Source organism: Callionymus lyra, chromosome 15, assembly GCF_982586985.1.
Source record: "Callionymus lyra chromosome 15, fCalLyr1.hap1.1, whole genome shotgun sequence".
Lineage (NCBI taxonomy): Eukaryota > Metazoa > Chordata > Actinopteri > Syngnathiformes > Callionymidae > Callionymus > Callionymus lyra.
This window is the reverse complement of record NC_141832.1, coordinates 552,805-624,893: the sequence shown is the minus strand read 5'-3', so window position 1 is coordinate 624,893 and position 72,089 is coordinate 552,805. Positions and strand designations below refer to the sequence as shown.

At 42.2% G+C, this 72,089-nt stretch overlaps 6 protein-coding genes and 2 non-coding genes across 10 annotated transcripts in view; 3 read left to right on the top strand and 5 right to left on the bottom strand.

Moving 5' to 3' along the window:
- Positions 1 to 16,326: 16,326 nt before the first annotated feature.
- hrob (homologous recombination factor with OB-fold) lies at positions 16,327 to 23,512 on the bottom strand. Its single transcript, XM_087809637.1, has 9 exons — positions 23,291 to 23,512; positions 23,121 to 23,171; positions 19,444 to 19,805; positions 18,627 to 18,849; positions 18,310 to 18,546; positions 17,555 to 17,663; positions 17,412 to 17,497; positions 16,512 to 16,758; positions 16,327 to 16,440 (listed from the first exon to the last, which is right to left on the bottom strand). Exons 1-9 carry the CDS (start codon positions 23,291 to 23,293, stop codon positions 16,385 to 16,387), a joined length of 1,374 nt encoding a protein of 457 aa, XP_087665763.1. The 5' UTR covers positions 23,294 to 23,512; the 3' UTR covers positions 16,327 to 16,384.
- Positions 23,513 to 23,833: 321 nt separating this feature from the next.
- c15h17orf75 (chromosome 15 C17orf75 homolog) lies at positions 23,834 to 33,544 on the top strand. 2 transcript variants are annotated; one of them, XM_087809638.1, is made up of 10 exons: positions 23,834 to 24,109; positions 24,283 to 24,357; positions 24,586 to 24,711; positions 25,243 to 25,371; positions 25,497 to 25,557; positions 26,328 to 26,441; positions 27,843 to 27,907; positions 27,966 to 28,096; positions 28,147 to 28,250; positions 33,091 to 33,544. In XM_087809638.1, the coding sequence occupies exons 1-10, from the start codon at positions 23,997 to 23,999 to the stop codon at positions 33,298 to 33,300; spliced, it is 1,128 nt and encodes a 375-aa protein (XP_087665764.1). In that variant the 5' UTR covers positions 23,834 to 23,996; the 3' UTR covers positions 33,301 to 33,544. The 2 variants fall into 2 exon arrangements, with proteins under 2 accessions (XP_087665764.1, XP_087665765.1); XM_087809639.1 differs by lacking the exon at positions 24,283 to 24,357.
- Positions 33,545 to 34,002: 458 nt separating this feature from the next.
- Positions 34,003 to 40,475, top strand: lin7b (lin-7 homolog B (C. elegans)). 2 transcript variants are annotated; one of them, XM_087809077.1, is made up of 7 exons: positions 34,003 to 34,091; positions 34,148 to 34,319; positions 38,494 to 38,612; positions 38,683 to 38,754; positions 38,906 to 39,115; positions 39,229 to 39,392; positions 40,300 to 40,475. In XM_087809077.1, exons 2-7 carry the CDS (start codon positions 34,247 to 34,249, stop codon positions 40,319 to 40,321), a joined length of 660 nt encoding a protein of 219 aa, XP_087665203.1. In that variant the 5' UTR covers positions 34,003 to 34,091; positions 34,148 to 34,246; the 3' UTR covers positions 40,322 to 40,475. The 2 variants fall into 2 exon arrangements, with proteins under 2 accessions (XP_087665203.1, XP_087665202.1); XM_087809076.1 differs by lacking the exon at positions 34,003 to 34,091 and having other exon boundaries at positions 34,108 to 34,319.
- Positions 40,476 to 40,588: 113 nt separating this feature from the next.
- On the bottom strand, positions 40,589 to 42,902 carry rpl27 (ribosomal protein L27). Its single transcript, XM_087808766.1, has 5 exons — positions 42,845 to 42,902; positions 42,395 to 42,477; positions 41,819 to 41,988; positions 40,717 to 40,827; positions 40,589 to 40,663 (listed from the first exon to the last, which is right to left on the bottom strand). Exons 2-5 carry the CDS (start codon positions 42,473 to 42,475, stop codon positions 40,615 to 40,617), a joined length of 411 nt encoding a protein of 136 aa, XP_087664892.1. The 5' UTR covers positions 42,476 to 42,477; positions 42,845 to 42,902; the 3' UTR covers positions 40,589 to 40,614.
- A 1,417-nt stretch (positions 42,903 to 44,319) lies between these two features.
- Positions 44,320 to 68,011, top strand: LOC148064316 (voltage-dependent calcium channel gamma-2 subunit-like). Its single transcript, XM_087809990.1, has 4 exons — positions 44,320 to 45,337; positions 59,629 to 59,712; positions 64,210 to 64,350; positions 67,482 to 68,011. Exons 1-4 carry the CDS (start codon positions 45,112 to 45,114, stop codon positions 67,994 to 67,996), a joined length of 966 nt encoding a protein of 321 aa, XP_087666116.1. The 5' UTR covers positions 44,320 to 45,111; the 3' UTR covers positions 67,997 to 68,011.
- Positions 68,012 to 70,305: 2,294 nt separating this feature from the next.
- rpl3 (ribosomal protein L3) overlaps positions 70,306 to 72,089 on the bottom strand; it is a 3,514-nt gene continuing 1,730 nt past the window's right edge. The window contains exons 3-9 of the mRNA XM_087809627.1: positions 72,047 to 72,089; positions 71,645 to 71,780; positions 71,247 to 71,433; positions 70,901 to 71,163; positions 70,752 to 70,847; positions 70,572 to 70,691; positions 70,306 to 70,378 (exon numbers count right to left, since the gene is read on the bottom strand). The exon at positions 72,047 to 72,089 is cut by the window's right edge and continues 126 nt beyond it. Coding sequence (XP_087665753.1) covers positions 70,334 to 70,378; positions 70,572 to 70,691; positions 70,752 to 70,847; positions 70,901 to 71,163; positions 71,247 to 71,433; positions 71,645 to 71,780; positions 72,047 to 72,089 — 890 coding nt within the window. The 3' untranslated portion in view covers positions 70,306 to 70,333. The remainder of the gene's footprint in view (positions 70,379 to 70,571; positions 70,692 to 70,751; positions 70,848 to 70,900; positions 71,164 to 71,246; positions 71,434 to 71,644; positions 71,781 to 72,046) is intronic.
- Positions 70,426 to 70,555, bottom strand: LOC148064315 (small nucleolar RNA SNORA54). The gene has a single exon (XR_015713486.1). It is a non-coding gene; the product is annotated as a small nucleolar RNA SNORA54 (small nucleolar RNA).
- LOC148064314 (small nucleolar RNA U83B) lies at positions 71,496 to 71,590 on the bottom strand. Its single transcript, XR_015713480.1, has one exon. It is a non-coding gene; the product is annotated as a small nucleolar RNA U83B (small nucleolar RNA).

The window sequence follows — 72,089 nt, the reverse complement described above, 5'->3', positions numbered from 1 at the left end:
TCTGGTGTCATTAAACATCAACCAGTATTAACTCTGGTGTCATTAAACATCAACTAGTATCAACTCTGGTGTCATTAAACATCAACTAGTATCAACTCTGGTGTCATTAAACATCAACCAGTATGAACTCTGGTGTCATTAAACATCAACCAGTATGAACTCTGGTGTCATTAAACATCAACCAGTATGAACTCTGGTGTCATTAAACATCAACCAGTATCAACTCTGGTGTCATTAAACATAGACTAGTATCAACTCTGGTGTCATTAAACATCAACCAGTATCAACTCTGGTGTCATTAAACATCAACCAGTATCAACTCTGGTGTCATTAAACATCAACCAGTATCAACTCTGGTGTCATTAAACATCAACTAGTATCAACTCTGGTGTCATTAAACATCAACTAGTATCAACTCTGGTGTCATTAAACATCAACTAGTATTAACTCTGGTGTCATTAAACATCAACTAGTATTAACTCTGGTGTCATTAAACATCAACTAGTATCAACTCTGGTGTCATTAAACATCAACTAGTATCAACTCTGGTGTCATTAAACATCAACTAGTATCAACTCTGGTGTCATTAAACATCAACTAGTATCAACTCTGGTGTCATCAAACATCAACCAGTATCAACTCTGGTGTCATTAAACATCAACTAGTATCGACTCTGGTGTCATTAAACATCAACTACTATCGACTCTGGTGTCATTAAACATCAACCAGTATCAACTCTGGTGTCATTTAACATCAACCAGTATCAACTCTGGTGTCATTAAACATCAACCAGTATTAACTCTGGTGTCATTAAACATCAACTAGTATCAACTCTGGTGTCATTAAACATCAACTAGTATCAACTCTGGTGTCATTAAACATCAACCAGTATTAACTCTGGTGTCATTAAACATCAACTAGTATCAACTCTGGTGTCATTAAACATCAACTAATATCAACTCTGGTGTCATTAAACATCAACCAGTATTAACTCTGGTGTCATTAAACATCAACTAGTATCAACTCTGGTGTCATTAAACATCAACTAGTATCAACTCTGGTGTCATTAAACATCAACCAGTATGAACTCTGGTGTCATTAAACATCAACCAGTATCAACTCTGGTGTCATTAAACATAGACTAGTATCAACTCTGGTGTCATTAAACATCAACTAGTATCAACTCTGGTGTCATTAAACATCAACCAGTATCAACTCTGGTGTCATTAAACATCAACCAGTATCAACTCTGGTGTCATTAAACATCAACCAGTATCAACTCTGGTGTCATTAAACATCAACCAGTATTAACTCTGGTGTCATTAAACATCGACTAGTATCAACTCTGGTGTCATTAAACATCGACTAGTATCAACTCTGGTGTCATTAAACATCAACTAGTATTAACTCTGGTGTCATTAAACATCAACTAGTATCAACTCTGGTGTCATTAAACATCAACTAGTATCAACTCTGGTGTCATTAAACATCAACTAGTATCAACCCTGTGTCATTAAACATCAACTAGTATCTACTCTGGTGTCATTAAACATCAACTAGTATCAACTCTGGTGTCATTAAACATCAACTAGTATCAACTCTGGTGTCATTAAACATCAACTAGTATAAACTCTGGTGTCATTAAACATCAACTAGTATTAACTCTGGTGTCATTAAACATCAACTAGTATCAACTCTGGTGTCATTAAACATCAACTAGTATCAACTCTGGTGTCATTAAACATCAACCAGTATCAACTCTGGTGTCATTAAACATCAACTAGTATCAACTCTGGTGTCATTAAACATCAACTAGTATCAACTCTGGTGTCATTAAACATCAACTAGTATTAACTCTGGTGTCATTAAACATCAACCAGTATTAACTCTGGTGTCATTAAACATCAACTAGTATCAACTCTGGTGTCATTAAACATCAACTAGTATCAACTCTGGTGTCATTAAACATCAACCATTATCAACTCTGGTGTCATTAAACATCAACCAGTATCAACTCTGGTGTCATTAAACATCAACCAGTATCAACTCTGGTGTCATTAAACATCAACTAGTATCAACTCTGGTGTCATTAAACATCAACCAGTATCAACTCTGGTGTCATTAAACATCAACCAGTATCAACTCTGGTGTCATTAAACATCAACTAGTATCAACTCTGGTGTCATTAAACAACAACCAGTATCAACTCTGGTGTCATTAAACATCAACCAGTATCAACTCTGGTGTCATTAAACATCAACTAGTATCAACTCTGGTGTCATTAAACATCAACTAGTATCAACTCTGGTGTCATTAAACATCAACTAGTATCAACTCTGGTGTCATTAAACATCAACTAGTATCAACTCTGGTGTCATTAAACATCAACTTGTATCGACTCTGGTGTCATCAAACATCAACTTGTATCGACTCTGGTGTCATCAAACATCAACTAGTATCAACTCTGGTGTCATTAAACATCAACTAGTATCAACTCTGGTGTCATTAAACATCAACTAGTATCAACTCTGGTGTCATTAAACATCAACTAGTATCAACTCTGGTGTCATTAAACATCAACTAGTATCAACTCTGGTGTCATTAAACATCAACTAGTATCAACTCTGGTGTCATTAAACATCAACTAGTATCAACTCTGGTGTCATTAAACATCAACTAGTATCTACTCTGGTGTCATTAAACATCAACTAGTATCAACTCTGGTGTCATTAAACATCAACTAGTATCGACTCTGGTGTCATTAAACATCAACTAGTATCGACTCTGGTGTCATTAAACATCAACTAGTATCAACTCTGGTGTCATTAAACATCAACTAGTATCAACTCTGGTGTCATTAAACATCAACTAGTATCAACTCTGGTGTCATTAAACATCAACTAGTATCAACTCTGGTGTCATTAAACATCAACTAGTATCTACTCTGGTGTCATTAAACATCAACTAGTATCAACTCTGGTGTCATTAAACATCAACTAGTATCAACTCTGGTTTCATTAAACATCAACTAGTATCTACTCTGGTGTCATTAAACATCAACTAGTATCTACTCTGGTGTCATTAAACATCAACTAGTATCAACTCTGGTGTCATTAAACATCAACTAGTATCAACTCTGGTGTCATTAAACATCAACTAGTATCAACTCTGGTGTCATTAAACATCAACTAGTATCAACTCTGGTGTCATTAAACATCAACTAGTATCAACTCTGGTGTCATTAAACATCAACTAGTATCAACTCTGGTGTCATTAAACATCAACCAGTATCAACTCTGGTGTCATTAAACATCAACTAGTATCAACTCTGGTGTCATTAAACATCAACTAGTATCGACTCTGGTGTCATTAAACATCAACTAGTATCAACTCTGGTGTCATTAAACATCAACTAGTATCAACTCTGGTGTCATTAAACATCAACTAGTATCAACTCTGGTGTCATTAAACATCAACTAGTATCAACTCTGGTGTCATTAAACATCAACTAGTATCAACTCTGGTGTCATTAAACATCAACTAGTATCTACTCTGGTGTCATTAAACATCAACTAGTATCAACTCTGGTGTCATTAAACATCAACTAGTATCAACTCTGGTTTCATTAAACATCAACTAGTATCTACTCTGGTGTCATTAAACATCAACTAGTATCTACTCTGGTGTCATTAAACATCAACTAGTATCAACTCTGGTGTCATTAAACATCAACTAGTATCAACTCTGGTGTCATTAAACATCAACTAGTATCAACTCTGGTGTCATTAAACATCAACTAGTATCAACTCTGGTGTCATTAAACATCAACTAGTATCTACTCTGGTGTCATTAAACATCAACTAGTATCAACTCTGGTGTCATTAAACATCAACTAGTATCTACTCTGGTGTCATTGAACATCAACTAGTATCTACTCTGGTGTCATTGAACATCAACTAGTATCTACTCTGGTGTCATTAAACATCAACTAGTATCTACTCTGGTGTCATTAAACATCAACTAGTATCTACTCTGGTGTCATTAAACATCAACTAGTATCAACTCTGGTGTCATTAAACATCAACTAGTATCAACTCTGGTGTCATTAAACATCAACTACTATTGACTCTGGTGTCATTAAACATCAACTAGTATCAACTCTGGTGTCATTAAACATCAACTAGTATCAACTCTGGTGTCATTAAACATCAACTAGTATCAACTCTGGTGTCATTAAACATCAACTAGTATCAACTCTGGTGTCATTAAACATCAACCAGTATCAACTCTGGTGTCATTAAACATCAACCAGTATCAACTCTGGTGTCATTAAACATCAACTAGTATCAACTCTGGTGTCATTAAACATCAACTAGTATCAACTCTGGTGTCATTAAACATCAACCAGTATCAACTCTGGTGTCATTAAACATCAACTAGTATCAACTCTGGTGTCATTAAACATCAACTACTATTGACTCTGGTGTCATTAAACATCAACTAGTATCAACTCTGGTGTCATTAAACATCAACTAGTATCAACTCTGGTGTCATTAAACATCAACTACTATTGACTCTGGTGTCATTAAACATCAACTAGTATCAACTCTGGTGTCATTAAACATCAACTAGTATCAACTCTGGTGTCATTAAACATCAACTACTATTGACTCTGGTGTCATTAAACATCAACTAGTATCAACTCTGGTGTCATTTAACATCAACCAGTATCAACTCTGGTGTCATTAAACATCAACTAGTATCAACTCTGGTGTCATTAAACATCAACCAGTATCAACTCTGGTGTCATTAAACATCAACTAGTATCAACTCTGGTGTCATTAAACATCAACTAGTATCAACTCTGGTGTCATTAAACATCAACTAGTATCAACTCTGGTGTCATTAAACATCAACTAGTATCAACTCTGGTGTCATTAAACATCAACTAGTATTAACTCTGGTGTCATTAAACATCAACTAGTATCAACTCTGGTGTCATTAAACATCAACTAGTATCAACTCTGGTGTCATTACACATCAACTAATATCAACTCTGGTGTCATTAAACATCAACTAGTATCAACTCTGGTGTCATTAAACATCAACTAGTATCAACTCTGGTGTCATTAAACATCAACTAGTATTAACTCTGGTGTCATTAAACATCAACTAGTATCAACTCTGGTGTCATTAAACATCAACTAGTATCAACTCTGGTGTCATTAAACATCAACTAGTATCAACTCTGGTGTCATTAAAAATCAACTAGTATCAACTCTGGTGTCATTAAACATCAACTAGTATTAACTCTGGTGTCATTAAACATCAACTAGTATCAACTCTGGTGTCATTAAACATCAACTAGTATCAACTCTGGTGTCATTAAACATCAACTAGTATTAACTCTGGTGTCATTAAACATCAACTAGTATTAACTCTGGTGTCATTAAACATCAACTAGTATCAACTCTGGTGTCATTAAACATCAACTAGTATCAACTCTGGTGTCAGTAAACATCAACTAGTATTAACTCTGGTGTCATTAAACATCAACTAGTATTAACTCTGGTGTCATTAAACATCAACTAGTATCAACTCTGGTGTCATTAAACATCAACTAGTATTAACTCTGGTGTCATTAAACATCAACTAGTATTAACTCTGGTGTCATTAAACATCAACTAGTATCAACTCTGGTGTCATTAAACATCAACTAGTATCAACTCTGGTGTCATTAAACATCAACCAATATCAACTCTGGTGTCATTAAACATCAACTAGTATCAACTCTGGTGTCATTAAACATCAACTAGTATCAACTCTGGTGTCATTAAACATCAACCAATATCAACTCTGGTGTCATTAAACATCAACTAGTATCAACTCTGGTGTCATTAAACATCAACTTGTATCAACTCTGGTGTCATTAAATATCAACTAGTATCAATGCTGGTGTCATTAAACATCAACCAGTATCAACTCTGGTGTCATTAAACATCAACTAGTATCGACTCTGGTGTCATTAAACATCAACTAGTATCGACCCTGGTGTCATTAAACATCAACTAGTATCGACTCTGGTGTCATTAAACATCAACTAGTATCGACTCTGGTGTCATTAAACATCAACTAGTATCGACTCTGGTGTCATTAAACATCAACTAGTATCGACTCTGGTGTCATTAAACATCAACTAGTATCGACTCTGGTGTCATTAAACATCAACCAGTATCAACTCTGGTGTCATTAAACATCAACTTGTATCAACTCTGGTGTCATTAAACATCAACCAGTATCAACTCTGGTGTCATTTAACATCAACCAGTATCAACTCTGGTGTCATTAAACATCAACCAGTATTAACTCTGGTGTCATTAAACATCAACCAGTATCAACTCTGGTGTCATTAAACATAGACTAGTATCAACTCTGGTGTCATTAAACATCAACTAGTATCAACTCTGGTGTCATTAAACATCAACCAGTATCAACTCTGGTGTCATTAAACATCAACCAGTATCAACTCTGGTGTCATTAAACATAGACTAGTATCAACTCTGGTGTCATTAAACATCAACTAGTATCAACTCTGGTGTCATTAAACATCAACTAGTATCAACTCTGGTGTCATTAAACATCAACCAGTATCAACTCTGGTGTCATTAAACATCAACCAGTATCAACTCTGGTGTCATTAAACATCAACCAGTATTAACTCTGGTGTCATTAAACATCAACTAGTATCAACTCTGGTGTCATTAAACATCAACTAGTATCAACTCTGGTGTCATTAAACATCAACTAGTATCAACTCTGGTGTCATTAAACATCAACTAGTATTAACTCTGGTGTCATTAAACATCAACTAGTATCAACTCTGGTGTCATTAAACATCAACTAGTATTAACTCTGGTGTCATTAAACATCAACTAGTATCAACTCTGGTGTCATTAAACATCAACTAGTATCAACTCTGGTGTCATTAAACATCAACTAGTATCAACTCTGGTGTCATTAAACATCAACTAGTATCAACTCTGGTGTCATTAAACATCAACTAGTATCAACTCTGGTGTCATTAAACATCAACTAGTATCAACTCTGGTGTCATTAAACATCAACTAGTATCAACTCTGGTGTCATTAAACATCAACTAGTATCAACTCTGGTGTCATTAAACATCAACTAGTATCAACTCTGGTGTCATCAAACATCAACTAGTATTAACTCTGGTGTCATTAAACATCAACTAGTATCAACTCTGGTGTCATTAAACATCAACTAGTATCAACTCTGGTGTCATTAAACATCAACTAGTATCAACTCTGGTGTCATTAAACATCAACTAGTATCAACTCTGGTGTCATTAAACATCAACTAGTATCAACTCTGGTGTCATTAAACATCAACCAGTATCAACTCTGGTGTCATTAAACATCAACTAGTATCAACTCTGGTGTCATTAAACATCAACTAGTATCAACTCTGGTGTCATTAAACATCAACTACTATTGACTCTGGTGTCATTAAACATCAACTAGTATCAACTCTGGTGTCATTAAACATCAACTAGTATCAACTCTGGTGTCATTAAACATCAACTACTATTGACTCTGGTGTCATTAAACATCAACCAGTATCAACTCTGGTGTCATTAAACATCAACTAGTATCAACTCTGGTGTCATTAAACATCAACCAGTATCAACTCTGGTGTCATTAAACATCAACTAGTATCAACTCTGGTGTCATTAAACATCAACTAGTATCAACTCTGGTGTCATTAAACATCAACTAGTATCAACTCTGGTGTCATTAAACATCAACTAGTATCAACTCTGGTGTCATTAAACATCAACTAGTATTAACTCTGGTGTCATTAAACATCAACTAGTATCAACTCTGGTGTCATTAAACATCAACTAGTATCAACTCTGGTGTCATTAAACATCAACTAATATCAACTCTGGTGTCATTAAACATCAACTAGTATCAACTCTGGTGTCATTAAACATCAACTAGTATCAACTCTGGTGTCATTAAACATCAACTAGTATTAACTCTGGTGTCATTAAACATCAACTAGTATCAACTCTGGTGTCATTAAACATCAACTAGTATCAACTCTGGTGTCATTAAACATCAACTAGTATCAACTCTGGTGTCATTAAACATCAACTAGTATCAACTCTGGTGTCATTAAACATCAACTAGTATTAACTCTGGTGTCATTAAACATCAACTAGTATCAACTCTGGTGTCATTAAACATCAACTAGTATCAACTCTGGTGTCATTAAACATCAACTAGTATTAACTCTGGTGTCATTAAACATCAACTAGTATTAACTCTGGTGTCATTAAACATCAACTAGTATCAACTCTGGTGTCATTAAACATCAACTAGTATCAACTCTGGTGTCAGTAAACATCAACTAGTATTAACTCTGGTGTCATTAAACATCAACTAGTATTAACTCTGGTGTCATTAAACATCAACTAGTATCAACTCTGGTGTCATTAAACATCAACTAGTATTAACTCTGGTGTCATTAAACATCAACTAGTATTAACTCTGGTGTCATTAAACATCAACTAGTATCAACTCTGGTGTCATTAAACATCAACTAGTATCAACTCTGGTGTCATTAAACATCAACCAATATCAACTCTGGTGTCATTAAACATCAACTAGTATCAACTCTGGTGTCATTAAACATCAACTAGTATCAACTCTGGTGTCATTAAACATCAACCAATATCAACTCTGGTGTCATTAAACATCAACTAGTATCAACTCTGGTGTCATTAAACATCAACTTGTATCAACTCTGGTGTCATTAAATATCAACTAGTATCAATGCTGGTGTCATTAAACATCAACCAGTATCAACTCTGGTGTCATTAAACATCAACTAGTATCGACTCTGGTGTCATTAAACATCAACTAGTATCGACTCTGGTGTCATTAAACATCAACTAGTATCGACTCTGGTGTCATTAAACATCAACTAGTATCGACTCTGGTGTCATTAAACATCAACTAGTATCGACTCTGGTGTCATTAAACATCAACTAGTATCGACTCTGGTGTCATTAAACATCAACTAGTATCGACTCTGGTGTCATTAAACATCAACCAGTATCAACTCTGGTGTCATTAAACATCAACTTGTATCAACTCTGGTGTCATTAAACATCAACCAGTATCAACTCTGGTGTCATTTAACATCAACCAGTATCAACTCTGGTGTCATTAAACATCAACCAGTATTAACTCTGGTGTCATTAAACATCAACCAGTATCAACTCTGGTGTCATTAAACATAGACTAGTATCAACTCTGGTGTCATTAAACATCAACTAGTATCAACTCTGGTGTCATTAAACATCAACCAGTATCAACTCTGGTGTCATTAAACATCAACCAGTATCAACTCTGGTGTCATTAAACATAGACTAGTATCAACTCTGGTGTCATTAAACATCAACTAGTATCAACTCTGGTGTCATTAAACATCAACTAGTATCAACTCTGGTGTCATTAAACATCAACCAGTATCAACTCTGGTGTCATTAAACATCAACCAGTATCAACTCTGGTGTCATTAAACATCAACCAGTATTAACTCTGGTGTCATTAAACATCAACTAGTATCAACTCTGGTGTCATTAAACATCAACTAGTATCAACTCTGGTGTCATTAAACATCAACTAGTATCAACTCTGGTGTCATTAAACATCAACTAGTATCAACTCTGGTGTCATTAAACATCAACTAGTATCAACTCTGGTGTCATTAAACATCAACTAGTATTAACTCTGGTGTCATTAAACATCAACTAGTATCAACTCTGGTGTCATTAAACATCAACTAGTATTAACTCTGGTGTCATTAAACATCAACTAGTATCAACTCTGGTGTCATTAAACATCAACTAGTATCAACTCTGGTGTCATTAAACATCAACTAGTATCAACTCTGGTGTCATTAAACAGCAACTAGTATCAACTCTGGTGTCATTAAACATCAACTAGTATCAACTCTGGTGTCATTAAACATCAACTAGTATCAACTCTGGTGTCATTAAACATCAACTAGTATTAACTCTGGTGTCATTAAACATCAACTAGTATCAACTCTGGTGTCATCAAACATCAACTAGTATTAACTCTGGTGTCATTAAACATCAACTAGTATCAACTCTGGTGTCATTAAACATCAACTAGTATTAACTCTGGTGTCATTAAACATCAACTAGTATTAACTCTGGTGTCATTAAACATCAACTAGTATCAACTCTGGTGTCATTAAACATCAACTAGTATTAACTCTGGTGTCATTAAACATCAACTAGTATCAACTCTGGTGTCATTAAACATCAACTAGTATTAACTCTGGTGTCATTAAACATCAACTAGTATTAACTCTGGTGTCATTAAACATCAACTAGTATCAACTCTGGTGTCATTAAACATCAACTAGTATCAACTCTGGTGTCATTAAACATCAACTAGTATCAACTCTGGTGTCATTAAACATCAACTAGTATCAACTCTGGTGTCATTAAACATCAACTAGTATCAACTCTGGTGTCATTAAACATCAACTAGTATCAACTCTGGTGTCATTAAACATCAACTAGTATCAACTCTGGTGTCATTAAACATCAACCAGTATCAACTCTGGTGTCATTAAACATCAACCAGTATCAACTCTGGTGTCATTAAACATCAACCAGTATCGACTCTGGTGTCATTAAACATCAACTAGTATCAACTCTGGTGTCATTAAACATCAACTAGTATCAACTCTGGTGTCATTAAACATCAACCAGTATCAACTCTGGTGTCATTAAACATCAACCAGTATTAACTCTGGTGTCATTAAACATCAACTAGTATCAACTCTGGTGTCATTAAACATCAACTAGTATCAACTCTGGTGTCATTAAACATCAACCAGTATTAACTCTGGTGTCATTAAACATCAACTAGTATCAACTCTGGTGTCATTAAACATCAACTAGTATCAACTCTGGTGTCATTAAACATCAACCAGTATGAACTCTGGTGTCATTAAACATCAACCAGTATGAACTCTGGTGTCATTAAACATCAACCAGTATGAACTCTGGTGTCATTAAACATCAACCAGTATCAACTCTGGTGTCATTAAACATAGACTAGTATCAACTCTGGTGTCATTAAACATCAACCAGTATCAACTCTGGTGTCATTAAACATCAACCAGTATCAACTCTGGTGTCATTAAACATCAACCAGTATCAACTCTGGTGTCATTAAACATCAACCAGTATCAACTCTGGTGTCATTAAACATCAACTAGTATCAACTCTGGTGTCATTAAACATCAACTAGTATTAACTCTGGTGTCATTAAACATCAACTAGTATTAACTCTGGTGTCATTAAACATCAACTAGTATCAACTCTGGTGTCATTAAACATCAACTAGTATCAACTCTGGTGTCATTAAACATCAACTAGTATCAACTCTGGTGTCATTAAACATCAACTAGTATCAACTCTGGTGTCATCAAACATCAACCAGTATCAACTCTGGTGTCATTAAACATCAACTAGTATCAACTCTGGTGTCATTAAACATAAACTAGTATCGACTCTGGTGTCATTAAACATCAACTACTATCGACTCTGGTGTCATTAAACATCAACCAGTATCAACTCTGGTGTCATTTAACATCAACCAGTATCAACTCTGGTGTCATTAAACATCAACCAGTATTAACTCTGGTGTCATTAAACATCAACTAGTATCAACTCTGGTGTCATTAAACATCAACTAGTATCAACTCTGGTGTCATTAAACATCAACCAGTATTAACTCTGGTGTCATTAAACATCAACTAGTATCAACTCTGGTGTCATTAAACATCAACTAGTATCAACTCTGGTGTCATTAAACATCAACTAATATCAACTCTGGTGTCATTAAACATCAACCAGTATTAACTCTGGTGTCATTAAACATCAACTAGTATCAACTCTGGTGTCATTAAACATCAACTAGTATCAACTCTGGTGTCATTAAACATCAACCAGTATGAACTCTGGTGTCATTAAACATCAACCAGTATCAACTCTGGTGTCATTAAACATAGACTAGTATCAACTCTGGTGTCATTAAACATCAACTAGTATCAACTCTGGTGTCATTACACATCAACCAGTATCAACTCTGGTGTCATTAAACATCAACCAGTATCAACTCTGGTGTCATTAAACATCAACCAGTATCAACTCTGGTGTCATTAAACATCAACCAGTATTAACTCTGGTGTCATTAAACATCGACTAGTATCAACTCTGGTGTCATTAAACATCGACTAGTATCAACTCTGGTGTCATTAAACATCAACTAGTATTAACTCTGGTGTCATTAAACATCAACTAGTATCAACTCTGGTGTCATTAAACATCAACTAGTATCAACTCTGGTGTCATTAAACATCAACTAGTATCAACCCTGTGTCATTAAACATCAACTAGTATCTACTCTGGTGTCATTAAACATCAACTAGTATCAACTCTGGTGTCATTAAACATCAACTAGTATCAACTCTGGTGTCATTAAACATCAACTAGTATAAACTCTGGTGTCATTAAACATCAACTAGTATTAACTCTGGTGTCATTAAACATCAACTAGTATCAACTCTGGTGTCATTAAACATCAACTAGTATCAACTCTGGTGTCATTAAACATCAACCAGTATCAACTCTGGTGTCATTAAACATCAACTAGTATCAACTCTGGTGTCATTAAACATCAACTAGTATCAACTCTGGTGTCATTAAACATCAACTAGTATTAACTCTGGTGTCATTAAACATCAACCAGTATTAACTCTGGTGTCATTAAACATCAACTAGTATCAACTCTGGTGTCATTAAACATCAACTAGTATCAACTCTGGTGTCATTAAACATCAACCAGTATCAACTCTGGTGTCATTAAACATCAACCAGTATCAACTCTGGTGTCATTAAACATCAACCAGTATCAACTCTGGTGTCATTAAACATCAACTAGTATCAACTCTGGTGTCATTAAACATCAACTAGTATCAACTCTGGTGTCATTAAACATCAACCAGTATCAACTCTGGTGTCATTAAACATCAACCAGTATCAACTCTGGTGTCATTAAACATCAACTAGTATCAACTCTGGTGTCATTAAACAACAACCAGTATCAACTCTGGTGTCATTAAACATCAACCAGTATCAACTCTGGTGTCATTAAACATCAACTAGTATCAACTCTGGTGTCATTAAACATCAACTAGTATCAACTCTGGTGTCATTAAACATCAACTAGTATCAACTCTGGTGTCATTAAACATCAACTAGTATCAACTCTGGTGTCATTAAACATCAACTTGTATCGACTCTGGTGTCATCAAACATCAACTAGTATCGACTCTGGTGTCATTAAACATCAACTAGTATCAACTCTGGTGTCATTAAACATCAACTAGTATCAACTCTGGTGTCATTAAACATCAACTAGTATCAACTCTGGTGTCATTAAACATCAACTAGTATCAACTCTGGTGTCATTAAACATCAACTAGTATCAACTCTGGTGTCATTAAACATCAACTAGTATCAACTCTGGTGTCATTAAACATCAACTTGTATCGACTCTGGTGTCATCAAACATCAACTAGTATCGACTCTGGTGTCATCAAACATCAACTAGTATCAACTCTGGTGTCATCAAACATCAACTAGTATCAACTCTGGTGTGATTAAACATCAACTAGTATCGACTCTGGTGTCATTAAACATCAACTAGTATCAACTCTGGTGTCATTAAACATCAACTAGTATCAACTCTGGTGTCATTAAACATCAACTAGTATCAACTCTGGTGTCATTAAACATCAACTAGTATCAACTCTGGTGTCATTAAACATCAACTTGTATCGACTCTGGTGTCATTAAACATCAACTTGTATCGACTCTGGTGTCATTAAACATCAACTAGTATCGACTCTGGTGTCATTAAACATCGACTAGTATCAACTCTGGTGTCATTAAACATCAACTAGTATTAACTCTGGTGTCATTAAACATCAACTAGTATCAACTCTGGTGTCATTAAACATCAACTAGTATCAACTCTGGTGTCATTAAACATCAACTAGTATCAACCCTGTGTCATTAAACATCAACTAGTATCTACTCTGGTGTCATTAAACATCAACTAGTATCAACTCTGGTGTCATTAAACATCAACTAGTATCAACTCTGGTGTCATTAAACATCAACTAGTATAAACTCTGGTGTCATTAAACATCAACTAGTATTAACTCTGGTGTCATTAAACATCAACTAGTATCAACTCTGGTGTCATTAAACATCAACTAGTATCAACTCTGGTGTCATTAAACATCAACCAGTATCAACTCTGGTGTCATTAAACATCAACTAGTATCAACTCTGGTGTCATTAAACATCAACTAGTATCAACTCTGGTGTCATTAAACATCAACTAGTATTAACTCTGGTGTCATTAAACATCAACCAGTATTAACTCTGGTGTCATTAAACATCAACTAGTATCAACTCTGGTGTCATTAAACATCAACCAGTATCAACTCTGGTGTCATTAAACATCAACCAGTATCAACTCTGGTGTCATTAAACATCAACCAGTATCAACTCTGGTGTCATTAAACATCAACCAGTATCAACTCTGGTGTCATTAAACATCAACTAGTATCAACTCTGGTGTCATTAAACATCAACTAGTATCAACTCTGGTGTCATTAAACATCAACCAGTATCAACTCTGGTGTCATTAAACATCAACCAGTATCAACTCTGGTGTCATTAAACATCAACTAGTATCAACTCTGGTGTCATTAAACAACAACCAGTATCAACTCTGGTGTCATTAAACATCAACCAGTATCAACTCTGGTGTCATTAAACATCAACTAGTATCAACTCTGGTGTCATTAAACATCAACTAGTATCAACTCTGGTGTCATTAAACATCAACTAGTATCAACTCTGGTGTCATTAAACATCAACTAGTATCAACTCTGGTGTCATTAAACATCAACTTGTATCGACTCTGGTGTCATCAAACATCAACTAGTATCGACTCTGGTGTCATTAAACATCAACTAGTATCAACTCTGGTGTCATTAAACATCAACTAGTATCAACTCTGGTGTCATTAAACATCAACTAGTATCAACTCTGGTGTCATTAAACATCAACTAGTATCAACTCTGGTGTCATTAAACATCAACTAGTATCAACTCTGGTGTCATTAAACATCAACTAGTATCAACTCTGGTGTCATTAAACATCAACTTGTATCGACTCTGGTGTCATCAAACATCAACTAGTATCGACTCTGGTGTCATCAAACATCAACTAGTATCAACTCTGGTGTCATCAAACATCAACTAGTATCAACTCTGGTGTCATTAAACATCAACTAGTATCGACTCTGGTGTCATTAAACATCAACTAGTATCAACTCTGGTGTCATTAAACATCAACTAGTATCAACTCTGGTGTCATTAAACATCAACTAGTATCAACTCTGGTGTCATTAAACATCAACTAGTATCAACTCTGGTGTCATTAAACATCAACTTGTATCGACTCTGGTGTCATTAAACATCAACTTGTATCGACTCTGGTGTCATTAAACATCAACTAGTATCGACTCTGGTGTCATTAAACATCAACTAGTATCAACTCTGGTGTCATTAAACATCAACTAGTATCAACTCTGGTGTCATTAAACATCAACTAGTATCAACTCTGGTGTCATTAAACATCAACTAGTATCAACTCTGGTGTCATTAAACATCAACTAGTATCAACTCTGGTGTCATTAAACATCAACTAGTATCAACTCTGGTGTCATTAAACATCAACTAGTATCAACTCTGGTGTCATTAAACATCAACCAGTATCAACTCTGGTGTCATTAAACATCAACTAGTATCAACTCTGGTGTCATTAAACATCAACTAGTATCGACTCTGGTGTCATGAAACATCAACTAGTATCAACTCTGGTGTCATTAAACATCAACTAGTATCAACTCTGGTGTCATGAAACATCAACTAGTATCAACTCTGGTGTCATTAAACATCAACTAGTATCAACTCTGGTGTCATTAAACATCAACTATGACGCCATAATGGCTTCACTCCTCCAGCTGTAATCACAATTTGTTTATACAACGAGTCCCTTGGAGGAGTCAAAGAGAGAGGAGCTCCTGGAAAGCATGTCAATGAGACGAATGACGACATAATAACGTTTAATATTGACATTTGTACACGATTGTTGCTGCAGTTCCGCTCACAGACTGTAGGTGTCCTCGGGGATCTGACCCAGCAGGTGGTCCAGGTCGTCGTCTGAAACAAAAACACCTCAATCATCCGTTTCCTGTTTAACAGAATAAAGGTCACCACCAGGGGGCGCACACCTTCCTCCCAGCCTGGTCCTCCTGCCTTCGTCTCATCCTCGTCTTCGTCGAACAGCAGCTGCATCGGAGACACGTCGCGGCGCCGTGACATCATCGGCGGAGGCGAGCGGGCGCCACCTGCTGGCCGCACCGGGGCGGGCAGCGGCGTGCAGCTGAACGACACGCCGGCGCCGCTGTAGATCCTCAGCAGGTTGTTGTGCGTCACGTTCAGGTAGTGGTTCCAGTGCGACGGCGAGAACACGCCCACCTGAAGGACATGTGACCCCTTTAACCTCCGCTCCCTCTCAGTGAACTCAGCTCCGAGTGACTCATGATTAGGTATGAAGTTCAAATGTATAAATAATTAAAACATTCATTATTATTTATCCTTTTATTCACGTATTGACAGCAATCGTGGATTTAAACATTTGTTTGTGTTTTATTTATAATTAATTGATTGATTATAATTAATGAATTATAATCAATCAATTAATTATAATTCATTAATTATAATTCATTTACTATAATTCATTGATTATAATTCATTAATTATAATTAAATTATAATCAATCAATGAACTATAATTAATGAATTATAACCAATGAATGATCATTAATTCATTGATTATAATTCATTGATAATTCATTAATTATAATTCATTGATTATAATTCATTAATAATAATTCATTGATTATAATTCATTAATTATAATTCATTGATAATTCATTAATTATAATTCATTAATTATAATTCATTGATTATAATTCATTAATAATAATTCATTAATTATAATTCATTAATTATAATTCATTGATAATAATTCATTATTTATAATTAAATTATAATAAATCAATGAACTATAATGAATGAATTCTAACCAATGAATGATCAATAATCGTATCAATCACTCGTGAATCGAACCTGTTTGAGCAACAACACGACTCCAGGCTTCAACTCTCGTTCTCGCTCCTTCAGGAGGCGCCGATGCATCGTCCCCCGGATCTCGCCTTCAAGCACAGGTCGTCATGGTAACCAGAGCGGCAGGAAGTGACGGACAAACCAACCTGTGGCGTCCTTGAAGACGGCCGCGGCGTCGGCGTGCGTCTGGTCGAGGCTCTTCAGCACCACCGCCATGTTGGGAACCTTGCTCTTCACCAGCTGCTTCAGCGCCGCCTGAGAGACGGGACCCGGTTACGACCCCGTCACGACCCCGTCACGACCCCGTCACGACCCGGTGACGACCCCATCACGACCCGGTGACGTCCCCGTGACGACCCCGTCACGACCCCGTGACAACCCGGTGACGACCCCGTGACGACCCCGTCACGACCCGGTGACGACCCCGTCACGACCCCGTCACGACCCGGTGACGACCCGGTGACGACCCGGTGACGACGCCGTGACGACCCCGTCACGACCCGGTGACGACCCGGTGACGCCCCGTCACGACCCCGTCACGACCCGGTGACGACCCCGTCACGACCCGGTGACGACCCCGTCACGACCCCGTCACGACCCGGTGACGACCCGGTGACGACCCCGTCACGACCCCGACGAAGAGGTTGGAGGTCGTACTCTGAAAACTCGCTCGATCCAACGAGTTTAGATCGAAACCTTGTCTTCGTTCAACATGAAGATCAAACGTTTGGTTATAGTTTAGAAGATCAAAGCATTGACCTCTGGTGACCTCTGACCCCTGATCTAACCCGAGAATCATCTCTGCTGACGAGGCAGGATTAAAGTTGCCAGACAAAAGTAGTCGAGCATCGAGCTTCCTCCCGCCACCAGGGGGGCAACACGTCAGACCGTGACCTCTGACCTTGCGCAGCACCATGATGATGCTGAAGGACGTGAGGAAGCACGAGGGGTTGTTCTCGTCCAGGCCCATCTCGGCCTTCATGGCGGACCAGGCGGCGCTGCCGAACTCCTCGTCGTCGGCCTCAGGCTCCTGGTCCAGCGGAGTCCGGCTCCCTTGACCCGGGCCTCGGGCGGCGGCTCCGTGGGTCGGCGTCTGAGGAGCCGACACCACGATGTGGTCCAGACTCTGGTTCAGAGGCTGCGGAAGAAAGCCACGAGTCAGCAGAACGTCGTGTTGCCACGGCAACCACTGGAGATCAAAGGTGCAAAGATCTGAACCCGCTGAGGAAGTCGTCCAGCAGGTCCAGGGAAGCGGCGGGTTCTCGGCGGACGCGGCTCCGAACCGGGTCTCTTCCTGAGGAACCGATTCGAGGCTGAGACCAGCTTCAACAGATGGTTGGTCAGCACCGGCCCGTCCAGAGGGGAGGGGCGGGCGAAGGGGGACGCAGTGGTCCAGGATCTCCTCAGCGGGTGAGTCCTGGGGTGAGGGGTCTGGACGGACCTGAAGACATTTGATCCAGTTCATGTGTTCAACTAGTTACTGAGGTTATAACCGTGTCGTGTGAACAGGTTACACTACTAGTTACACTACTAGTTACAACACGAGTTACACTACTAGTTACACTACGAGTTACACTACTAATTACACTACTAGTTACACTACGAGTTACACTACTAGTTACACTACTAGTAATAATACGAGTTACACTACTAGTTACAATACGAGTTACACTACGAGTTACACTACTAGTTACACTACTAGTTACACTAATAATTACACTAATAGTTACACTACTAGTTACACTACTAGTTATAATACAAGTTACACTACTAGTTATAAGTAGTTACACTACTAGTTATAAGTAGTTACACTACTAGTTATAAGTAGTTACACTACTAGTTATAATACGAGTTACACTACTAGTTATAAGTAGTTACACTACTAGTTACACTACTAGTTACACTACTAGTTACACTACTAGTTACACTACTAGTTACACTACTAGTAATAATACGAGTTACACTACTAGTTATAATACGAGTTACACTACTAGTTATAAGTAGTTACACTACTAGTAATGGAAAGATCACTCACACTCTCTGGTGCTGGTTCAGCATTTCAGCCGCAGCAGAAGGACGGGTCGGGGTCCACAGTGACCTCTGACCTCCTGCGGGGGTGTCAGCGGGTGCAGGTCGGGGGTTCTGGTCCTCCTGCTGCAGGTCTGCCAGGTCCACGTCCCAGTCGTCCCAGTCGTCCCAGTCGTCCTGGGCAGCAGCCGCGGGGCTCTTCTTCTCTGGAGGGGGGGCGACCCGGGCGGGGGGGCGGAGAGACGACACCAGAGAGACACTCGGAGCAGCCTGTGGTCCGACCCCTGAGGACCCAGCAGGTCCAGGGTCAGGTCCAGGGTCAGGTCCAGGGTCAGGTCCAGGGTCAGGCCAGACCGTGTCCAACAAGTCCTGTCGAGAGAAACCAGAGAAGAACCTTCATGTTCAACCATCTCTTGTTCGTCAAGTCTGTCATACTGAGGTTCTCTGGACTCACGTCAGACTCACGACAGTCTCACGACAGACTCACGACAGACTCACGACAGACTCACGACAGTCTCACGACAGACTCACGACAGACTCACGACAGACTCACGACAGACTCACGACAGACTCACGACAGACTCACGACAGACTCACGACAGTCTCACGACAGTCTCACGACAGTCTCACGACAGTCTCACGACAGACTCACGACAGACTCACGACAGTCTCACGACAGACTCACGACAGACTCACGACAGTCTCACGACAGTCTCACGACAGTCTCACGACAGTCTCACGACAGTCTCACGACAGACTCACGACAGACTCACGACAGTCTCACGACAGACTCACGACAGACTCACGACAGTCTCACGGCAGTCTCACGACAGTCTCACGACAGACTCACGACAGACTCACGACAGTCTCACGACAGACTCACGACAGACTCACGACAGTCTCACGGCAGTCTCACGACAGTCTCACGACAGTCTCACGACAGACTCACGACAGACTCACGACAGTCTCACGACAGACTCACGACAGTCTCACGACAGTCTCACGACAGTCTCACGACAGTCTCACGACAGACTCACGACAGACTCACGACAGTCTCACGACAGACTCACGACAGACTCACGACAGTCTCACGGCAGTCTCACGACAGTCTCACGACAGTCTCACGACAGACTCACGACAGACTCACGACAGTCTCACGACAGACTCACGACAGACTCACGACAGTCTCACGACAGTCTCACGACAGACTCACGACAGTCTCACGACAGACTCACGACAGACTCACGACAGTCTCACGGCAGACTCACGACAGACTCACGACAGACTCACGACAGTCTCACGACAGTCTCACGACAGTCTCACGACAGACTCACGACAGACTCACGACAGACTCACGACAGTCTCACGACAGACTCACGACAGTCTCACGACAGTCTCACGACAGACTCACGACAGACTCACGACAGTCTCACGACAGACTCACGACAGACTCACGACAGTCTCACGACAGACTCACGACAGACTCACGACAGACTCACGACAGTCTCACGGCAGACTCACGACAGACTCACGGCAGACTCACGACAGTCTCACGGCAGTCTCACGACAGACTCACGACAGTCTCACGACAGTCTCACGACAGACTCACGACAGACTCACGACAGTCTCACGGCAGTCTCACGGCAGACTCACGACAGTCTCACGACAGACTCACGACAGTCTCACGACAGTCTCACGACAGTCTCACGACAGTCTCACGACAGTCTCACGGCAGACTCACGACAGTCTCACGACAGTCTCACGACAGTCTCACGACAGACTCACGACAGACTCACGACAGACTCACGACAGACTCACGGCAGACTCACGGCAGACTCACGGCAGACTCACGGCAGTCTCACGGCAGTCTCACGGCAGTCTCACGACAGTCTCACGACAGTCTCACGACAGTCTCACGACAGACTCACGACAGACTCACGGCAGACTCACGGCAGACTCACGGCAGACTCACGGCAGTCTCACGGCAGACTCACGACAGTCTCACGGCAGTCTCACGACAGACTCACGACAGTCTCACGACAGTCTCACGACAGACTCACGACAGACTCACGACAGTCTCACGGCAGTCTCACGGCAGACTCACGACAGTCTCACGACAGACTCACGACAGTCTCACGACAGTCTCACGGCAGACTCACGACAGTCTCACGACAGTCTCACGGCAGACTCACGACAGTCTCACGACAGTCTCACGACAGTCTCACGACAGTCTCACGACAGTCTCACGACAGTCTCACGACAGTCTCACGACAGACTCACGACAGACTCACGACAGACTCACGACAGACTCACGACAGACTCACGGCAGACTCACGGCAGACTCACGGCAGTCTCACGGCAGTCTCACGGCAGTCTCACGGCAGTCTCACGGCAGTCTCACGACAGTCTCACGACAGTCTCACGACAGTCTCACGACAGACTCACGGCAGACTCACGGCAGACTCACGGCAGACTCACGGCAGACTCACGACAGTCTCACGACAGTCTCACGGCAGACTCACGGCAGACTCACGGCAGACTCACGGCAGACTCACGGCAGACTCACGGCAGACTCACGGCAGACTCACGGCAGACTCACGGCAGACTCACGGCAGTCTCACGGCAGACTCACGGCAGTCTCACGGCAGTCTCACGACAGTCTCACGGCAGTCTCACGGCAGTCTCACGGCAGTCTCACGGCAGACTCACGGCAGACTCACGGCAGACTCACGGCAGACTCACGGCAGACTCACGACAGACTCACGACAGACTCACGACAGTCTCACGACAGACTCACGACAGACTCACGACAGACTCACGACAGTCTCACGACAGACTCACGACAGACTCACGACAGACTCACGACAGACTCACGACAGACTCACGACAGACTCACGACAGTCTCACGACAGTCTCACGACAGACTCACGACAGACTCACGACAGACTCACGACAGACTCACGACAGTCTCACGGCAGACTCACGGCAGACTCACGGCAGACTCACGACAGACTCACGACAGACTCACGGCAGACTCACGGCAGACTCACGGCAGACTCACGGCAGTCTCACGGCAGACTCACGACAGACTCACGACAGACTCACGACAGACTCACGACAGACTCACGACAGACTCACGACAGTCTCACGACAGACTCACGACAGACTCACGACAGACTCACGACAGACTCACGACAGACTCACGACAGACTCACGACAGACTCACGACAGACTCACGACAGACTCACGACAGTCTCACGACAGACTCACGACAGTCTCACGACAGACTCACGACAGTCTCACGACAGACTCACGACAGACTCACGACAGACTCACGACAGACTCACGACAGTCTCACGACAGACTCACGACAGACTCACGACAGTCTCACGGCAGACTCACGGCAGACTCACGGCAGACTCACGGCAGACTCACGGCAGACTCACGGCAGTCTCACGACAGACTCACGGCAGTCTCACGACAGTCTCACGACAGACTCACGACAGTCTCACGACAGTCTCACGACAGACTCACGACAGTCTCACGGCAGTCTCACGACAGACTCACGACAGTCTCACGACAGACTCACGACAGTCTCACGACAGTCTCACGACAGTCTCACGACAGTCTCACGACAGACTCACGACAGACTGACGACAGACTCATCAACAGTTCGAGTCTCACCTCGTCGTCAAAGTCATCGCTGAGGCTGAACAGACTGTTGTACTTGCAGGCCTGCAACACAACAACAACAACAACAACAACAACAGTTAACGACGCAAAAGTTTCTATAACTTTAACGTGTGTTTGTCGCTAACACGTTAGCATGTGTTAGCATGTGTTAGCTAGCTCACCATCTCACCACCGTATTGTCGTTCAGTTGAAACTCGATTCCTCAGATTAACGTGTTTGTTGTCACTGTTGTGTTTATAACTTTGACTACATTTCAGTTTTCAAGACACAAACTTTTTAGCGCGCCGTGATGACGAAGAATCGCAGTCAAAGAGTAACCAGGTGAAGCGAGAGGGTTCACGCCTCCCATGAGAGGGTTTGAAATGACGCCTCTTTAATTCATATTTTTCACGCAATAAAAACACGCGTGAAGTTCCTGCGTTATAAATGTAAATGTATTAAATGTATTTGATGAATTTCAACAATCAGAACATTGAGAGTGAAACCCTTGGTTTAAGAGGACTCACTCCCAAACACTTCCGCTTTCGTCAAACGATCTAAAGCAACCAGAAGTATTTTCATATTAATCGTTTTCACGTGAAATAAACAGTGAGTAAAATGATGCGCCGAAAGATTGGTTAATATAGTAAGAACACAAGTCATTCTTTTGATTCTAATCGGACGTGTTTCAGTGTGACACACGCATGCGCAGAAGCTACAAACAAGCGCCGAGGCTGCACCAGCAACTGAACATGAGTGACTGTTAACGAGCATTCACGAGCATTAACGAGCATTAACGAGTATTAACGAGCATTCACGAGCATTAACGAGCATTAACGAGCATTCACGAGCATTCACGAGCATTCTTCAGTGACGTGGACCTCCATCATGTTCAGCTCGCAGACCTCGTCCTTCCAGGAGTCCCTGGACGTGGAGGACAAGGATGACTTCGAGGACAGGATCAGCTGCTACTACACCGTGTACCTGTACCAGGGCACCAGGTGATGCTGCTCACCTGTCCGCGTCTAAACGTCTAAAAAGCTTGTGTATTTGTCACGTGACGTGCGTTGACTGCGATGTGGTGTATTTGGTGACGTCAGTCTTGAACGCTGTGACGTAACTCTCGCGCACTGACCGCACTGATAAACCAACGAGTCACGTGACTGTGTCGTAGATCTGAGGCTTCTGTGGAAAGTGTGACGTGGAACCAGCGACGGACGGACTCCACGAGCAGTCAGGAGGACTTTAGGTAACACCGGGTCCACCATGAGCTGCCGCGACCTCTGAGCAAGGCTTCATCTGTGCCGGGTCACATGGTCACGTGGTCACGTGGTCTGTCAGTGACAGTGACTTGGGTTCGGAAGCGTCGACCATGTGACCCGGCGGCACAGATGCTGTCATCCTTCATCTGTCCATCATCACAGCGTCTTCTTCTCCATGATGTCATGGTTGCTAACAGGCTCCGCCCTCTCCACAGCCTGACGTTGATTGACAGCAGCCTGCCGCAGGAGGCGGAGCCTGAGCTGCGCAGCTACATCTCCAGGAGGCTGAGCAAAGGTGCGCTGCTGGGCGGGATGAGCAACATCGCCACGGTGGAGCTCAGGTGGGTACCGGGTCACGGTGGAGCTCAGGTGGGGACCGGGTCACGGTGGAGCTCAGGTGGGTACCGGGTCACGGTGGAGCTCAGGGGGGTACCGGGTCACGGTGGAGCTCAGGTGGGTACCGGGTCACGGTGGAGCTCAGGTGGGGACCGGGTCACGGTGGAGCTCAGGGGGGTACCGGGTCACGGTGGAGCTCAGGGGGGTACCGGGTCACGGTGGAGCTCAGGTGGGTACCGGGTCACGGTGGAGCTCAGGGGGGTACCGGGTCACGGTGGAGCTCAGGGGGGTACCGGGTCACGGTGGAGCTCAGGGGGGTACCGGGTCACGGTGGAGCTCAGGGGGGTACCGGGTCACGGTGGAGCTCAGGGGGGTACCGGGTCACGGTGGAGCTCAGGTGGGTACCGGGTCACGGTGGAGCTCAGGTGGGTACCGGGTCACGGTGGAGCTCAGGTGGGTACCGGGTCACGGTGGAGCTCAGGGGGGTACCGGGTCACGTCTCCGCGTCACACACTCACAGTCTGGTTCTGGTCCAGTCTCCCGGAGCAGGCGGTGGGTTGTTACTGTTGCCTGCTGGAGCAGCAGACGTCGCCGGAGCAGCCGGACTCTGACGGGACCGGTCATGTGGTCTGTTTCCTGGGGGGGTCCGAGAAGGGCCTGAACTTATATCCTTGATGTTCACTGATGATGTCATCGATTACTGATGGTGTCATTGATTACTGATGACATCATCAATTACTGATGATGTCATGAATTACTGATGATGTCATTAGTCCTTGACTCTCAACACGTACCGTCTAGAGCTCGACAAGTACGTTCAAGGTCTTCACAGCAGCCTGCAGACCCCCGAGGTACCTGAACACACACCTGAACACTCACCTGAACACTCACCTGAACACACACCTGAACACTCACCTGAACACACACCTGAACACTCACCTGAACACACACCTGAACACTCACCTGAACACTCACCTGAACACTCACCTGAACACACACCTGAACACACACCTGAACACACACCTGAACACACACCTGAACACACACCTGAACACACACCTGAACACACACCTGAACACACACCTGAACACTCACCTGAACACTCACCTGAACACACACCTGAACACTCACCTGAACACACACCTGAACACTCACCTGAACACTCACCTGAACACACACCTGAACACACACCTGAACACACACCTGAACACACACCTGAACACACACCTGAACACTCACCTGAACACACACCTGAACACTCACCTGAACACTCACCTGAACACACACCTGAACACTCACCTGAACACTCACCTGAACACACACCTGAACACACACCTGAACACACACCTGAACACACACCTGAACACTCACCTGAACACACACCTGAACACTCACCTGAACACTCACCTGAACACTCACCTGAACACTCACCTGAACACTCACCTGAACACACACCAGAACACACCTGAACACACACCTGAACACTCACCTGAACACTCACCTGAACACACACCTGAACACACACCTGAACACACACCTGAACACACACCTGAACACACACCTGAACACTCACCTGAACACTCACCTGAACACACACCTGAACACATGTGTTTTCTTACAGAACCTGGAGTCACAGTTACGTCCGTACTTGACTCAGTGGTTTGAAGAGTCAGTGATGCACGTTTGTCGAGTCGTTCAACTGCTTCAGAACCAGATCAGCTTCATCCTCCATGCGGTGAGTTTTACACTGTCTTCACCTTTATATACTGTATATACATATATATACATAGATATATATATGTACTGTATATATATATATATATATACAGTACATATATATATGTAATGTATATATATATATATATATCTATGTATATATATATATATATACATAGATATATATATGTACTGTATATATATATATATATATACATAGATATATATATGTACTGTATATATATATATATATATATATATATATATATATATATACAGTACATATATATATGTACTGTATATATATATATATATCTATGTATATATATTCATATATATCTTTGTATATATATTCATATATATCTTTGTATATATATTCATATATATCTATGTATATATATTCATATATATCTATGTATATATATTCATATATATCTATGTATATATTCATGTATATCTATGTATATATATTCATGTATATCTATGTATATATTCATATATATCTATGTATATATATTCATGTATATCTATGTATATCTATGTATATATATTCATGTATATCTATGTATATATATTCATGTATATCTATGTATATCTATGTATATATTCATATATATCTATGTATATATATTCATGTATATCTATGTATATATTCATATATATCTATGTGTATATATTCATATATATCTATGTATATATATTCATATATATCTATGTATATCTATGTATATCTATGTATATATTCATATATATCTATGTATATATTCATATATATCTATGTATATATATTCATGTATATCTATGTATATATTCATATATATCTATGTATATATTCATATATATCTATGTATATATATTCATGTATATCTATGTATATATTCATATATATCTATGTATATATATTCATGTATATCTATGTATATATATTCATGTATATCTATGTATATATATTCATGTATATCTATGTATATCTATGTATATATATTCATGTATATCTATGTATATATTCATATATATCTATGTATATATTCATATATATCTATGTATATATATTCATGTATATCTATGTATATATATTCATGTATATCTATGTATATCTATGTATATATATTCATGTATATCTATGTATATATATTCATGTATATCTATGTATATCTATGTATATATATTCATGTATATCTATGTATATATTCATATATATCTATGTATATATTCATATATATCTATGTATATATATTCATGTATATCTATGTATATATTCATATATATCTATGTATATATATTCATGTATATCTATGTATATATATTCATGTATATCTATGTATATATATTCATGTATATCTATGTATATATATTCATGTATATCTATGTATATATTCAGTTCTTCTACGTGACGACCCTGAACTACTTGTCGTTTCAGGCTCTGAGTCACACTCGGGTCGAGGTCGTGAACTCGGACGAGAGGACGAAGGTGGACGTGTCACGGTGAGTTCAGAGGTCAGGGTGAGGGTCAGAGGTCACGACTCATGGCGTGTGCCTGCAGTTTCCTCCGAGCGGCAGGTCTCCAGGGTCTGACCCAGCAGGACTCGGCCTCTCTGTGCACCGACGTGTCCGAGCCTCACCTGGACCTGGTCCTGGACTGCTCCACCTGTCCTCCCACGCTGTCCCCCTCAGGTGAGTCCAGTCCGTCAGCGAGGGTCTGTGACGCCGACGCTCTCTGTCAGTCAGCAACCGCTTCTGCGAGGACTGGGTCACGGCCTTCATCAACGCCGCCGAGCGCCGCAACCCTTTCCTGCTGCGCCAGATCCTGGACAACTTCAAGCTGAAGGTCAGTGTCCACTGTTGATGACATCACTCCTGCTGCCCAGCATGCACTGCAGCAGTGGATAGAAGACGGGTTGGACCACTGTGTTGACGTTGTGTTGTGTTGTTGTTGTTGTTGTGTTGTGTGTGCAGGCGATCCAGGACATGAACAGCCTGAATCACTGGTTTGTTGTTGTGTTGTTGTTGTGTTGTGTGTGCAGGCGATCCAGGACATGAACGGCCTGAATCACTGGTGTGTTGTTGTGTTGTTGTTGTGTTGTTGTTGTGTTGTGTGTGCAGGCGATCCAGGACATGAACAGCCTGAATCACTGGTGTTGTGTTGTTGTGTTGTGTGTGCAGGCGATCCAGGACATGAACAGCCTGAATCACTGTTGTGTTGTTGTTGTGTTGTTGTGTTGTGTGTGCAGGCGATCCAGGACATGAACAGCCTGAATCACTGGTGTGTTGTTGTTGTGTTGTTGTGTTGTTGTGTTGTTGTGTTGTGTGTGCAGGCGATCCAGGACATGAACAGCCTGAATCACTGTTGTGTTGTTGTTGTGTTGTGTGTGCAGGCGATCCAGGACATGAACAGCCTGAATCACTGTTGTGTTGTTGTTGTGTTGTGTGTGCAGGCGATCCAGGACATGAACAGCCTGAATCACTGGTGTGTTGTTGTGTTGTTGTTGTGTTGTGTGTGCAGGCGATCCAGGACATGAACAGCCTGAATCACTGGTGTGTTGTTGTGTTGTTGTTGTGTTGTGTGTGCAGGCGATCCAGGACATGAACAGCCTGAATCACTGGTGTGTTGTTGTGTTGTTGTTGTGTTGTGTGTGCAGGCGATCCAGGACATGAACAGCCTGAATCACTGGTGTGTTGTTGTGTTGTTGTTGTGTTGTGTGTGCAGGCGATCCAGGACATGAACAGCCTGAATCACTGTTGTGTTGTTGTTGTGTTGTGTGTGCAGGCGATCCAGGACATGAACAGCCTGAATCACTGGTGTGTTGTTGTGTTGTTGTTGTGTTGTGTGTGCAGGCGATCGAGGACATGAACAGCCTGAATCACTGTTGTGTTGTTGTTGTGTTGTGTGTGCAGGCGATCCAGGACATGAACAGCCTGAATCACTGGTGTGTTGTTGTGTTGTTGTTGTGTTGTGTGTGCAGGCGATCCAGGACATGAACAGCCTGAATCACTGGTGTGTTGTTGTGTTGTTGTTGTGTTGTGTGTGCAGGCGATCCAGGACATGAACAGCCTGAATCACTGGTGTGTTGTTGTGTTGTTGTTGTGTTGTGTGTGCAGGCGATCCAGGACATGAACAGCCTGAATCACTGTTGTGTTGTTGTTGTGTTGTGTGTGCAGGCGATCCAGGACATGAACAGCCTGAATCACTGGTGTGTTGTTGTGTTGTTGTTGTGTTGTGTGTGCAGGCGATCCAGGACATGAACAGCCTGAATCACTGGTGTGTTGTTGTGTTGTTGTTGTGTTGTGTGTGCAGGCGATCCAGGACATGAACAGCCTGAATCACTGGTGTGTTGTTGTGTTGTTGTTGTGTTGTGTGTGCAGGCGATCCAGGACATGAACAGCCTGAATCACTGGTGTGTTGTTGTTGTTGTGTTGTGTGTGCAGGCGATCCAGGACATGAACAGCCTGAATCACTGTTGTGTTGTTGTTGTTGTGTTGTGTGTGCAGGCGATCCAGGACATGAACAGCCTGAATCACTGGTGTGTTGTTGTGTTGTTGTTGTGTTGTGTGTGCAGGCGATCCAGGACATGAACAGCCTGAATCACTGGTGTGTTGTTGTGTTGTTGTTGTGTTGTGTGTGCAGGCGATCCAGGACATGAACAGCCTGAATCACTGGTGTGTTGTTGTGTTGTTGTTGTGTTGTGTGTGCAGGCGATCCAGGACATGAACAGCCTGAATCACTGTTGTGTTGTTGTTGTGTTGTGTGTGCAGGCGATCCAGGACATGAACAGCCTGAATCACTGGTGTGTTGTTGTGTTGTTGTTGTGTTGTGTGTGCAGGCGATCGAGGACATGAACAGCCTGAATCACTGTTGTGTTGTTGTTGTGTTGTGTGTGCAGGCGATCCAGGACATGAACAGCCTGAATCACTGGTGTGTTGTTGTGTTGTTGTTGTGTTGTGTGTGCAGGCGATCCAGGACATGAACAGCCTGAATCACTGGTGTGTTGTTGTGTTGTTGTTGTGTTGTGTGTGCAGGCGATCCAGGACATGAACAGCCTGAATCACTGGTGTGTTGTTGTGTTGTTGTTGTGTTGTGTGTGCAGGCGATCCAGGACATGAACAGCCTGAATCACTGGTGTGTTGTTGTGTTGTTGTTGTGTTGTGTGTGCAGGCGATCCAGGACATGAACAGCCTGAATCACTGGTGTGTTGTTGTTGTTGTGTTGTGTGTGCAGGCGATCCAGGACATGAACAGCCTGAATCACTGTTGTGTTGTTGTTGTTGTGTTGTGTGTGCAGGCGATCCAGGACATGAACAGCCTGAATCACTGGTGTGTTGTTGTGTTGTTGTTGTGTTGTGTGTGCAGGCGATCCAGGACATGAACAGCCTGAATCACTGGTGTGTTGTTGTGTTGTTGTTGTGTTGTGTGTGCAGGCGATCCAGGACATGAACAGCCTGAATCACTGGTGTGTTGTTGTGTTGTTGTTGTGTTGTGTGTGCAGGCGATCCAGGACATGAACAGCCTGAATCACTGGTGTGTTGTTGTGTTGTTGTTGTGTTGTGTGTGCAGGCGATCCAGGACATGAACAGCCTGAATCACTGGTGTGTTGTTGTGTTGTTGTTGTGTTGTGTGTGCAGGCGATCCAGGACATGAACAGCCTGAATCACTGTTGTGTTGTTGTTGTTGTGTTGTGTGTGCAGGCGATCCAGGACATGAACAGCCTGAATCACTGGTGTGTTGTTGTGTTGTTGTTGTGTTGTGTGTGCAGGCGATCCAGGACATGAACAGCCTGAATCACTGGTGTGTTGTTGTGTTGTTGTTGTGTTGTGTGTGCAGGCGATCCAGGACATGAACAGCCTGAATCACTGGTGTGTTGTTGTGTTGTTGTTGTGTTGTGTGTGCAGGCGATCCAGGACATGAACAGCCTGAATCACTGGTGTGTTGTTGTGTTGTTGTTGTGTTGTGTGTGCAGGCGATCCAGGACATGAACAGCCTGAATCACTGGTGTGTTGTTGTTGTTGTGTTGTGTGTGCAGGCGATCCAGGACATGAACAGCCTGAATCACTGTTGTGTTGTTGTTGTTGTGTTGTGTGTGCAGGCGATCCAGGACATGAACAGCCTGAATCACTGGTGTGTTGTTGTGTTGTTGTTGTGTTGTGTGTGCAGGCGATCCAGGACATGAACAGCCTGAATCACTGGTGTGTTGTTGTGTTGTTGTTGTGTTGTGTGTGCAGGCGATCCAGGACATGAACAGCCTGAATCACTGGTGTGTTGTTGTGTTGTTGTTGTGTTGTGTGTGCAGGCGATCCAGGACATGAACAGCCTGAATCACTGTTGTGTTGTTGTTGTGTTGTGTGTGCAGGCGATCCAGGACATGAACAGCCTGAATCACTGGTGTGTTGTTGTGTTGTTGTTGTGTTGTGTGTGCAGGCGATCGAGGACATGAACAGCCTGAATCACTGTTGTGTTGTTGTTGTGTTGTGTGTGCAGGCGATCCAGGACATGAACAGCCTGAATCACTGGTGTGTTGTTGTGTTGTTGTTGTGTTGTGTGTGCAGGCGATCCAGGACATGAACAGCCTGAATCACTGGTGTGTTGTTGTGTTGTTGTTGTGTTGTGTGTGCAGGCGATCCAGGACATGAACAGCCTGAATCACTGGTGTGTTGTTGTGTTGTTGTTGTGTTGTGTGTGCAGGCGATCCAGGACATGAACAGCCTGAATCACTGGTGTGTTGTTGTGTTGTTGTTGTGTTGTGTGTGCAGGCGATCCAGGACATGAACAGCCTGAATCACTGGTGTGTTGTTGTTGTTGTGTTGTGTGTGCAGGCGATCCAGGACATGAACAGCCTGAATCACTGTTGTGTTGTTGTTGTTGTGTTGTGTGTGCAGGCGATCCAGGACATGAACAGCCTGAATCACTGGTGTGTTGTTGTGTTGTTGTTGTGTTGTGTGTGCAGGCGATCCAGGACATGAACAGCCTGAATCACTGGTGTGTTGTTGTGTTGTTGTTGTGTTGTGTGTGCAGGCGATCCAGGACATGAACAGCCTGAATCACTGGTGTGTTGTTGTGTTGTTGTTGTGTTGTGTGTGCAGGCGATCCAGGACATGAACAGCCTGAATCACTGGTGTGTTGTTGTGTTGTTGTTGTGTTGTGTGTGCAGGCGATCCAGGACATGAACAGCCTGAATCACTGGTGTGTTGTTGTGTTGTTGTTGTGTTGTGTGTGCAGGCGATCCAGGACATGAACAGCCTGAATCACTGTTGTGTTGTTGTTGTTGTGTTGTGTGTGCAGGCGATCCAGGACATGAACAGCCTGAATCACTGGTGTGTTGTTGTGTTGTTGTTGTGTTGTGTGTGCAGGCGATCCAGGACATGAACAGCCTGAATCACTGTTGTGTTGTTGTTGTTGTGTTGTGTGTGCAGGCGATCCAGGACATGAACAGCCTGAATCACTGGTGTGTTGTTGTGTTGTTGTTGTGTTGTGTGTGCAGGCGATCCAGGACATGAACAGCCTGAATCACTGTTGTGTTGTTGTTGTGTTGTTGTGTTGTGTGTGCAGGCGATCCAGGACATGAACAGCCTGAATCACTGTTGTGTTGTTGTTGTGTTATGTGTGCAGGCGATCCAGGACATGAACAGCCTGAATCACTGGTGTGTTGTTGTGTTGTTGTTGTGTTGTGTGTGCAGGCGATCCAGGACATGAACAGCCTGAAGCGTCTGGTGCGTCAGGCCGAGACGAGCCACTACTCTCTGTTCCGCTGCCATCAGTTCCTGCAGGCGTGTGGAAACGGTCACGTGTTGCTACAGAACGCTCGCGCCGAACACGCCGACATGCCGGAGTCGTGTCGCATCATCGCGGTGCTGGAGGAGTTCCTCAGGGATCAGTCCTCGGCCTGAAGTCTCTCACCACACTATTGTTCACCTGTTAGCCGTTAGCTCCGGATCCATGTTGTGATGTTTGTGGAAGTGAAGAAGTAAATAATAATAATCCTATTATTGTGAAGAGAAATGTCTTTAAATTAAAAACAAACACTAATCATTCCATTGTTTTGATTTATCTTTTATGAAAACAAAACTAATTAAATGAAGTAAAAATAAACAAATAAAAAATGTTTAAAACAATAAAAACGAATGTAAGTTGTTTTTATTTGATGTTTGTTGTCAGGGAGAGAAAACTGCAGTAAATACGTTTGTTGCGGCAGGTTCGTCCTTCTCTCGACGTATATTTGAAGTAGAACAAACACAAATGAATACAATTCAAACAACAACAACAACACAACATGTGAAAGACACTGAAACGTCATCGATCGACTGTAATAAACAAAACGGTTTCTGCTACAGACGCGAACATTGTGTTGTCATGGCAACCACATTGACGCGTAACACCTGACCCGGAAACGGAAGTGCTGCTAAGCGTCACGGTCAGTTTATCTCGAGCAGAAACATTGGTCCGTCGTTGGTTCCGATCACTGGGCGGTACTGCGTCAGGTTCGATAAATACATGATTCTTTTTTGAATGTAACATAAAAAATGCTGAAGCATCGAAACGTGTTTTACACATAAATAAAACATAATAAAAATGTGACGTAATAGAAAAAAAAATAGATTTGAGAAAACATTTTTTTTTTTAAATCCAAATAAATCGGTGACGACAAGAGCTGCTCTCTCCCTTGAATAAGGCTGCAGTGGTCAGTGGCACACACTCGTCATGTAGCGTCGCTGGTCATAATGTTTCTCCTCACAGGGGGCTGTCCTTCAAGTCGGTGGTCGCTGCTGCTCCTCTGAGCTCCTTCACTAACCACGTTAATCCGCGGAGATTATCGAGGATCACCGAGCAAACACGATGATGTCCTCGTACTTCCACCCCGCCAAGGAAGAGATGTCGGCCATGACGGAGCCGCTGTGCCTGGAGAGAGGTACATCCCATAATACTACACCTGCATCCCATAATGATAGATCTGCATCCCATAATACTAGATCTACATCCCATAATACTACACCTGCATCCCATAATGATAGATCTGCATCCCATAATACTACACCTGCATCCCATAATGATAGATCTGCATCCCATAATACTAGATCTACATCCCATAATACTAGATCTGCATCCCATAATACTACACCTGCATCCCATAATGCTAGATCTGCATCCCATAATACTACACCTGCATCCCATAATACTACACCTGCATCCCATAATGCTAGATCTACATCCAATAATACTAGATCTGCATCCCATAATACTAGATCTGCATCCAATAATACTACACCTGCATCCCATAATGCTAGATCTGCATCCCATAATACTACACCTGCATCCCATAATACTACACCTGCATCCCATAATGCTAGATCTGCATCCCATAATGCTAGATCTACATCCAATAATACTACACCTGCATCCCATAATACTACACCTGCATCCCATAATACTAGATTTACATCCCATAATACTACACCTGCATCCCATAATGCTAGATCTACATCCCATAATACTAGATTTACATCCCATAATGCTAGATCTACATCCCATAATACTACACCTGCATCCCATAATACTAGATCTACATCCCATAATACTAGATCTGCATCCCATAATACTACACCTGCATCCCATAATGCTAGATCTGCATCCCATAATACTAGATCTACATCCCATAATACTAGATCTACATCCCATAATACTAGATCTACATCCCATAATACTAGATTTACATCCCATAATGCTAGATCTACATCCCATAATACTACACCTGCATCCCATAATACTAGATCTACATCCCATAATACTAGATCTGCATCCCATAATACTACACCTGCATCCCATAATGCTAGATCTGCATCCCATAATACTAGATCTACATCCCATAATACTAGATTTACATCCCATAATACTAGATCTACATCCCATAATACTACACCTGCATCCCATAATGCTAGATCTACATCCCATAATGCTAGATCTACATCCCATAATGCTAGATCTACATCCCATAATACTAGATCTGCATCCCATAATACTACACCTGCATCCCATAATGCTAGATCTACATCCCATAATGCTAGATCTACATCCCATAATACTACACCTGCATCCCATAATGCTAGATCTACATCCAATAATACTAGATCTGCATCCCATAATACTACACCTGCATCCCATAATGCTAGATCTACATCCCATAATACTAGATCTACATCCCATAATGCTAGATCTACATCCCATAATACTACACCTGCATCCCATAATGCTAGATCTGCATCCCATAATACTAGATCTACATCCCATAATGCTAGATCTACATCCCATAATACTACACCTGCATCCCATAATGCTAGATCTGCATCCCATAATACTAGATCTACATCCCATAATACTAGATCTGCATCCCATAATACTAGATCTGCATCCCATAATACTAGATCTACATCCCATAATACTAGATCTACATCCCATAATACTAGATCTACATCCCATAATACTACACCTGCATCCCATAATGCTAGATCTACATCCCATAATACTAGATCTGCATCCCATAATACTACACCTGCATCCCATAATACTAGATCTACATCCCATAATACTAGATCTACATCCAATAATGCTAGATCTGCATCCCATAATACTATATCTACATCCCATAATACTAGATCTGCATCCCATAATGATAGATCTACATCCCATAATACTACACCTGCATCCCATAATGCTAGATCTACATCCCATAATGCTAGATCTGCATCCCATAATACTACACCTGCATCCCATAATACTAGATCTACATCCCATAATACTAGATCTACATCCAATAATGCTAGATCTGCATCCCATAATACTACACCTGCATCCCATAATACTAGATCTACATCCCATAATACTAGATCTGCATCCCATAATGATAGATCTGCATCCCATAATACTAGATCTACATCCAATAATACTAGATCTGCATCCCATAATGATAGATCTGCATCCCATAATACTATATCTACATCCAATAATGCTAGATCTGCATCCCATAATACTACACCTGCATCCCATAATACTATATCTACATCCCATAATGCTAGATCTGCATCCCATAATACTATATCTACATCCCATAATGCTAGATCTGCATCCCATAATACTACACCTGCATCCCATAATACTATATCTACATCCCATAATGCTAGATCTGCATCCCATAATACTATATCTACATCCCATAATGCTAGATCTGCATCCCATAATGCTAGATCTGCATCCCATAATACTATATCTACATCCCATAATGCTAGATCTGCATCCCATAATACTACACCTGCATCCCATAATACTACACCTGCATCCCATAATACTAGATCTACATCCCATAATACTAGATCTGCATCCCATAATGATAGATCTGCATCCCATAATACTAGATCTACATCCAATAATACTAGATCTGCATCCCATAATGATAGATCTGCATCCCATAATACTATATCTACATCCAATAATGCTAGATCTGCATCCCATAATACTACACCTGCATCCCATAATACTATATCTACATCCCATAATGCTAGATCTGCATCCCATAATACTATATCTACATCCCATAATGCTAGATCTGCATCCCATAATACTAGATCTGCATCCCATAATACTAGATCTACATCCCATAATACTAGATCTGCATCCCATAATACTACACCTGCATCCCATAATACTAGATCTACATCCCATAATACTAGATCTGCATCCCATAATACTACACCTGCATCCCATAATACTACACCTGCATCCCATAATACTATATCTACATCCCATAATGCTAGATCTGCATCCCATAATACTATATCTACATCCCATAATGCTAGATCTGCATCCCATAATACTAGATCTACATCCCATAATGCTAGATCTGCATCCCATAATACTAGATCTGCATCCCATAATACTAGATCTACATCCCATAATGCTAGATCTGCATCCCATAATACTACACCTGCATCCCATAATACTAGATCTACATCCCATAATACTAGATCTACATCCCATAATACTAGATCTACATCCCATAATACTAGATCTACATCCCATAATACTACACCTACATCCCATAATACTAGATCTGCATCCCATAATACTACACCTACATCCCATAATGCTAGATCTGCATCCCATAATACTACACCTGCATCCCATAATGCTAGATCTGCATCCCATAATACTAGATCTACATCCCATAATACTAGATCTGCATCCCATAATACTACACCTGCATCCCATAATACTACACCTGCATCCCATAATGCTTGATCTGTATCTTAACATGTGTATATTAACATGTGTATATTAACATGTTTATATTAACATGTGCATATTAACATGTGTATGTTAACATGTGTATATTAACATGTTTATATTAACATGTGCATATTAACATGTGTATGTTAACATGTGTATATTAACATGTTTATATTAACATGTGCATATTAACATGTGTATGTTAACATGTGCATATTAACATGTGTATGTTAACATGTGTATATTAACATGTTTATATTAACATGTGCATCTTAACATGTGCATCTTAACATGTTTATATTAACATGTGTATATTAACATGTGTATATTAACATGTGTATGTTAACATGTGTATATTAACATGTGTATATTAACATGTGTATATTAACATGTATATTAACAAGTGTATGTTAACATGTGTATATTAACATGTGTATATTAACATGTGTATATTAACATGTGTATGTTAACATGTGTATATTAACATGTGTATGTTTACATGTGTATATTAACATGTGTATATTAACATGTGTATGTTAACATGTGTATATTAACATGTGTATGTTTACATGTGTATGTTAACATGTGTATATTAACATGTGTATATTAACATGTGTATGTTTACATGTGTATGTTAACATGTGTATATTAACATGTGTATATTAACATGTGTATGTTTACATGTGTATGTTTACATGTGTTAACATGTGTGTCACAGACGTGTGTCGTGTGTGTATTAACATGTGTGTATTAACATGTGTGTATTAACATGTGTGTATTAACATGTGTTAACATGTGTGTCACAGACGTGTGTCGTGTCCTGGAGCTCCTAGAACGCCTCCAGCGATCAGGAGAACTTCCTCCACCGAAGCTTCAGGCTCTTCAGAGAGTCTTGCAGAGTCAGTTCTGTGCTGCCATCAGAGAGGTGATGTTGCCATGACGACCACACCCATGATGTTCGTCCGGCGGTGAATGTCAATAAAGTTTTATTGCAGGTGTACGAGCAGCTCTACGACACGCTGGACATCTCAGGAGGTCCGGAGGTCCGAGCCCAGGCCACGGCCAAGGTAGGGTCTGAGGGAGTCCCGGGTCCAGGGTCTGAGGGAGTCCCTGGTCCAGGGTCTGAGGGAGTCCCGGGTCCAGGGTCTGAGGGAGTCCCTGGTCCAGGGTCTGAGGGAGTCCCGGGTCCAGGTCCACAGTCTGACCTCGTCTCCACAGGCCACGGTGGCGGCGTTCGCGGCGAGCGAGGGTCACGCCCACCCGCGGGTGGTGGAGCTGCCGAAGACGGAGGAGGGTCTGGGCTTCAACATCATGGGGGGGAAGGAGCAGAACTCACCCATCTACATCTCCAGGGTCATCCCTGCAGGGGTCGCAGACCGGCAGGGGGGTCTGAAGAGAGGAGACCAGCTGCTGTCCGTCAACGGAGTGGTACGTACAAGCCCCGCCCCCTCGCCACCCCCACCTGACGTGTGCGTGTGTATGTGTGTATGTGCGTGTGTGTGTGTGTGTGTGTGTGTGTGTGCGTGTGTGTGTGTGTGTAGAGTGTGGAGGGAGAACACCATGAAAAGGCCGTTGAGCTCCTCAAAGCTGCTCAAGGCTCCGTGAAGCTGGTGGTCAGATACACACCGAAGGTTCTGGAGGAGATGGAGGCTCGTTTCGAGAAGATGAGAAGCGCGAGGAGACGACAACAACACACCAGCTACTCGTGAGTGTGTAGACGCACTATAGACATACACAAGTGTAGGTTCATCATGTGACACGCGTGTGTGTGGGTTCATCATGTGACACGTGTGTGTGTGGGTTCATCATGTGACACGTGTGTGTGTGTAGGTTCATCATGTGACACGTGTGTGTGTGTAGGTTCATCATGTGACACGCATGTAGGTTCATCATGTGACACGTGTGTGTGTGTTGGTTCATCATGTGACACGCGTGTGTGTAGGTTCATCATGTGACACGCATGTAGGTTCATCATGTGACACGTGTGTGTGTGTAGGTTCATCATGTGACACGCGTGTGTGTAGGTTCATCATGTGACACGCATGTAGGTTCATCATGTGACACGTGTGTGTGTGTAGGTTCATCATGTGACACGTGTGTGTGTGTAGGTTCATCATGTGACACGTGTGTGTGTGTAGGTTCATCATGTGACACGTGTGTGTGTGTAGGTTCATCATGTGACACGTGTGTGTGTGTAGGTTCATCATGTCACACGTGTGTGTGTGTAGGTTCATCATGTGACACGCGTGTGTGTAGGTTCATCATGTGACACGCGTGTGTGTAGGTTCATCATGTGACACGTGTGTGTGTGTAGGTTCATCATGTGACACGCGTGTGTGTAGGTTCATCATGTGACACGCATGTAGGTTCATCATGTGACACGTGTGTGTGTGTAGGTTCATCATGTGACACGTGTGTGTAGGTTCATCATGTGACACGTGTGTGTAGGTTCATCATGTGACACGCGTGTGTGTAGGTTCATCATGTGACACGCGTGTGTGTGTGGGTTCATCATGTGACACGTGTGTAGGTTCATCATGTGACACGTGTGTGTGTGTGGGTTCATCATGTGACACGTGTGTAGGTTCATCATGTGACACGTGTGTCCGCAGGTCTCTGGAGTCTCGAGGTTGACGCCTCCTTCAGCGCTCGTGGTCATGTGACCAAACACATGGACGTGGATCTTCGTGGCGAGTCCACTAGTGATGTCATCGATGACATCATCGTGTGAAGAGATGTTTGTGTCGTTAATATTGTGTGACGTTCATCAATAAATGTATTGATCCACTTCCTGCTCTGATGCTTCCAACACTTTAAAGTAGTCGTTCTATGTGTAAAGTACAGACTGAAGGGTGGAGGCCCCGGTGCAGGCCCGGCTCAGAGGTTCAAACAGACCCAAGATGATTTTCAAACATTTATTGAGAAACTCAGAACCGCAGCTTCTGGAAGAACCACTTGTTCTTGCCCGTCTTGTACCTGCAGACACACCTGGTCAGTGACGCTCCAGACACGGCGACCTCTCAACTCACCTTTCCTCGAACTTGACCTTGGCCTCTCGTCGGGCTTTACGCTTGAGGGCAGGATCCCTGAACACGTCCTTGTTGACCACGGCCTTGTCCAGAGGGATGTCCACAGAGTATCTACGAGCAGAACCTCAGAGTCAGAACAATCCCTCGACCTCACATGAAGACTTCACCTTCGACCCCGTGAGAGTCTCACATGAAGACTTCACCTTCGACCCCGTGAGAGTCTCACATGAAGACTTCACCTTCGACCCCGTGAGAGTCTCACATGAAGACTTCACCTTCGACCCGTGAGAGTCACACATGAAGACTTCACCTTCGACCCCGTGAGAGTCTCACATGAAGACTTCACCTTCGACCCCGTGAGAGTCTCACATGAAGACTTCACCTTCGACCCCGTGAGAGTCTCACATGAAGACTTCACCTTCGACCCCGTGAGAGTCTCACATGAAGACTTCACCTTCGACCCGTGAGAGTCTCACATGAAGACTTCACCTTCGACCCCGTGAGAGTCTCACATGAAGACTTCACCTTCGACCCCGCGAGAGTCTCACATGAAGACTTCACCTTCGACCCGTGAGAGTCTCACATGAAGACTTCACCTTCGACCCGTGAGAGTCTCACATGAAGACTTCACCTTCGACCCCGTGAGAGTCTCACATGAAGACTTCACCTTCGACCCCGTGAGAGTCTCACATGAAGACTTCACCTTCGACCCTGTGAGAGTCTCACATGAAGACTTCACCTTCGACCCCGTGAGAGTCTCACATGAAGACTTCACCTTCGACCCCGTGAGAGTCTCACATGAAGACTTCACCTTCGACCCGTGAGAGTCTCACATGAAGACTTCACCTTCGACCCCGTGAGAGTCTCACATGAAGACTTCACCTTCGACCCCGTGAGAGTCTCACATGAAGACTTCACCTTCGACCCGTGAGAGTCTCACATGAAGACTTCACCTTCGACCCCGTGAGAGTCTCACATGAAGACTTCACCTTCGACCCCGTGAGAGTCTCACATGAAGACTTCACCTTCGACCCCGTGAGAGTCTCACATGAAGACTTCAATCACGAGTCGGTCACCACCTTCAAAGACAGGTGAGACTCACCTGGTGGGCATGAGGTGGTTGTAGTTGTACACTTTGACGAAGGCCTTCATCTTGGACCTCTTGGCGACCTTCTTCTTGCCCATGGTGCTGGTGACCTTGCGGGGGTAGCGGTCGATGCCTGCGACCAGAGCGTGGCTGTAGGGTCGGTCGCTGGTTCCGTCGTCGATGTTCTGGACCAGGAGACCAGGTGAGGTTCAAGCACCAGCAACACACCTCATGAGTCAGCGTTTGTTCATTTTTATGTAGCGCCTGGAGCTCAGGTGTGACAAACCATCTTGACACAACGATCTTCACGTGGAGCTTCAAGATGATTGATGTCAAGAGTCGCTACATAAAAATGAACAAACGCGCGTCTCGGACAAGTGTTTATTCATTTTAATGTAGCGACTCTTGACATCAATGGAGCTCAGGTGTGTGCGTCTCGTGTAGACACTCCATCTACACAAACCATCTTCACGTGGAGCTTCAAGATGTTTGATGTCAAGAGTCGCTACATTAAAATGAACAAACACTTGTCAACACAAGACCTTGACGCTATAGATATCGATGACGTCGAGACAACGACGCTCAACCTACCTTCACGATCACAGCTTTACGTCCCGCGTATCTTCCTCCCAGAACCATCACCGCCTTCCCGGGCTTCATGAACTTCCCCATGTCTGTGGACAACAACACGCTTCAGTTCACGAGGACTTCCTGCGAGATGCTAACAAGCTAACATGCTACGAACGATCACTAGCACCAGAGCGAGCCGCGTGTTTGGTTCTAAACGGTCATGTGATCGAACTTTGAGCGACTTTAATCGTAAACGTGTGATGCTACTGATGCTAAGCTAACGCGCCTCCATGTTGGAACAGAGCTTCACTGAAGGTTCAATATAACGCTCGATAAAATGTTCCGACACACAAAATGGAGCCTGCGTCTCGACAACAGCACTGTAGTCCACGAGGATGGCGTAAGTGCGATTGTTAAAACAGATAAATGGAGTCGATGTTGAAGGATTAGTTGACGAGAAAGTTCACTCACTGATGCTCCTCTATGGCCACTGCTAAAAAGAAAGGAAGTGGGCTGGGCCAGTGTGAACTTTGACTCGGATGACGATTGCGTCACTTCCGGACGCGAACTGTACTGCAGACAATAAAAATGTAAGGAAGCGGAAATTCAGCAAAAATAACGATATTGTCAATTAATATTATAATGATATGATTTTCTTTATGTTTATTTAATATTTTTTTGATATGCATTTATTTTCCAAATCGTCTCCAGGAGCGTGGCTGCTGATGACGTCACACACATTTTTCGAAAACTGTTCTAAAAAATGTAAAATAAAAACTTTAGAACATAAAGAATATTTGCGTAAAAACACTCAAATGAGTAAAAAATAAGTTAGAAAAAAAGATATTAAGTAAAGTTCATCAAGTCCTCAACTAGCACCGAACGACTTATTTGATGCATGACGTCATCATCCTGCGTCAATTAAACACCTGTCGAATCAGTCCATCACAGGTGAGTGTCGGAGGACAGGACAGCACCTGACGAGCCTGACATCGTTGTGTGTGTGTGTGTGTCCAGAGATGCAGAAACACACAAACTCACGTCAAAGTCAACCTTAAGAAGCTCGTGGTTCCAGGACCTCGAGGGTCAGAAGGTCAACACACTGTTGTGAGGGTCAGAAGGTCAACACACTGTTGTGAGGGTCAGAAGGTCAACACTCTGTTGTGAGGGTCAGAAGGTCAACACACTGTTGTGAGGGTCAGAAGAACGAAGGGATGAAGGAAACGTAAAGAACGAAAATAATAAATAACAATATATCGTAATTATACAATAATATTTGATACTAAACTGTGATGATTTGACACTTATATCATTGAGTGATATTTAAAAATAAGATCAAATAATTATTTCATAAACAAAGACCAACAGAATATTTGAAAAGCCTTTATTTAAAAAAACAAGTTCAGTAAAATAGATGATCTTCTGAGGGAACATGTAATAACATATAATAAAATATATAATAATTAAAGTTGACATTTGAACTCCATCCTTCACAACGAACCTTGATGGTCCAGAGATGATCGTTTGATCTTCTCTCAACCACGCGTTGCTCCGTCCACCTGCAACCCTGGCTAGCCGGGACCGATGAGCGCCTAAGCGAGGGATGTAGGTGAGAGTGTCGGACAGCAGGGGGCGACAAACACCCGCATCAACAAAGTCTGCGCGAACAATGAAACACTTTTGTAACGTTTAGAGAAGAGTCACGTGATCGTGAGCGACCTGAGATCGTTGAGGAGATGAAACTGGATTAATGCAGATTCAGGTGAGGGGGGGGGGGGGGGTAAGTGTGTGTGTGTGTGGGGGGGGGGGGGGGGGGGTCATCATCGCAACACCCCCTCCTTCCGCCCCCCCCACTCACAGGAAGAGCATCTCATATCTGCTGCAGCGCACGCGGGAACATCAGGACTTTCTTCTTCCCAGGATTCATTCTGTCGCTTCAGACTCACCAGAACCTCCGCAGCATCAGAACCTCCGCAGCATCAGAACCTCCGCAGCATCAGAACCTCCGCAGCACCAGAACATCAGAACCTCCGCAGAATCAGAACCTCCGCAGAATCAGAACCTCCGCAGCATCAGAACCTCCGCAGCACCAGAACATCAGAACCTCCGCAGCACCAGAACCCGCAGCGCCTCCTCGCTCCTCTGGCCGCTCGTGTCGCCTGATGCTCGGCGTCGCTGCTGGATGATCCTCGCCGTCCCTGCAGAACCGTCTCTGAGACTCGCAGACTCTCTCCTCTCTCCTCTGGTCCACGGAGCTACATATGGAAACTGGGGATCAGAATTTTAGGAAGAAGCGAGCCTCCCTCGGTTGGTCCTGATTCTGCTGCAGATCTTTCCCGTCCGGAGCAGCAAGTGGGTCATCGTCATGGTTCTGACCTCATAGCTGAGACTCTTCACTGTTATGTCATCTGCTGCTCTCCTCCTCATCCCTCCTTCCTGACCGGATCCTCTCGGCTGGTCCAGGCCCGTGGGTTCTGGAGGTCCTTCAAGACAAAGTGAAACCAGGAGAGCGAGGCCCCGACACCCCCCGGGCCCCCCTCCCACTCAAGCCCACCGACCTTCTTTTCTCTGGTTCTGGTTCTCACCCAAACGCAACCATAAGGTTCCTACCGCATCCTCCCCCTCCTTCCTCCCTCTCCTTCCGCTCCGGCATCTCCCGCTTTTTCGGTTTGATTTGGTCCCGCAAATTTTCAAATATTTACTTCCTGTACATCAAGAGGAAAGGGGGTCCCCCTTTCATGGAATGCGGGAACATGGGTCTGTTCGACCGGGGAGTCCAGATGCTGCTGACCACGGTGGGAGCCTTCGCGGCCTTCAGCCTGATGACCATCGCGGTCGGCACGGACTACTGGCTCTACTCCCGCGGGGTCTGCAGGTCCAAGTCCATGAACGACAACGAGACCAGCAAGAAGAACGAGGAGGTGATGACGCACTCGGGACTCTGGAGGACCTGCTGCCTGGAAGGTAAGACCGGCTCAGACCAAAGTTCCTGGTAAAGTCTGGAGCAGGAAGTATGCTTGACGTTTGGAACTCTTCTTGTCCGAGGAAACGTCCTGAGCGTCGACACGTCTGGAGACGATTGTGTTGATCGTATCACGATATATAGTGACAGAGCTGTAGAGATATGAGGCACATATTGTCCAGTACTTATGTGTAGTATTGTCCAGTACTTATGTGTGGTATTGTCGTTTACTTACTCATAGCATTTTCGAGTACTTGCTCGTAGTATTGTCAAGTACTTACTCGTAGTATTGTCGAGTACTTACCCGACAATACTATTGTCGAGTAAGTACTCATAGTATTGTCGAATACTTACTCATAGTATTGTTGAATACTTACTCGTAGTTTTGTAGAGAACGTACTCGTAGTATTTTCGATAATTACTCAATGTCGATAATTATTCATAGTATTGTCGAGTAACTACTTGTAGTATTGTCGAGTACTAACTCGTAGTATTGTCGAGTACTAACTCGTAGTATTGTCGAGTACTTACTCGTAGTATTGTCGATTACTTACTCATAGCATTGTCAAGTACTTACTATTGTTGAGTACTCACTCATAGTTTTGTTGAGAACTTACCCGTAGTATTGTCAATAATTACTCATAGTATTGTCGAATTATTATTTATAGTATTGTCGAGTACCTACTTGTAGTATTGTAAGGTAAGGTAAAACTTTATTGATTGAAATTGTTTTTTTTCCAGTAGCCAATACATACAGCTATTATTCATAAGAAATAAATAAAAATAAAATAATGACAAGAACAAAGAGAAATAAAGAGAAAGAACAAGACGACACAGTCTAAGTCTAAGTCTAAAGATAAAGAACAAGATCAAAGAAAAACAACAAAGACAAAGATACAAAGACTAACATAGAACATCATGATACTTTCACTTCTGCCCCCGAACTCACAATTGAACAATTTAATAACACGAGGGATGAATGAGTCCCTGAGTCTATTAGTGTTGCATCATGGGAGGAGCATTCGTGCTTCATCTGCTTCTCTGCTCACTGATGACAGTGTTCAGAGGATGATGATCATGATGGACAGTAGTTTGTTCAATGATCTCAGCAACTGTCACCAGTGAGTCCAGCTTCAACCACAGAGCCAGACCTCCTGATCAACCTGTTGACCTGTTGACCTGTTGACCTGTTGACCTGTTGACCTCCTCTTGGACACATTTCCACCCCAACACACCACAGCATAGAACACTGACCACCACAGACTGGTAGAACATGCAGAGGATCTTCCTGCAGATGTTAATGATGGAAGCCTCCTCAGAAAGTACTTCTACTCTGAACCTTCTTATATACATGGTCTGTGTTGCAGGTCTGTTTACTGTCCAGACACACATGAGGTACTTATAGTTGAGAACTATCTCCACCTCGTCGCCTCTGATGGACACTGTTTGTCCTGAACCTCCTGAAGTCCAAGACCAGCTCCTTGGTCTTTGAGGTGTTCAAGAGGTTCCTCTCACTCCAGTCCAAAGTCACGTATCAGACTCCTACTTACTCGTAGTATTGCTGATTACCTACTCATAGCATTGTCGAGTACTTACTCATAGTATTGTCGAGAACTTGTAGTATTGTCGAGTACTTACTCGTAGTATTGTCGAGTACTTACTCATAGTAATGTCGAGTACTTACTCGTAATATTGCCGAGTACTTACTCATAGTATTGTCGAGTACTTACTTGTAGTATTGTCGAGAACTTGTAGTATTGTCGAGTACTTACTCGTAGTATTGTCGAGTACTTACTCATAGTATTGTTGAGTACTTACTTGTAGTTTTGTTGAGTACTTACTCGTAGTATTGTCGATAATTACTCATAGTATTATCGAGTACCTACTTGTAGTATTGTAGAGTACTTACTCATAGTAATGTCGAGTACTTACTCGTAGTATTGCCGAGTACTTACTCATAGTACTGTCGAGTACTTACTTGTAATATTGTCGAGTACTTACTCATAGTATTAACGAGTACCTACTTTAAGTATTGTCGAGTACTTACTCATAGTATTGTTGTGTACTTACTCGTAGTATTGTCGATAATTACTCATAGTATTATCGAGTACCTACTTGTAGTATTGTAGAGTACTTACTCATAGTAATGTCGAGTACTTACTCGTAGTATTGCCGAGTACTTACTCGTAGTAATGTCGAGTACTTACTCGTAATATTGCTGAGTACTTACTCATAGTATTGTCGAGAACTTACTTGTTATATTGTCGAGTACTTACTTATAGTATTGTCGAGTACTAACTCGTAGTAATGTCGAGTACTTACTCGTAATATTGCCGAGTACTTACTCATAGTATTGTCGAGTACTTACTTGTTATATTGTCGAGTACTTACTTGTAGTATTGTCGAGAACTTGTAGTATTGTCGAGTACTTACTCGTAGTATTGTCGAGTACTTACTCATAGTATTGTTGAGTACTTACTTGTAGTTTTGTTGAGTACTTACTCGTAGTATTGTCGATAATTACTCATAGTATTATCGAGTACCTACTTGTAGTATTGTAGAGTACTTACTCATAGTAATGTCGAGTACTTACTCGTAGTATTGCCGAGTACTTACTCATAGTACTGTCGAGTACTTACTTGTAATATTGTCGAGTACTTACTCATAGTATTAACGAGTACCTACTTTAAGTATTGTCGAGTACTTACTCATAGTATTGTTGTGTACTTACTCGTAGTATTGTCGATAATTACTCATAGTATTATCGAGTACCTACTTGTAGTATTGTAGAGTACTTACTCATAGTAATGTCGAGTACTTACTCGTAGTATTGCCGAGTACTTACTCGTAGTAATGTCGAGTACTTACTCGTAATATTGCTGAGTACTTACTCATAGTATTGTCGAGTACTTACTTGTTATATTGTCGAGTACTTACTTATAGTATTGTCGAGTACTAACTCGTAGTATTGTCGAGTACTTACTCCTAGTATTGTCAAGTACTTACTCATAGTATTGTCGAGGATCTACTCGTAGTATTGTCGAGTACTTACTCATAGTATTGTTGATAATTACTCATAGTATTGTTGAGTACCTACTTGTAGTATTGTCGAGTACTTACTCATAGTATTGTCGAGTACTCACTCGTAGTATTGTTGAGTACTTACTCAAACTATTGTCGATAATTACTCATAGTATTGTCGTGTACCTACTTGAAGTATTGTCGAGTACTTACTCATAGTATTGTTGAGTACTTACTCGTAGTATTGTTGATAATTACTCACAGTATTGTCAAGGACCTACTTGTAGTATTGTCAAGTACTTACTCATAGTAATGTCCAGTACTTACTCGTAGTATTGCTGAGCACTTACTCATAGTACTGTCGAGTACTTACTCATAGTATTGTTGAGTACTTACTCGTAGTATTGTTGATAATTACTCATAGTATTGTCGAGGACCTACTTGTAGTATTGTCGAGTACTTACTCATAGTAATGTCGAGTACTTACTCGTAGTATTGTTGAGTACTAACTCATAGTATTGTCCAGTACCAACTAGTAGTATTGTTGATTACTTACTCATAGTATTTTTGAGAACTAACTCGTAGTATTGACGAGTACTTGCTCATAGTATTGTCCAGTACTTACTCGTAATATTGTTGAGTACTCATTCGTAGTTTTGTCGAGAACTTACTCGTAGTATTGTCGATAATTACTCATAGTATTGTCAAGTACTTACTCGTAGTATTGTCGAGTACTAACTCATAGTATCGTCGAGTACTAACTCATAGTATTGTCTAGTACTTACTCATAGTATTTTTGAGTACTAACTCATAGTATTGTTGAGTACTTACTCGTAGTATTGTTGATAATTACTCATAGTATTGTCGAGGACCTACTTGTAGTATTGTCGAGTACTTACTCATAGTAATGTCGAGTACTTACTCATAGTATTGTCGAGTACTTACTCGAAATATTGTTGAGTACAAACTCATAGTATTGTCCAGTACTAACTAGTAGTATTGTTGATTACTTACTCGTAGTATTTTTGAGAACTAACTCGTAGTATTGACGAGTACTTGCTCATAGTATTGTCCAGTACTTACTCGTAATATTGTTGAGTACTCATTCGTAGTTTTGTCGAGAACTTACTCGTAGTCTTGTCAATAATTACTCATAGTATTGTTGAGTACTTACTCGTTGTATTTTCGAGAACTTGTAGTATTGTCGAGTACTAACTCATAGTATTGTCGAGTACTTACTCATAGTATTGTTGAGTACTTACTTGTAGTTTTGTTGAGTACTTACTCGTAGTATTGTCGATAATTACTCATAGTATTATCGAGAACCTACTTGTAGTATTGCCGAGTACTTACTCATAGTACTGTCGAGTTCTTACTTGTAATATTGTCGAGTACTTACTCATAGTATTAACGAGTACCTACTTTAAGTATTGTCGAGTACTTACTCATAGTATTGTTGTGTACTTACTCGTAGTATTGTCGATAATTACTCATAGTATTATCGAGTACCTACTTGTAGTATTGTAGAGTACTTACTCATAGTAATGTCGAGTACTTACTTGTAATATTGTTGAGTACTTACTTATAGTATTTTTTGAGTACTTACTCCTAGTATTTTCAAGTACTTACTCATAGTATTGTCGAGGATCTACTCATAGTATTGTCGAGTACTTACTCATAGTATTGTTGATAATTACTCATAGTATTGTTGAGTACCTACTTGTAGTATTGTCGATAATTACTCATAGTATTGTCGTGTACCTACTTGAAGTATTGTCGAGTACTTACTCATAGTATTGTTGAGTACTTACTCGTAGTATTGTTGATAATTACTCACAGTATTGTCGAGTACTTACTCGAAATATTGTTGAGTACTAACTCATAGTATTGTCCAGTACCAACTAGTAGTATTGTTGATTACTTACTCATAGTATTTTTGAGAACTAACTCGTAGTATTGACGAGTACTTGCTCATAGTATTGTCCAGTACTTACTCGTAATATTGTTGAGTACTCATTCGTAGTTTTGTCGAGAACTTACTCGTAGTCTTGTCAATAATTACTCATAGTATTGTTGAGTACTTACTCGTAGTATTGTCGATAATTACTCATAGTATTGTCAAGTACTTACTCGTACTATTGTCGAGTACTAACTCATAGTATTGTCGAGTACTAACTCATAGTATTGTCCAGTACTTACTCGTAGTATTTTTGAGTACTAACTCATAGTATTGTTGAGTACTTACTCGTAGTATTGTTGATAATTACTCATAGTATTGTCGAGGACCTACTTGTAGTATTGTCGAGTACTTACTCATAGTAATGTCGAGTACTTACTCATAGTATTGTCGAGTACTTACTCGAAATATTGTTGAGTACTAACTCATAGTATTGTCCAGTACTAACTAGTAGTATTGTTGATTACTTACTCGTAGTATTTTTGAGAACTAACTCGTAGTATTGACGAGTACTTGCTGATAGTATTGTCCAGTACTTACTCGTAATATTGTTGAGTACTCATTCGTAGTTTTGTCGAGAACTTACTCGTAGTCTTGTCAATAATTACTCATAGTATTGTTGAGTACTTACTCGTAGTATTGTCGATAATTACTCATAGTATTGTCAAGTACTTACTCGTAGTATTGTCGAGTACTAACTCATAGTATTGTCGAGTACTAACTCATAGTATTGTCCAGTACTTACTCGTAATATTGTTGAGTACTCATTCGTAGTTTTGTCGAGAACTTACTCGTAGTCTTGTCAATAATTACTCATAGTATTGTTGAGTACTTACTCGTAGTATTTTTGAGTAACAACTCATAGTATTGTCCAGTACTTACTCGTAGTATTTTTGAGTAACAACTCATAGTATTGTCCAGTACTTACTCGTAGTATTTTTGAGTACTAACTCATAGTATTGTCGAGTACTTACTCGTAGTCTTGTCGAATAGTAACTCTCTTGATTCAAAATCATCGATACTGTAAGAAAACATTCCTCTTTGACCAACTTCTGGTTCTCAAAGATGTTCAGAATTTGAGCGATGAGATGTCGACCTCTGACCTCAGGCCAGTCAAACATCAGGTCACATGACCCACCTGTGGCTCACCTGTCAGGTTCACACAGGTGTTTGAAAACAGGATAAAAAATGATGTTGAGCTACTTTTACACGTTATCTTCTGTCGTATGTGTTTCATTGTTTATCTCAGAGAAAAGATCGTTGTTGTTGATGAAGTCGATCAATATTTCTAACATAAACAAACGTATCTTCATGAATTTATCTTCTTCCACAAGTCTGTCCCAGCTAGTTGGGTGAGAGGCAGGGACCCCCTGAAAAGGACACACAGAGACACACACATACATAAACCACACACTTGAACCTCCTGAATTCACTGTTTCGTCAAAGCCATCATGTGACTTGTGTTCCCGGGACTGTCCCAGGGCTTCCTCCCAGTACGTGAGGCGTCCTGGACTCTAGTGATTCTAGTCGAGGCTCTCCTGGATGACGGAGCTTCTGTTGAGGGTATCTTGAGGTCCTCTTCAAGGTCAGCCAGGACAGAGGGGGCGCTACTGAGCAGAGCTGACTTCCTGTGTCAGCAGATGATCTTGAAGACCCTGAACCGTGAAAAACTGGATGGATTCAGATGTTAGTGAAGCTTCGAGCAGATGTGAGAAGAAAACCAGGAGCAGCAGCTCGAGCCCACACATCCTGAGCAGGTGGGCGAGTCTGTTTGAGTAACCGGAGATCAGGTGAACCTGTGAAGCAACAGCAAGATGGGAATACCCACACTTTCTTTATGATGAGTCATGGTTAACAGGAAGATCTTTCTTTATGATGAGTCATGTTTAACAGGAGGATTCTTTATGAAGTGATGAGTCATGTTTAACAGAAAGATTCTTTATGAAGTGACGAGTCATGTTTAGCAGGAAGATTCTTTATGAAGTGATGAGTCATGTTTAACAGAAAGATTCTTTATGAAGTGACGAGTCATGTTTAACAGAAAGATTCTTTATGAAGTGACGAGTCATGTTTAACAGAAAGATTCTTTATGAAGTGACGAGTCATGTTTAACAGAAAGATTCTTTATGAAGTGATGAGTCATGTTTAACAGAAAGATTCTTTATGAAGTGACGAGTCATGTATAACAGAAAGATTCTTTATGAAGTGATGAGTCATGTTTAACAGAAAGATTCTTTATGAAGTGACGAGTCATGTATAACAGAAAGATTCTTTATGAAGTGACGAGTCATGTTTAACAGGTAGGATCTTTATAAAGTGACGAGTCATGTTTAACAGAAAGATTCTTTATAAAGTGACGAGTCATGTTTAACAGGTAGGCTCTTTATAAAGTGACGAGTCATGTTTAGCAGGAAGATTCTTTATGAAGTGACGAGTCATGTTTAACAGAAAGATTCTTTATAAAGTGACGAGTCATGTTTAACAGAAAGATTCTTTATGAAGTGACGAGTCATGTTTAACAGAAAGATTCTTTATGAAGTGACGAGTCATGTTTAACAGAAAGATTCTTTATGAAGTGATGAGTCATGTTTAACAGAAAGATTCTTTATGAAGTGACGAGTCATGTTATAACAGAAAGATTCTTTATGAAGTGACGAGTCATGTTTAGCAGAAAGATTCTTTATGAAGTGACGAGTCATGTTTAACAGGTAGGATCTTTATAAAGTGACGAGTCATGTTTAACAGAAAGATTCTTTATAAAGTGACGAGTCATGTTTAACAGGTAGGCTCTTTATAAAGTGACGAGTCATGTTTAGCAGGAAGATTCTTTATAAAGTGACGAGTCATTTTTAGCAGGAAGATTCTTTATAAAGTGACGAGTCATGTTTAACAGGTAGGATCTTTATAAAGTGACGAGTCATGTTTAGCAGATAGGATCTTTATAAAGTGACGAGTCATGTTTAGCAGGAAGATTCTTTATGAAGTGACGAGTCATGTTTAACAGGTAGGATCTTTATAAAGTGACGAGTCATGTTTAGCAGGAAGATTCTTTATAAAGTGACGAGTCATTTTTAGCAGGAAGATTCTTTATAAAGTGACGAGTCATGTTTAACAGGTAGGATCTTTATAAAGTGACGAGTCATGTTTAACAGGTAGGATCTTTATAAAGTGACGAGTCATGTTTAACAGGTAGGATCTTTATAAAGTGGCGAGTCATGTTTAACAGGTAGGATCTTTATAAAGTGACAAGTCATGTTTAGCAGGAAGATTCTTTATAAAGTGACGAGTCATGTTTAACAGGTACGATCTCATAAAGTGACGAGTCATGTTTAGCAGGTACGATCTTTATAAAGTGACGATTCATGTTTAACAGGTAGGATCTTTATAAAGTGACGAGTCATGTTTAGCAGGAAGATTCTTTATAAAGTGACGAGTCATGTTTAACAGGTAGGATCTTTATAAAGTGACGAGTCATGTTTAACAGGTAGGATCTTTATAAAGTGACGAGTCATGTTTAGCAGGAAGATTCTTTATAAAGTGACGAGTCATGTTTAACAGGTAGGATCTTTATAAAGTGACAAGTCATGTTTAGCAGGAAGATTCTTTATAAAGTGACGAGTCATGTTTAACAGGTAGGATCTTTATAAAGTGACGAGTCATGTTTAGCAGGAAGATTCTTTATAAAGTGACGAGTCATGTTTAACAGGTAGGATCTTTATAAAGTGACGAGTCATGTTTAGCAGGAAGATTCTTTATAAAGTGACGAGTCATGTTTAACAGGTAGGATCTTTATAAAGTGACGAGTCATGTTTAGCAGGAAGATTCTTTATAAAGTGACGAGTCATGTTTAACAGGTACGATCTTTATAAAGTGACGAGTCATGTTTAGCAGATAGGATCTTTATAAAGTGACGAGTCATGTTTAGCAGGAAGATTCTTTATGAAGTGACGAGTCATGTTTAACAGGTAGGATCTTTATAAAGTGACGAGTCATGTTTAGCAGGAAGATTCTTTATAAAGTGACGAGTCATTTTTAGCAGGAAGATTCTTTATAAAGTGACGAGTCATGTTTAACAGGTAGGATCTTTATAAAGTGACGAGTCATGTTTAACAGGTAGGATCTTTATAAAGTGACGAGTCATGTTTAACAGGTAGGATCTTTATAAAGTGGCGAGTCATGTTTAACAGGTAGGATCTTTATAAAGTGACAAGTCATGTTTAGCAGGAAGATTCTTTATAAAGTGACGAGTCATGTTTAACAGGTATGATCTCATAAAGTGACGAGTCATGTTTAGCAGGTACGATCTTTATAAAGTGACGATTCATGTTTAACAGGTAGGATCTTTATAAAGTGACGAGTCATGTTTAGCAGGAAGATTCTTTATAAAGTGACAAGTCATGTTTAACAGGTAGGATCTTTATAAAGTGACGAGTCATGTTTAACAGGTAGGATCTTTATAAAGTGACGAGTCATGTTTAGCAGGAAGATTCTTTATAAAGTGACGAGTCATGTTTAACAGGTAGGATCTTTATAAAGTGACGAGTCATGTTTAGCAGGAAGATTCTTTATAAAGTGACGAGTCATGTTTAACAGGTAGGATCTTTATAAAGTGACGAGTCATGTTTAGCAGGAAGATTCTTTATAAAGTGACGAGTCATGTTTAACAGGTAGGATCTTTATAAAGTGACGAGTCATGTTTAGCAGGAAGATTCTTTATAAAGTGACGAGTCATGTTTAACAGGTAGGATCTTTATAAAGTGACGAGTCATGTTTAGCAGGAAGATTCTTTATAAAGTGACGAGTCATGTTTAACAGGTAGGATCTTTATAAAGTGACGAGTCATGTTTAGCAGGAAGATTCTTTATAAAGTGACGAGTCATGCTTAACAGGTAGGATCTTTATAAAGTGACGAGTCATGTTTAGCAGGAAGATTCTTTATAAAGTGACGAGTCATGTTTAACAGGTACGATCTTTATAAAGTGACGAGTCATGTTTAGCAGTCTGAACTTGAATCATCAAGAGTTCAAAAGTTCAAAACTTCAGATGAAACATTCCTGAGCCAGAGCGCTGGAGCCAGAAGGTCACGACTCTGAGTTCATGACCGTGCGACAGGACACCATTGATCAGAGAAGAGCCTGAAGCTGGTTCTCATCACATCATTGATCCTGGACCAGATCCCATCACAGGCCGAAACATTATGACCGCCCGGCAACACACTGTTGTGTGGTCGTATCCCACTCTTGACACCACTTGTAGAGCAGCTGCAACCACACGCTCTTCATCAAACATGGAACAAGAGGAGCTTCATCACTTCTCTTCTTCTTCATCACTTCTCTTCTTCTTCATCACTTCTCTTCTTCTTCATCACTTCTTCTTCATCACTTCTCTTCTTCTTCATCACTTCTCTTCTCCTTCATCACTTCTCTTCTTCTTCATCACTTCTCTTCTTCTTCATCACTTCTCTTCTTCTTCATCACTTCTTCTTCATCACTTCTCTTCTTCATCACTTCTCTTCTTCTTCATCACTTCTCTTCTTCTTCATCACTTCTTCTTCATCACTTCTCTTCTTCATCACTTCTCTTCTTCTTCATCACTTCTCTTCTTCTTCATCACTTCTCTTCTTCCTCATCACTTCTCTTCTTCCTCATCACTTCTCTTCTTCTTCATCACTTCTCTTCTTCTTCATCACTTCTCTTCTTCTTCATCACTTCTCTTCTTCTTCATCACTTCTCTTCTTCTTCATCACTTCTCTTCTTCTTCATCACTTCTCTTCTTCTTCATTACTTCTCTTCTTCATCATTACTTCTCTTCTTCATCATCACTTCTCTTCTTCTTCATTACTTCTCTTCTTCTTCTTTACTTCTCTTCTTCATCATTACTTCTCTTCTTCATCATCACTTCTCTTCTTCTTCATCACTTTTTCTTCATCACTTCTTCTTCATCACTTCTCATCTTCATCACTTCTCTTCTTCCTCATCACTTCTCTTCTTCTTCATCACTTCTCTTCTTCCTGAAGATGAATATGATGAAGATGATGATGATGATGAAGAAAAGCGCGTGTTAGCGTCTGTAGCTAACACGCGTGTTAGAGTCTGTTGCTAAAGAGTGTGTTAGCGTCTGTAGCTAACACGCGTGTTAGAGTCTGTTGCTAAAGAGTGTGTTAGCGTCTGTAGCTAACACGCGTGTTAGAGTCTGTTGCTAAAGAGTGTGTTAGCGTCTGTAGCTAACAAGCGTGTTAGAGTCTATTGCTAAAGAGTGTGTTAGCGTCTGTAGCTAACACGCGTGTTAGAGTCTATTGCTAAAGAGTGTGTTGGCGTCTGTAGCTAACACGCGTGTTAGAGTCTATTGCTAAAGAGTGTGTTAGCGTCTGTAGCTAACACGCGTGGTAGAGTCTGTTGCTAAAGAGTGTGTTAGCGTCTGTAGCTAACACGCGTGTTAGAGTCTGTAGCTAGAACGCATGTTAGAGTCTGTTGCTAAAGAGTGTGTTAGCGTCTGTAGCTAACACGCGTGTTAGAGTCTATTGCTAGAACGCATGTTAGAGTCTGTTGCTAAAGAGTGTGTTAGCGTCTGTAGCTAACACGCGTGGTAGAGTCTGTTGCTAGAACGCATGTTAGAGTCTGTTGCTAAAGAGTGTGTTAGCGTCTGTAGCTAACACGCGTGGTAGAGTCTGTTGCTAAAGAGTGTGTTAGCGTCTGTAGCTAACACGCGTGTTAGAGTCTGTAGCTAGAACGCATGTTAGAGTCTGTTGCTAAAGAGTGTGTTAGCGTCTGTAGCTAACACGCGTGTTAGAGTCTGTTGCTAAAGAGTGTGTTAGCGTCTGTAGCTAACACGCGTGTTAGAGTCTGTTGCTAAAGAGTGTGTTAGCGTCTGTAGCTAACAAGCGTGTTAGAGTCTATTGCTAAAGAGTGTGTTAGCGTCTGTAGCTAACACGCGTGTTAGAGTCTATTGCTAAAGAGTGTGTTGGCGTCTGTAGCTAACACGCGTGTTAGAGTCTATTGCTAAAGAGTGTGTTAGCGTCTGTAGCTAACACGCGTGGTAGAGTCTGTTGCTAAAGAGTGTGTTAGCGTCTGTAGCTAACACGCGTGTTAGAGTCTGTAGCTAGAACGCATGTTAGAGTCTGTTGCTAAAGAGTGTGTTAGCGTCTGTAGCTAACACGCGTGTTAGAGTCTGTAGCTAGAACGCATGTTAGAGTCTGTTGCTAAAGAGTGTGTTAGCGTCTGTAGCTAACACGCGTGGTAGAGTCTGTTGCTAGAACGCATGTTAGAGTCTGTTGCTAAAGAGTGTGTTAGCGTCTGTAGCTAACACGCGTGGTAGAGTCTGTTGCTAAAGAGTGTGTTAGCGTCTGTAGCTAACACGCGTGTTAGAGTCTGTAGCTAGAACGCATGTTAGAGTCTGTTGCTAAAGAGTGTGTTAGCGTCTGTAGCTAACACGCGTGTTAGAGTCTGTCGCTAAAGAGTGTGTTAGCGTCTGTAGCTAACACGCGTGTTAGAGTCTGTTGCTAAAAAGTGTGTTAGCGTCTGTAGCTAACACGCGTGTTAGTCTGTTGCTAAAGAGTGTGTTAGCGTCTGTAGCTAACACGCGTGTTAGAGTCTGTTGCTAAAGAGTGTGTTAGCGTCTGTAGCTAGAACGCGTGTTAGAGTCTGTTGCTAAAGAGTGTGTTAGCGTCTGTAGCTAACACGCGTGGTAGAGTCTGTTGCTAAAGAGTGTGTTAGCGTCTGTAGCTAACACGCGTGGTAGAGTCTGTTGCTAAAGAGTGTGTTAGCGTCTGTAGCTAACACGCGTGTTAGAGTCTGTAGCTAGAACGCATGTTAGAGTCTGTTGCTAAAGAGTGTGTTAGCGTCTGTAGCTAACACGCGTGTTAGAGTCTATTGCTAGAACGCATGTTAGAGTCTGTTGCTAAAGAGTGTGTTAGCGTCTGTAGCTAACACGCGTGGTAGAGTCTGTTGCTAGAACGCATGTTAGAGTCTGTTGCTAAAGAGTGTGTTAGCGTCTGTAGCTAACACGCGTGGTAGAGTCTGTTGCTAAAGAGTGTGTTAGCGTCTGTAGCTAACACGCGTGTTAGAGTCTGTAGCTAGAACGCATGTTAGAGTCTGTTGCTAAAGAGTGTGTTAGCGTCTGTAGCTAACACGCGTGTTAGAGTCTGTCGCTAAAGAGTGTGTTAGCGTCTGTAGCTAACACGCGTGTTAGAGTCTGTTGCTAAAGAGTGTGTTAGCGTCTGTAGCTAACACGCGTGTTAGTCTGTTGCTAAAGAGTGTGTTAGCGTCTGTAGCTAACACGCGTGTTAGAGTCTGTTGCTAAAGAGTGTGTTAGCGTCTGTAGCTAGAACGCGTGTTAGAGTCTGTTGCTAAAGAGTGTGTTAGCGTCTGTAGCTAACACGCGTGGTAGAGTCTGTTGCTAAAGAGTGTGTTAGCGTCTGTAGCTAACACGCGTGTTAGAGTCTGTAGCTAGAACGCATGTTAGAGTCTGTTGCTAAAGAGTGTGTTAGCGTCTGTAGCTAACACGCGTGTTAGAGTCTGTTGCTAAAGAGTGTGTTAGCGTCTGTAGCTAACACGCGTGTTAGAGTCTGTTGCTAAAGAGTGTGTTAGCGTCTGTAGCTAACACGCGTGTTAGTCTGTTGCTAAAGAGTGTGTTAGCGTCTGTAGCTAACACGCGTGTTAGAGTCTGTTGCTAAAGAGTGTGTTAGCGTCTGTAGCTAACACGCGTGTTAGAGTCTGTTGCTAAAGAGTGTGTTAGCGTCTGTAGCTAACACGCGTGTTAGAGTCTGTTGCTAAAGAGTGTGTTAGCGTCTGTAGCTAGAACGCGTGTTAGAGTCTGTTGCTAAAGAGTGTGTTAGCGTCTGTAGCTAGAACGCGTGTTAGAGTCTGTTGCTAAAGAGTGTGTTAGCGTCTGTAGCTAGAACGCGTGTTAGAGTCTGTTGCTAAAGAGTGTGTTAGCGTCTGTAGCTAACACGCGTGTTAGAGTCTGTTGCTAAAGAGTGTGTTAGCGTCTGTAGCTAACACGCGTGTTAGAGTCTATTGCTAAAGAGTGTGTTAGCGTCTGTAGCTAGAACGCGTGTTAGAGTCTGTTGCTAAAGAGTGTGTTAGCGTCTGTAGCTAGAACGCGTGTTAGAGTCTGTTGCTAAAGAGTGTGTTAGCGTCTGTAGCTAACACGCGTGTTAGAGTCTGTTGCTAAAGAGTGTGTTAGCGTCTGTAGCTAGAACGCGTGTTAGAGTCTGTTGCTAAAGAGTGTGTTAGCGTCTGTAGCTAGAACGCGTGTTAGAGTCTGTTGCTAAAGAGTGTGTTAGCGTCTGTAGCTAACACGTCTTGTCCTCTGCAGGAAACTACAAGGGGATGTGTAAACAGATCGATCACTTTCCTGAGGAGACCGACTACCAGGCAGATCCTTCAGAGTATTTCTTACGTGAGTATTACTGCTTCTAGTACATTGTTGACTCCAGTGTGATCAGTGTGTGTCGCTCGCTGCACTATTCTAGGAGTGTGCATGTGTGCGTGCATGTGTGCGTGCATGTGTGCGTGCATGTGTGCGTGCATGTGTGCGTGCATGTGTGCGTGCATGTGTGCGTGCATGTGTGCGTGCATGTGTGCGTGCATGTGTGCGTGCATGTGTGCGTGTCCTGGACTCTGATTGGACGAGGCTGCAGGTCCCAGTGGTTTGTCAATCAGGACTGAGGTCCATAAATATTTCAGTTCATATCTTATGTGGGTCATTTGATACCTGAGTGTCTTCTTATCCTCAGTGTCTTCTTATCCTCAGTGTCTTCTCATCCTCAGTGTCTTCTTATCCTCAGTGTCTTCTTATCCTCAGTGTCTTCTCATCCTCAGTGTCTTCTTATCCTCAGTGTCTTCTTATCCTCAGTGTCTTCTTATCCTCAGTGTCTTCTTATCCTCAGTGTCTTCTTATCCTCAGTGTCTTCTTATCCTCAGTGTCTTCTCATCCTCAGTGTCTTCTCATCCTCAGTGTCTTCTTATCCTCAGTGTCTTCTTATCCTCAGTGTCTTCTTATCCTCAGTGTTTTCTTATCCTCAGTGTCTTCTCATCCTCAGTGTCTTCTTATCCTCAGTGTCTTCTCATCCTCAGTGTCTTCTCATCCTCAGTGTCTTCTTATCCTCAGTGTCTTCTCATCCTCAGTGTCTTCTCATCCTCAGTGTCTTCTTATCCTCAGTGTCTTCTCATCCTCAGTGTCTTCTTATCCTCAGTGTCTTCTTATCCTCAGTGTCTTCTCATCCTCAGTGTCTTCTCATCCTTAGTGTCTTCTTATCCTCAGTGTCTTCTTATCCTCAGTGTCTTCTTATCCTCAGTGTCTTCTCATCCTTAGTGTCTTCTTATCCTCAGTGTCTTCTTATCCTCAGTGTCTTCTTATCCTCAGTGTCTTCTCATCCTCAGTGTCTTCTCATCCTTAGTGTCTTCTTATCCTCAGTGTCTTCTCATCCTCAGTGTCTTCTTATCCTCAGTGTCTTCTCATCCTCAGTGTCTTCTCATCCTCAGTGTCTTCTCATCCTCAGTGTCTTCTTATCCTCAGTGTCTTCTCATCCTCAGTGTCTTCTCATCCTCAGTGTCTTCTTATCCTCAGTGTCTTCTCATCCTCAGTGTCTTCTCATCCTCAGTGTCTTCTCATCCTCAGTGTCTTCTCATCCTCAGTGTCTTCTTATCCTCAGTGTCTTCTTATCCTCAGTGTCTTCTCATCCTCAGTGTCTTCTCATCCTCAGTGTCTTCTCATCCTTAGTGTCTTCTTATCCTCAGTGTCTTCTCATCCTCAGTGTCTTCTTATCCTCAGTGTCTTCTTATCCTCAGTGTCTTCTTATCCTCAGTGTCTTCTCATCCTCAGTGTCTTCTCATCCTCAGTGTCTTCTTATCCTCAGTGTCTTCTCATCCTCAGTGTCTTCTTATCCTCAGTGTCTTCTCATCCTCAGTGTCTTCTTATCCTCAGTGTCTTCTCATCCTCAGTGTCTTCTTATCCTCAGTGTCTTCTCATCCTCAGTGTCTTCTTATCCTCAGTGTCTTCTCATCCTCAGTGTCTTCTTATCCTCAGTGTCTTCTCATCCTTAGTGTCTTCTTATCCTCAGTGTCTTCTCATCCTCAGTGTCTTCTTATCCTCAGTGTCTTCTCATCCTCAGTGTCTTCTTATCCTCAGTGTCTTCTTATCCTCAGTGTCTTCTTATCCTCAGTGTCTTCTTATCCTCAGTGTCTTCTTATCCTCAGTGTCTTCTTATCCTCAGTGTCTTCTTATCCTCAGTGTCTTCTTATCCTCAGTGTCTTCTCATCCTCAGTGTCTTCTCATCCTCAGTGTCTTCTTATCCTCAGTGTCTTCTTATCCTCAGTGTCTTCTTATCCTCAGTGTCTTCTTATCCTCAGTGTCTTCTTATCCTCAGTTGAGTGGAGTGTAGAGTATTGTAGTGTGTAGTGTGTAGTGAGTAGTGAGTAGTGAGTAGTGAGTAGTGTAGTGTAATGTAGTGTAATGTAGTGTAATGTGTGTTGTTGTGTAGTCTAGTGCAGAGTGTAGTGTAGTTGTGTAGTGTAGTTGTAGTGTAGTGTGTGTTGTTGTGTGTTCACATGTGTGACATTCAAGGACAGACTGTGTCCTCAGGCTCCACAGGATCATCCACTGAAGCGTCAATAAATCAATGAGTCTGAAGCTGCAACACAGAGTCATGTGGGTCATTATTATCTTCATCATCTTCATCATCATCATCATCATCTTTATCATCAGCTTTATCATCATCATCATCACATCATCATCATCTTCATCTTCATCATCTTCATCATCATCATCATCATCTTTATCATCAGCTTTATCATCATCATCATCATCATCATCATCATCATCATCTTCATCTTCATCATCTTCATCATCTTAAGAATCATCATCATCTTCATCACCATCATCATCTTCATCATCATAAGAATCATCATCATCTTCATCATCATCATCATCATCTTCATCATCATCACCATCATCATCTTCATCTTCATCATCTTTATCATCATCATCATCATCTTCATCTTCATCATCATAAGAATCATCATCTTCATCTTCATCACCATCATCATCATCATCTTTATCATCTTCATCATCCTAAGAATCATCTTCATCATCTTTATCATCTTCATCTTCATCACCATCATCATCTTCATCTTCATCATCTTTATCATCATCATCTTCATCTTCATCATCATAAGAATCATCATCTTCATCTTCATCACCATCATCATCATCATCTTTATCATCTTCATCATCCTAAGAATCATCTTCATCATCTTTATCATCTTCATCACCATCATCATCTTCATCTTCATCATCTTTATCATCATCATCTTCATCTTCATCTTCATCATCATAAGAATCATCATCTTCATCTTCATCACCATCATCATCATCATCTTTATCATCTTCATCATCCTAAGAATCATCTTCATCATCTTTATCATCTTCATCACCATCATCATCTTCATCTTCATCATCCTAAGAATCATCATCATCATCTTTATCATCTTCATCATCCTAAGAATCATCTTCATCATCATCTTTATCATCTTCTCCTTCATCTTCATCACCATCATCATCTTCATCATCCTAAGAATCATCATCATCATCTTTATCATCTTCATCTTTATCATCTTCATCATCCTAAGAATCATCTTCATCATCATCTTTATCATCTTCTCCTTCATCTTCATCACCATCACCATCATCATCTTCATCTTCATCTTCATCATCCTAAGAATCATCATCATCATCTTTATCATCTTCATCTTCTTCATCTTGTGGTCGAACAATGAACACAAAGATTTCTGAGGTTGTTGGTTCAAGGTTCTCTGGTTTGACTCCAACAGATCGACCTTCACGTCTCCTTGACGACGGTCAAACACTGGTGTGAGAGGCTGAGGTCGAAGGTCATGTCAGTTGAATATTTGATGAGTCACTGAGAGTCTGAGGCGAGTGAAGGACTCGCTCTCACCTGCACCTGAGTCCACCAGAGGGCGCTGTCTTGCTGCGTGTCTGCAGAAGAAGAGAGTCTCACACGTTCGACCAGGTTTCACTGAGCATCTATATGAACAGCAGGGGGCAGCAGTGAGCCGTGACTCGCCTGCACAAGAAGAAAAAATTGAAAACTTTATTGATCTGTGATCAGCAGTTCGTCCTGATCTGGGATCCATTAGTCTGGTCTGTGGTGACATCATCTCTGAATGGACCGAGCTCCAGTTTCCATGGCAACAGGCTGCTCTGGTGACTCCAGAGCCGAGGCTGCTGGGAAGTGAAGCATGATGATAACAGACGTGTCTCTCATCCCTCCTTCTTTACCTCCTTCTTCTCTCCTTCTTTACCTCCTTCTTCTCTCCTTCTTTACCTCCTTCTTCTCTCCTTCTTTACCTCCTTCTTCTCTCCTTCTTCTCTCCTTCTTTACCTCCCTTTCTCCTTCTTTACCTCCTTCTTCTCTCCTTCTTCTCTCCTTCTTCTCTCCTTCTTTACCTCCTTCTTCTCTCCTTCTTTACCTCCTTCTTCTCTCCTTCTTTACCTCCTTCTTCTCTCCTTCTTTACCTCCTTCTTCTCTCCTTCTTTACCTCCTTCTTCTCTCCTTCTTTACCTCCTTCTTTACCTCCTTCTTCTCTCCTTCTTCTCTCCTTCTTTACCCCCTTCTTCTCTCCTTCTTTACCTCCTTCTTCTCTCCTTCTTTACCTCCTTCTTCTCTCCTTCTTTACCTCCTTCCTCTCTCCGTCTTTACCTCCTTCTTTACCTCCTTCTTCTCTCCTTCTTTATCTCCTCCTCTCCTTCTTCTCTCCTTCTTTACCTCCTTCTTCTCTCCTTCTTTACCTCCTCCTCTCCTTCTCTCCTTCTTTACCTCCTTCTTCTCTCCTTCTTCCTTCCTTCTTTACCTCCTTCATCCCTCCTTCCTCTCAGGTGCGGTCCGAGCCTCCAGCATCTTCCCGATCCTCAGTGTGGTTCTGCTCTTCATGGGTGGATTGTGCATCGCTGCCAGTGAGTTCTACAAGTTACGTCACAACATCATCCTGAGCTCAGGAATATTCTTCGTGTCCGCAGGTGAGTCAAGTACACACATATATATACTTGTTACTACACTCTCACAACACCAGAGTCAAGTACTGGACAATACTACACATATATACTTGTTACTACACTCTCACAACACCAGAGTCAAGTACTGGACAATACTACACATATATATACTTGTTACTACACTCTCACAACACCAGAGTCAAGTACTGGACAATACTACACATATATATACTTGTTACTACACTCTCACAACACCAGAGTCAAGTACTGGACAATACTACACATATATATACTTGTTACTACACTCTCACAACACCAGAGTCAAGTACTGGACAATACTACACATATATATACTTGTTACTACACTCTCACAACACCAGAGTCAAGTACTGGACAATACTACACATATATATACTTGTTACTACACTCTCACAACACCAGAGTCAAGTACTGGACAATACTACACATATATACTTGTTACTACACTCTCACAACACCAGAGTCAAGTACTGGACAATACTACACATATATATACTTGTTACTACACTCTCACAACACCAGAGTCAAGTACTGGACAATACTACACATATATACTTGTTACTACACTATCACAACACCAGAGTCAAGTACTGGACAATACTACACATATATACTTGTTACTACATTATCACAAGACCAGAGTCAAGTACTGGACAATACTACACATATATATACTTGTTACTACACTCTCACAACACCAGAGTCAAGTACTGGACAATACTACACATATATATACTTGTTACTACACTCTCACAACACCAGAGTCAAGTACTGGACAATACTACACATATATATACTTGTTACTACACTCTCACAACACCAGAGTCAAGTACTGGACAATACTACACATATATATACTTGTTACTACACTCTCACAACACCAGAGTCAAGTACTGGACAATACTACACATATATACTTGTTACTACACTCTCACAACACCAGAGTCAAGTACTGGACAATACTACACATATATATACTTGTTACTACACTCTCACAACACCAGAGTCAAGTACTGGACAATACTACACATATATACTTGTTACTACACTATCACAACACCAGAGTCAAGTACTGGACAATACTATACATATATACTTGTTACTACATTATCACAAGACCAGAGTCAAGTACTGGACAATACTACACATATATATACTTGTTACTACACTCTCACAACACCAGAGTCAAGTACTGGACAATACTACACATATATATACTTGTTACTACACTCTCACAACACCAGAGTCAAGTACTGGACAATACTACACATATATACTTGTTACTACACTCTCACAACACCAGAGTCAAGTACTGGACAATACTACACATATATATACTTGTTACTACACTCTCACAACACCAGAGTCAAGTACTGGACAATACTACACATATATACTTGTTACTACATTATCACAAGACCAGAGTCAAGTACTGGACAATACTACACATATATATACTTGTTACTACACTCTCACAACACCAGAGTCAAGTACTGGACAATACTACACATATATATACTTGTTACTACACTCTCACAACACCAGAGTCAAGTACTGGACAATACTACACATATATATACTTGTTACTACACTATCACAACACCAGAGTCAAGTACTGGACAATACTACACATATATATACTTGTTACTACACTCTCACAACACCAGAGTCAAGTACTGGACAATACTACACATATATACTTGTTACTACACTCTCACAACACCAGAGTCAAGTACTGGACAATACTACACATATATATACTTGTTACTACACTCTCACAACACCAGAGTCAAGTACTGGACAATACTACACATATATATACTTGTTACTACACTATCACAACACCAGAGTCAAGTACTGGACAATACTACACATATATATACTTGTTACTACACTATCACAACACCAGAGTCAAGTACTGGACAATACTACACATATATACTTGTTACTACACTCTCACAACACCAGAGTCAAGTACTGGACAATACTACACATATATATACTTGTTACTACACTATCACAACACCAGAGTCAAGTACTGGACAATACTACACATATATACTTGTTACTACACTATCACAACACCAGAGTCAAGTACTGGACAATACTACACATATATACTTGTTACTACACTATCACAACACCAGAGTCAAGTACTGGACAATACTACACATATATACTTGTTTCTACACTCTCACAACACCAGAGTCAAGTACTGGACAATACTACACATATATATACTTGTTACTACACTCTCACAACACCAGAGTCAAGTACTGGACAATACTACACCTATATATACTTGTTACTACACTATCACAACACCAGAGTCAAGTACTGGACAATACTACACATATATATACTTGTTACTACACTCTCACAACACCAGAGTCAAGTACTGGACAATACTACACATATATATACTTGTTACTACACTATCACAACACCAGAGTCAAGTACTGGACAATACTACACATATATACTTGTTACTACACTATCACAACACCAGAGTCAAGTACTGGACAATACTACACATATATACTTGTTACTACAGTATCACAACACCAGAGTCAAGTACTGGACAATACTACACATATATATACTTGTTACTACACTCTCACAACACCAGAGTCAAGTACTGGACAATACTACACATATATATACTTGTTACTACACTCTCACAACACCAGAGTCAAGTACTGGACAATACTACACATATATATACTTGTTACTACACTCTCACAACACCAGAGTCAAGTACTGGACAATACTACACATATATACTTGTTACTACACTCTCACAACACCAGAGTCAAGTACTGGACAATACTACACATATATACTTGTTACTACACTATCATAACACCAGAGTCAAGTACTGGACAATACTACACATATATACTTGTTACTGCACTATCACAACACCAGAGTCAAGTACTGGACAATACTACACATATATACTTGTTACTACAGTATCACAACACCAGAGTCAAGTACTGGACAATACTACACATATATACTTGTTACTACAGTATCACAACACCAGAGTCAAGTACTGGACAATACTCTACATATACACTTGTTACTACAGTATTACTACAGTATCTCGTCCTCAGGTCTGAGCAACATCATCGGCATCATCGTGTACATATCTGCTAACGCGGGCGATCCGTCCAAGAGCGACTCGAAGAAGAACAGCTACTCGTACGGCTGGTCCTTCTACTTCGGGGCGCTGTCCTTCATCATGGCGGAGATGGTGGGCGTCCTGGCCGTGCACATGTTCATCGACCGCCATCGGCAGCTCCGGATAGGCGAGCGCGCCGCCGACTACCTCCAAAGCTCCGCCATCACACGGATCCCCAGCTACCGCTACCGCTACCGGCGCCGCTCGCGCTCCTCCTCGCGCTCCACGGAGCCCTCGCACTCCTGCGACGCCTCGCCCGTGGGCCTGAAGGGCTTCGCGCTGCCGTCCACGGAGATCTCCATGTACACGCTGCCCCGGGACCCCCTCAAGTCCTCGCCCTCCTTCACCTCCGAGAGGGACCACAACTTCCTGCAGGTCCACAACTGCGTCCAGAAGGACGCCAAAGACTCCAGCAACGCAGCCAACCGCCGCACCACGCCCGTCTGAAGGTCGTCCTTGAAGGTCGTCCGTGAAGGTCGTCCTTGAAGGTCGTCCTTGAAGGTCGTCCTTGAAGGTCGTCCGTGAAGGTCGTCCGTGAAGGTCGTCCGTGAAGGTCGTCCTTGAAGGTCGTCCTTGAAGGTCGTCAATGAAGGTCGTCCTTGAAGGTCATCTGTGAAGGTCGACTGACGGAGGCTGTTTCTAGACGTTTGTTTTCTTCTGCTGCATGACTTTCATTGCGTCGTCCGGAGGTTCCAGGTGTGTGTGTGTGGGGGGGTGTGTGTGTGTGTGTGTGTGTGTGTGTGTGTGTACGTGTGTGTGTGTGTGTGTGTGGGGGTGTGTGTGTGTGTGTGTGTACGTGTGTGTGTGTGTGTGGGGGGGGGTGTGTGTGTGTGTGTGTACGTGTGTGTGTGTGGGGGTGTGGGGGTGTGGGTGTGTGTATGTGTGTGTACATGTGGGGGTGTGTGTGTACATGTGTGTGTGAGTGAGTGTGTGTGTGTACGTGTGTGTGTGTGTATGTATGTGTGTACGTGTGTGTACGTGTGTGTGTGTGTGTATGTATGTGTGTACGTGTGTATGTGTGTGTACATGTGTGTACATGTGTGTACATGTGTGTACATGTGTGTACATGTGTGTACATGTGTGTACATGTGTGTACATGTGTGTACATGTGTGTTGCTACGATGACATCACTAAACGCTCCGAGCCTCATTTTTAAATCTCATGAAAACTGTGAATCGTTACAAACGTTATAAACTTTTTTAAACTCAATAATCCTGGAGCAAAAAAACGACTCAAGTGCTGTCGAGTCTCGAACCTTTTCTTCTTCTTCAGCTTCTCTCGTTCACTCTGTGGCTTCAGGAGCGACAGAGCAGGAGGAAGAGAAGAAAGTGATGCATGAACTTTTGATAAAGACTTTTGAGAAGATTCTTGACGAGACGTTTGTAGGAACAGAAACTCTCGCCTTAAGGACTCGTTTCTTCGTTCAATTGAAAATCTTCAAAGGTGCCAAACAAACAAACAAACAAACAGACAAACAAAAAAACAAACAAACAAACAAACAAACATCCTCCACTTGATGCATCAAATAAAAACAAACCAGAAACATGTTGTTTGTGAGTTTATGACAGAAGATGTAAAATATCACGACTTTTCCAAAAACCAAGGAACTGAAGATTGAGTTGTTTTACAACAAATATAAACATATTCTCAGTGTTTGTTCATCTTTGTGTTGCAATTAAACTTCCGGCCTCTAGGTGGCAGCAGTTGTTACGTCCTCCACAGCTACAGGAAGAATGTCTGACTACTTGCTACTACACTATCACAACACCAGAGTCTGAAGTACTCCAGAAGTATTCCTGAAGTAATGCTGAAGTATACCTGAAGTAATGCTGAAGAATACCTGAAGTAATGCTGAAGTATTGCTGAAGTAATGCTGAAGTATACCTGAAGTAATGCTGAAGAATACCTGAAGTAATGCTGAAGTATTGCTGAAGTAATGCTGAAGTATACCTGAAGTAATGCTAAAGTATACCTGAAGTAATGCTAAAGTATTGCTGAAGTAATGCTGAAGTATACCTGAAGTAATGCTAAAGTATTGCTGAAGTATACCTGAAGTATACCTGAAGTATACCTGAAGTATACCTGAAGTAATGCTGAAGTATACCTGAAGTAATGCTGAAGTATACCTGAAGTAATGCTGAAGTATACCTGAAGTAATGCTGAAGTATACCTGAAGTATACCCGGAGTATAAGCACCAAGTATTGTGCACTTTGAACTAATGTTCGTCCAAAGACTCTAAACACCTTCAAACTAATTAACATATTGAAGCTCCAGGTGAACAATTGAAACTTAAGTTTTTGATTAAAAGCTTCACTTAACCGTCGAGTCTTTAATCCAAGAGACGCTTAAGTTTAAGGTTTTGATGTCAAGAGTCTTTCTGGACGAAAACTGAAGCTCGACGTTTAAATGAACGTTTCTCTGGAGAAACTGAAGTTTTGAACGCAGTCATGGTTGTTTTCTAAAGTACCAGCGACTGAAGGAACTGCAGTATAAACTCAAAGTACAAGTGATTTGATCAAACAAATGTAAAATAATGTTAAAGGTCTGAAGTAAAACTTCTGAGCGTTACTGTTCCTTTAAGAGGTGAGGAGGCGGAGTCAACAACTAGTTCATTTAAAAACCTTAGTGACCAGAGACTGAACCAGACACCTGCGGTCCAGACTATTATGGGATGGAGCAGGTCCAGAGAATCAATTATGTCACAGGTCATTGAGCTGGAGGTCAGAGGTCAAAGACAAGACTCAGGACAAACGTGAACGAGAAGATGTTTTATTGACAGAACCTCAGGCGGACTCTTCCTTGTTGACCCGATCCTTCTTGAGTGGACCCTGAGAGAGAAGATCACGTATGTTGAGACATGAAGACACGCGTGTGTTACTGTGTCCAGAGAGTGAACAGGGGGCAGCACATGGGCGCGGCCCCCCTGCCTCACTGGACCGTTTGCTGTGGCACTGGAATGGAACCCGAGGTCACACTGAAGGTGAGCCAGGTTACGATCAGTGCGAGAAGATCTGCTCTCACCATGAACGCCTTCTTCTCCTCCATCGTCTGGAAGCGTCCGTGGCCGAACTTGGACGTGGTGTCGATGAACTTCAGGTCGATCTTCTCCAGGGCGCGACGGCTGGTCTGGACCAGCAGAGACTGAAGAGAACAGGAGGTCAGGGGTCGCGCTCAGAGACCGGGACCTTCGACCAGACTCACCTTGCGCAGAGTCAAGACCCTCTTCTTGGTGCCGACCACACAACCCTTGACCATGATGAAGTCGTTGGTCACGTCTCCGTAGTGGACGAATCCTCCCTGAAGACGCAGAGTCAGAGCAGGTTCTGAAGGACCAGGAGATCTGGACTCACCATAGGGTTGATGCTCTTGTTGGACAGGTCGTACTCCGTGGACGCGTTGTTCTTCACCAGCTTCCCGTCCTTCTGGTGATAGCCCTGCCCGATCTTGTAGATCTTCTTGTTGATCTCCGTGCGGTGGTGGTACCCCTTCTGACCCGCGCGGGCCACGGAGAAGGCCACTCGTGCAGGATGCCAGGCTCCGATGCAGGCGACCTTACGAAGACCACGATGAGTCTTGCGAGGAAGTTTCTTCGTGTGCCATCGACTGGTGACGCCTGCAGAGATCAGAGTCAACACACGGACACCAGGGGGCGCTCAGAACTCGACCTTCAACAGTGGGGTCATGACCTGGACTCACCCTTGTAGCCGTGACCCTTGGTGATGCCGATGACGTCGATCATCTCGTCCTGCACGAACACGTTGCTGACGGGCACGGCCTGCTCCAGCTTCTCGCGAGCCCAGTCCACCTTGTCGCCCACGCTGCCGCCGTTCAGCTGCACCTCCATCAGGTGAGACTTCTTCTGCCTGATGGGCAGCATACGCATCTGTGGGCGGAGCATACAGGTGAGGGGGCGGAGTCACGGCGAGGTCAGGAGCACACTCTGGCGCTCGTCTCAGAAGGAAGGCAGCATGGAAGTGTGTCCTCATGGTGATCGGACGCCACGCCTGGCGCTGAGATCCACTCTATCATCACAGACGAGCTCATGGCTACGTTTAGAAACTAAGGTACCAAGTGATTCAACACCTGCGTCTCACCTGCGTGTGCGTGATGATGCGGATCACCTGGCAGTACTTCTTCATGGCGTTGAAGTCCTTCTCCAGCTGCTTCTTGCCCTCCTCGTCCTGCCACTTCTTGCAGTACTTGGTGAAGGCCTTCTTCTTGGACTTGTACCTGAGCGCGGCGGGAGACAGACACCATGTTTGCGCCGCCCCTTCGTGACCTTGACGGGGTCAGAGGAAGGTCGCGGCGCGCAGCCGTTCGCCCTCAGACGGGCTTCTTCGGCTTCTAGAGGGTTCGGCTCGTGGCTCGGTTTCTAGGCACAACTTTCCACCGGCCAGAGGAGCCCGGAGCTCATCGGGACGACCCGAGCGGAGCTGCCACCAGGGGGCGCCCAAGGTTAGACTCGCCGAGGAACTGACGTCAGCGTCGACACTCACCAGTTCTTGTAGAAGCGACGCTTGCACTCGTCGCTGATGTGCT

Coding starts and splice junctions, on each gene's coding strand:
- hrob (XM_087809637.1), bottom strand. Junction 18,850..19,443: donor CTGAACCAGCACCAGAGAGT/GTGAGTGATCTT, acceptor AAATGTCTTCAG/GTCCGTCCAGACCCCTCACC. Junction 16,759..17,411: donor TCGTGTTGTTGCTCAAACAG/GTTCGATTCACG, acceptor CATGTCCTTCAG/GTGGGCGTGTTCTCGCCGTC.
- c15h17orf75 (XM_087809638.1), top strand. CDS start 23,997: ATGTTCAGCTCGCAGACCTCGTCCTTCCAGGAGTCCCTGGACGTGGAG. Junction 24,712..25,242: donor ATCGCCACGGTGGAGCTCAG/GTGGGTACCGGG, acceptor GTTCTGGTCCAG/TCTCCCGGAGCAGGCGGTGG. Junction 28,251..33,090: donor TGGACAACTTCAAGCTGAAG/GTCAGTGTCCAC, acceptor TTGTGTGTGCAG/GCGATCCAGGACATGAACAG.
- lin7b (XM_087809077.1), top strand. CDS start 34,247: ATGATGTCCTCGTACTTCCACCCCGCCAAGGAAGAGATGTCGGCCATG. Junction 38,613..38,682: donor TCTGTGCTGCCATCAGAGAG/GTGATGTTGCCA, acceptor GTTTTATTGCAG/GTGTACGAGCAGCTCTACGA. Junction 39,393..40,299: donor CAACAACACACCAGCTACTC/GTGAGTGTGTAG, acceptor GTGTGTCCGCAG/GTCTCTGGAGTCTCGAGGTT.
- rpl27 (XM_087808766.1), bottom strand. CDS start 42,475: ATGGGGAAGTTCATGAAGCCCGGGAAGGCGGTGATGGTTCTGGGAGGA. Junction 41,989..42,394: donor GTAAAGCTGTGATCGTGAAG/GTAGGTTGAGCG, acceptor CTCCTGGTCCAG/AACATCGACGACGGAACCAG. Junction 40,828..41,818: donor AACCACCTCATGCCCACCAG/GTGAGTCTCACC, acceptor TTCTGCTCGTAG/ATACTCTGTGGACATCCCTC.
- LOC148064316 (XM_087809990.1), top strand. CDS start 45,112: ATGGAATGCGGGAACATGGGTCTGTTCGACCGGGGAGTCCAGATGCTG. Junction 59,713..64,209: donor TCCTTCAGAGTATTTCTTAC/GTGAGTATTACT, acceptor CCTTCCTCTCAG/GTGCGGTCCGAGCCTCCAGC. Junction 64,351..67,481: donor AATATTCTTCGTGTCCGCAG/GTGAGTCAAGTA, acceptor TCTCGTCCTCAG/GTCTGAGCAACATCATCGGC.